Below are 72,089 nucleotides of genomic sequence, written 5' to 3' on the forward strand. Positions count from 1 at the left end.
GCAGGTACAGAATGGAAAGGAGAGAGTGATCTCCTACGCCAGCAGGAAGCTGCGTCCCACTGAGAGGAACCCTGATAATTACAGTTCTTTCAAGCTGGAGTTCCTTGCCATAGTCTGGGCTGTCACCGAAAGGTTCAAGCATTACCTAGCTTCGGCCAAATTTACAATCTTCACAGACAACAACCCGTTGACCCACTTGGACACTGCCAAGCTAGGAGCACTGGAGCAGCGATGGATGGCTCGGTTATCCAATTATGAGTTTACCATCAAGTACCGGGCAGGGCACAAGAATGCCAATGCTGATGCGCTATCCAGGATGCCTAATCTGCCAGATGCAGGAGAAGACCCTGAGGCTCTGGAAGAGGTAGTATTGCCTCCCTTCCACCGGCCACTGGCGGCCCAATGTGCTCAAGGAGTGAGAAACAGGCGGCCTGGCTTGAAGGAAGTCACTCTGAATCCGTTGTCCCATCATGATTGGGCAGAAGCGCAAGATAATGACCCTGCAGCCCACCTGGTGAAAGAGCTGCTGACACAAGGTGACTCACGCCCAGAGTTGAATACTCCTGAAGAAACTCATCAGTTGTGGAAGGAAAGAGGTCGGCTGTTCATTTATGAAGGGAAGCTGTGTCGGAGGAGTATCAATGCCTGCACACATGAGCTGGTCTGGCAGGTGGTGGTCCCAAAGAGAGATGCATCAATGGTCCTAGGAGCATACCACAATGGAGCTGGACACTTTGAATGGAAGAAGTTGGAAACATTGCTCCGAGAGAGGTTCTACTGGACTGGCATGCGGAAGGCCATTGAGAGGTGGTGCTGGGAGTGTGGACAGTGTAACCTGCGCAGAAAGGATCGAGACAGCCAGAGAGCTCCCTTACAGCCAATCATCACCAAACAGCCCCTGGAGTTGGTAGCCCTGGACCATGTGAAGCTGGTTCCAAGTCAGTCAGGCTACCTCTATGCCCTTACCATTGTGGGCCACTATTCAAGATTCCTGGTGGTTGTGCCCGTCAAAGATCTAATGGCCAGGACAGCGGCCAGAGCATTCCAACAGCACTTCTGTAGACCACATGGTTATCCTGAGAGGGTGCTGACAGACCATGGTCCAGCTTTCGAGGCAGAAGTGTTCCATGAATTTTGCAACTTATATGGGTGTAAGAAGATCCGGACAACACCTTATCACCCACAGACCAACGGAATGTGTGAGAAGATGAACCAGGTTGTGATTGATTTACTGAAAACATTGCCCTTGGAGGAGAGAAATCTGTGGCCAGAAAAGTTGCCCGATCTGGTGGATCTCTACAAGCATATCCCAGTATCCCAGTGAACTCTACCAACTGTACTCCAGCGTACCTGATGAGAGCAAGGCCTGGTAAGCTGCCTATTGACTTGGACATGGGAGTCCTGATGCCTGAAGTAACGACACCAGATGCTGACTGGGACAAGGAGAGGCAGCAGCAGTACAGAAGGGTACAGGAGTGTGTGGAGAAGAGTCTGGCTCAGGCAAGGCAGAAGCAGGAGAGACTTTATAACCAAAATGCACCTGCTGTTCCTTATTCGCCGGGAGAACAAGTTCTCAAAAGAAAAAGAAGACTGCATAAGCTGGATGATCAATGGGAAGAGGAGCCCTATACAATTCTGCCCTCGAACTTTGATAATGCCAAAGTATGCCTTGTTAGCAAAGATGGAGGAGAGACCTCTGCAGCGGTATCCAGGGATCACTTGAAGTTATGCCCTGACCAGTTGAAAGAAAAAGCGGGAGGATCAGATAACATCCCACCTACAGAGGAAGAAAAGACAGTCCGTACCATGCTCGGAGAGTTCCCTGCGAATTGGACTAGAGTTAATGATGCAATCGTGGTGCCGGTGTTGTTATTTCCCCAAGTAGAAGCACAGGAGAATAGGACTCAAGAAGACCTTGAAGATCGAGAAAATCAGGCAACAGAGGCCACACCAGCAGTGGAGTCAGAGAACCCTCGCCCTGCCAGTGGTGAACCTGTAGTGCCCGTGGTGAGTCCAAGAGTTCACAGACCAGTTAGTGTCCCCGTGCCATGTAGAACTACTAGGAGGATATCTAGAACATTACACACCACACCGGTAGTTAGAACCAGACAAACAGTAAGGCCCACTACAGTACCAGTGTTACGCAGATCCACTCGTACCACACAGGGTGTACTACCAGTTAGGTTCCGTATCTAAAGTAAATGTGAATCTTGAAATTGAATGTATCTGTTTACTAAGTTTTGTACCTACAGGTAACCTGTAAGAGTTTCCTTGGAAATTGCTAAGTTTTGTTCATGGACACTGAACCACAGGACTTGTGTGTGGTCAAAAACTTTCTTTGTAAATATTTACCATTTGCCAGGAATGGACCATGGACATTGATGTTGGACTTGTCATCATAGGACCATTTTTGCAGCAATTGGTTTTTGTACATTTTTCTCTTTTTCAAATCTTGCACAATTATTGTTGTTTAAATGTTTATATGTTGTTTTTCATGTTTTTGTTCAGCCCATGAGTGCTGACTTGCACTAGGGGGGAATGTGGCGCCCCCAGGGGTATGGTCGCCACACTACCTTTGCATTCCTCCAGGGGAGGGTAATGCCAGGCTTGGAAGCAGTGATGGGTCTCTCCAGCAGTTAACCTAATGCATGCAACACAGTTCCACTCCGGGCCACCAGGGGGAACTCTGAACCAGGATTGAGGAGCAGAGTACTCTCTGAGGGTCAGGAGAAAGGAGTGGGCAGATAGTGTGAGGAGGTCCACGTGTGCAGACGTGTGGAGTGGGGTGGAGGTTGAGCTCTGGGAGGAGAGCTCCCTCACCGCTAGAGCGCAAAGACTGGAGCCTGGTCTCCACGGTGGTACGGATACTAACGGTCCTGCCACAGATACCAGAGGAGTAGGAGGCTGTAAATGCCCTGCTCTCACCAAAGACTTGGGACACAACAGCAATTGAATAGAGAGCCAAGACTCAGGAGAGGAGTCCCCGAGAGAGGCTACAGCTGTCTGTCATACAAGTTCTAGGAACATCTGAACACAGGCATTTCAGAGTAACTAAGTACTGGAGTGCTTAACACTACAAAGTGCTAGGAAGGAGACTGCACAGCCCATCTGCTGAGAGAGAGATCTGTAGCATCGCTTGGAAAACTGACAGGTTGGTCACACTCGTCAAATATAGTGTGACCAACTTTTTACTATTGAGGCTGTCTATGCGGCATCAGTAGTAAAAAGATATAAAGTTTAAAATAATAAATAAAGAATCATTATTCTTACCTTCCAGCGTCCCACGCAGCGTTCCCGGCGAGACCGCAACGTCATCAAAGGTCATTGTCGCAAGACATCGCTGGGAACGGGACTTGCCGGGAGCATCACTGAGGCCTGGTGACGCTGCGAGGGATGCTGGAAGGTGAGAATAACACAATTTTTTATTTTAATTCTTATTTTTACAGGGATATGGTACCCAGAGCCTGGAAGAGAATCTCCTCTCCTCCAGACCCTGGGAACCATCCGCACATTTTCCGCTTACTTTGCGCATGGTGGGCACAGTCACATGCGGAAAGTAAGCGGAACAATGCATTCCTATGTATGCAGAATTCCCGTGATTCCGCACAAAGAAAGAGCATGCTGCATATTTTTCCACGATGCGATTCCAACGCAGAAGAATACGCAGCAATAGCACAGCATGTGCAGAATGCCATAGGATTGCATGGGATGCTTTTTTTTGGCGGAAAAAAAATGCTACGCGTGCAAACAGCTTAAAAGTAACTGTGTACATACCATTAAAGAAAAATTGAGAATTTTTCCAATTAACTCTTGGCTTTGTCTTCAAAAACCTGAACGTGGAAATCTACTTACAGAAGACGTCCACACATGACAGGAAAAAGCTAATAGGGATCCAGACCAGCAACAAAATTAGCATGGATAATGCATATTTGATTCATATTTCACCCTATGCATTGCAAAGGGTAAGATACACAGACAGAAGAGGCCCCTGTGCATACCAGCATATGGCCCCTTTGCAGTCCAAGAGATCATCATAATGCACAACTCCACCTGCTTTACAGGTAGAAATGGGCACCCTTATCACTTGGGCCTCAGTGACGGCTGCACAGGTTGCACTAATGGTATGCCCAACTGATTCACAGCAAAAAAAAAAAATGCAGTGAGAAATTACCACTGATCCATTTCCACAAAAAGTATTTGTGTGTTTCGGGTAACTGGGTAAGTTCAGACAGAGCTATTTTGCTTTTTTTTCCCTTTTTTTTTTTTAAACTACATCGGAGACAAAATTAGGGTCATAAAACTCAGCCGTAAATGGGGAAAACAAACATATTGTCTTCAAGTCATTTTTGTCTACATGGAAAAAAAAGTGACACAAACTCTTGTGTCTTTTTCCACTTGTCTGTGGAAAAAAAAAACTGACACGGCTTGGTTCAATGTTATTCAATAGAGCAGTTTAGATTACTTTTTTTTCCCCAATTGGAGAGATTAAACCTATATAAAAAAATGCAGTATGCACTAGTCTCTTCCAAAATTCAGATGAGGCTTGCCTATTTAAATCTACGGGTCTGCGGGAAAATAAAATCCTCCCTTAATGTATGAACTCTGTATGCCATCTGATGTTTAAGGTAACATTGCAATTCTTAGCATAGGAAACTGTACTTGACCTTACACATTTTATTCACTGCTGATGCATAAAAAAAGGTCATGCAGATAGCTAACAGATGAAAAATTGTTTTTTTTCTGGATGAAAATCAGACAATTTTTTTTTACGAGCTCGTCTGAACAACGCCTTAACCATAGCAATGATAAAATTGATCCATGCCTCCCCCAATGGGCCATTAGCTTCACTATATAGTGTAAGATAACAGTACATATATATATATATAATACTAGAAGATACAAGGTAAGCACGCTGCATAATAATGAACTCACCTTGTATAATATTACATTGCAGGTTTGCACAAATCGGATTTTAGTACTCAGAATCTGAGCCCCTTCCAGAGTCCTGGAGGTTTTGCAAAGTATCCTCATGTGATCCCCTGGCTCTTCACTAGAGTTGAGCGATACCGTCCGATACTTCAAAGTATCGTATCGGATGGTATCGGCCGATCTTTAAAAAAAGTATCGGTATCGCCGATTCCGATACCGGAAGTCCCATTCAAGTCTATGGGACTTCCGGTATCGGAATAAGAAAAACCCTTTCCTGCCCTTGTACAGCCTCTCTGGGGTCTGTACGGGCCTTTCGGGGGGCTGTGCCGGCCTGCCAGGGGGTCTGTGCAGGCTCCGGTGGTCTGTGCCGGCCTGCCGGTGGTCTGTGCAGGCTCCGGGGGGCTGTGCCGGCCTGCCGGGGGGCTGTGCCGGCCTGCCGGGGGGCTGTGCAGGCTCCGGGGGGCTGTGCCGGCCTGCCGGGGGGCTGTGCCGGCCTGCCGGGGGGCTGTGCCGGCCTGCCGGTGGTCTGTGCAGGCTCCGGGGGTCTGTGCAGGCATCGTCCGATGGGACTACAAGTCCCATCGGGCGATGCCTGCTACCATGACAGTGATTGACACATTAGCCAATGATGGGACAGTAGTAGTCCCATCATCCGGCTAATGTGTTAAATGTAAAAAAAAAAAAAAAAATTACATGCTACATACATACAACATGCATACTACATACATGCTACATTCATACTACATACTACATACATGCTACATTCATACTACATAAATACTACATGCAACATACATACTACATATATACTACATGCATGCTACATACATACTGCATGCTACATACATACCACATATATACTACATACATACTACATGCATGCTACATGCATGCTACATGCTACATACATAACACATATATACTACATGCATGCTACATACATACTACATGCTACATACTACATATATACTACATGCATGCTACATACTACATGCTACATACATACTACATGCATGCTACATACATACTACATACTACATATATACTACATACATACTACATACATACTACATACATACTACATGCATGCTACATACATGCTACATACATACCACATACATACTACATACATACCACATATATACTACATACATACAATACATTCATACAATACATACATAGACATACAGTACATATAACATAGAGTAACATACTTACCAATACTTGTCACATTGTTCCCCGAAGCCATTGTCTATTCCGGGATAAATATTAACATAACAAACCACAAAAATACTCACCCACGATCCGAAGCAGTCCACGAGTGTGTCCCACGACGATCTTGGGTAGAGAACTGCAGCATCAGATGATGCTGCCGTTCTCTACGGGCTGCAGGAATCCAATGACGGAAGGTAGGTATCCTTCCGCACTGTATTCCTCCGCCACTTAAAAAAAAAAAAGTCCCTAGTCTCACTTTATGCCATTGCTGTGTGGGAAATTCCCACACAGCAATGGCATAAAGTGAGACTAGGGACTTTTTTTTTTTAAGTGGCGGAGGAATACAGTGCGGAAGGATACCTACCTTCCGTCATTGGATTCCTACAGCCCGTAGAGAACGGCAGCATCATCTGATGCTGCAGTTCTCTACCCAAGATCGTCGTGGGACACACTCGTGGACTGCTTCGGATCGTGGGTGAGTATTTTTGTGGTTTGTTATGTTAATATTTATCCCGGAATAGACAATGGCTTCGGGGAACAATGTGACAAGTATTGGTAAGTATGTTACTCTATGTTATATGTACTGTATGTCTATGTATGTATTGTATGAATGTATTGTATGTATGTAGTATATATGTGGTATGTATGTAGCATGTAGTATGTATGTGGTATGTATGTAGCATGCATGTAGTATGTATGTAGTATGTATGTAGCATGCAGTATGTATGTAGCATGTATGTAGTATGTATGTAGTATATATGTAGTATGTATGTAGTATGTATGTATGTAGTATGTATGTATGTAGTATGTATGTAGCATGCAGTATGTATGTAGCATGTATGTAGTATGTATGTAGTATATATGTAGTATGTATGTAGTATGTATGTAGTATGCATGTAGCATGCAGTATGTATGTAGCATGTATGTAGTATGTATGTAGTATATATGTAGTATGTATGTAGTATGTATGTAGTATGTATGTATGTAGTATGTATGTAGCATGCAGTATGTATGTAGCATGTATGTAGTATGTATGTAGTATATATGTAGTATGTATGTAGTATGTATGTAGTATGTATGTATGTAGTATGTATGTAGCATGCAGTATGTATGTAGCATGTATGTAGTATGTATGTAGTATATATGTAGTATGTATGTAGCATGCATGTAGTATGTATGTAGTATGTATGTAGCATGCAGTATGTATGTAGCATGTATGTAGTATGTATGTAGTATATATGTAGTATGTATGTAGTATGTATGTAGTATGTATGTATGTAGTATGTATGTAGCATGCAGTATGTATGTAGCATGTATGTAGTATGTATGTAGTATATATGTAGTATGTATGTAGTATGTATGTAGTATGTATGTAGTATGTATGTATGTAGCATGCAGTATGTATGTAGCATGTATGTAGTATGTATGTAGTATATATGTAGCATGCATGTAGTATGTATGTAGCATGCATGTAGTATTTTTTTTTTTTTTTTTTTTTTTAACATTTAACACATTAGCCGGATGATGGGACTACTACTGTCCCATCATTGGCTAATGTGTCAATCACTGTCATGGTAGCAGGCATCGCCCGATGGGACTTGTAGTCCCATCGGACGATGCTTGCACAGACCCCCGGACATCAGCACAGCCCCCCGGCAGGCCGGCACAGCCCCCCGGCAGGCCGGTACAGACCCCCACAGGGTGCACAGACCACCGGCAGGCCGGCACAGCCCCCCGGCAGGCCGGTACAGACCCCGGGCAGTCCACACAGCCCCCCGGCAGGCCGGCACAGCCCCCCGGCAGGCCGGCACAGCCCCCCAGCAGGCCGGCAGAGACCCCCGGAAGGCCCGAAATGACGGCGCATCATGATGCGCACACACTGCGCATCATGATGACGTCAGGCCGTCAATCAACTGAACTTCCGATTCCGATGCCGAATTCCGATATTGAAAAAATATCGGAAGTCGGTATCGGAATTCCGATACAGCAAGTATCGGCCGATACCCGATACTTGCGGTATCGGAATGCTCAACACTACTCTTCACAGGTGCAGCAGTAGTTATAATTACAACATGGAGCCTGCTGTAATGGAGATATTGCTCTCCTCCTAGACGTTACCTTCATTATCTTGTAAAGTAGATCTCATTTTTGTCTTTGCGCTTTGGTAATGAAAATGCTACAGAATTTTTTGTTTCATCTTATCAGTAATAAATACAGTAGATTCCCCTTCCCCATGTAAGAGGTAGGCACCGGACCAGTCCAACCACCAGTGAAATATTTTTAAAACCCTGTTGGAAAAAAAAATGCCCTTTGAACAACCCTAAGGCCACATGCACACATTGAGTATTTGGTGAGTTTTTTACCTCAGTATGTCTAAGGCTAGTTTCACACTAGCGTTTATGAGCGCAGCGACGGCCTGCGCACGGCCGCCGCTAAGCCCCGCCCCTGCCGCGCCTCCGCCGGTAGCTCCGCCCACCGGCGCATGACGCTGCATGCGCCCTGCGTCCCCTATCTTTATCACTGGGGGCGCAGGCCGTGCGCAGTATGCGTTTGGCGGCGCATGCGTCCTTTTGACGGTGCGCCGACCTGCGCCAAACGCAACCTGCTGCAGTTTGGTTGCGTCGGCGCACCGTCAAAAAGGCGCATGCGCCGCCAAACGCATACTGCGCACGGCCTGCGCCCCCTGTGATAAAGATAGGGGACGCAGGGCGCATGCAGCGTCATGCGCCGGTGGGCGGAGCTACCGGCGGGCGCGGCAGGGGGCGGGGCTTAGCGGCGGCCGTGCGCAGGCCGTCGCTGCGCTCATAAACGCTAGTGTGAAACTAGCCTAAGCCAAAACCAAGAGTGGGTGAAAGATCCAGAAGTGGTGCAAATGTTTCTATTATGCTTTCCCTCTGACCGTTCCACTCCTGGTTTTGGCTCACAAATACTGGGGTAAAAAACTCACCAAATACTCAATATGTGCACATTGCCTAAGGCTACTTTCACACTTGCGTTTTTCTGCTGTGCGTTTTTTGCGCACACAAACGCATGAAAAAAACGCATCATGCGTTTGTGCGTTTTTTTACGGGTTTTGGTGCGGTTTTTTAAAAACACATGCTTTTTTGTGCATACGTGCGCATTACAATGCCACCGTATGCGCACCCATAGACATTGCGCGCGCATGCATTTTTGGGGGCAAGTCGGACGCACAAAAAATCGCACACTACAAAAAAACGCATGTGCATACAAACGCGTACAAACGCATGTGTATGCACACCTATGCGCACCCATGTAAAAGATATGGGAAAAAAACGCATGCGTTTTTTTGCGCTAAAAAACAGCGCAAAAAACGCAAGTGTGAAACCAGCCTAAGTTGCACATTTTACATTGAAATCAGTAGAAGATGATTTTTGAATTGTCTTACTTTCTGCAGAAATTGCTTATTTTCTGCAGCTAAAAATCCACATGTAATCATAATCTAAGGGCATGTTTGTACAGTGTTTTTATTTACAAGGTATATGAAACAAAATCTGCATACAAAAAAAAGCTACACTTGTAATGTGTGTCGTATTCATTCGATTTTTGCTTCAGTTAAGATTCGGTTGGTGGTTATGTAGTGACCCAGTCCAGAGTGTGTCCGTTCCTTTAAGTAATACTGAATTGTGAGTAGCTTTTGTACACTACAGCTGGCTCCCTACATTATTTGTGAGCTGTAAGGCCATGTGCACACGATGCAGATATCCAGCGGATCCGCAGCGGATTTTACCGCGCAGAAACGCTGCATATCCGCATTGTGTTGTACAGTAGCATGTAAATCAATAAAAAAAAAAAAATCGCTGTGCAGACGCTGCAGATTTTTCCGAGCGGTTTTCTTGTGGTTCAAAATATGCAGCATGTCACTTCTTTTGTGCGGTTTTCCACCTGCTCCATTCTCCAAATCCGCAGGGGGAAATCTGCAGGGGAAAACCACACAAAAACCGCAAGAAAACCGCAAGAAAAAATCCGCAGGAAAAATGCAGGTCATTTGACCTGCTGATTTCTTCAATTCTGCGCGGAAAAATCGGCAGGGCAAAAAAGTATGTGTGCACTTAGCCTTAGGCCGGGGTCACACTAACCGACGCAAAACACGGTCCGTAGTTTACATGCGTAATACGGATGAATGACCCCTAAATAGTGCTCCGTATGTCATCCGTAAGCAAGGTGTGGTCGCGTATTTTGCGCATGTCAGCATCCGTATGTAATCCGTATGCCGAGATTTTCTCGCCGGCTTGGAAAATGGACATATAATGGAGCCCTATGACAGGGTTTCTAACAGAAAAGAAAGAATAGATATAGACACATAGAATATATATATACACACAAGTCATTGAGACAAACATATATATATATATATATATATATATATTTCATAGAGTTCTTCATAGCAGAATAGCCGCTAAATCAATTGACGGCTTCTGTCAAATCATTCCCCAACCCGACATGAAATGACACATGGTTTACATACAGCAAACCATTTCATTTCATGTTTTTTTTTTTTACATGTCCCTGACTAATAATTAGATGAGGGTTTGCGTGCAAAATTTTGGATGTGTAGGTGTTATTTTAAGGGGTTAATTCATTGTAAAAAATGTGTGGGCTCCCGCTGTGATTTGTCAACCAGAAAGGTTAAGCAGGTGAGTGAGGGCAGATTTTAATAGCCATGAAAGGGACCATTGTTTTTGCCCCCCCCCCGGCTACAAAAATCTGCCCCCAGACACCCCAGAAATGGTGCATCTATAAGATGTGCCAATTCTGGCAATTATCCTCTCTATTCCCATTGCCCTGTAGTGGTGGCGAATGGGTTAATATAACAAAGGGTTGATGTCACCATTCGATTGTAAGGTGACATTAAGCCGATTAATAATGGAGAGGTGTCAATAAGACACTGATCCATTATTAACCCTATACTAAGAAAGGGTTAAAAACCACACACAGACATCAATTAAAAAGTCATTTAATGAAATAAATACCCCAAGTTTTTGACAAATTTTTATTAATTTATTAACTATTTATTAAATTTAAATGGTTTACAATGAGGACCGGTGCTAATGCGACCAGCCCCACTGTAAACTAAACAGATCAGCCGGGGACTCCCCACAGCCTCAGTGACGTCAGCAGGAGTCCCCCGGCTGATCTGTGAATGAACTAATGACCGTGGGAAAAAAGTCTGAAACTTTCCCACGGTAATTAGATCATCTACAGGCAGCCATTGAGGCTGTGCAGAGCTGAATCAATTCATTTAGTAGTAGTTTACAGTGGGGCTGGTCGCATTAGCACCGGTCCTCATTGTAAACTATTTAACCCCTTCTGATGGATTGCAGCGTGGAACATGACTGAAAGGCGGAGAGGTAAGGATATTGGTCATTTTTTATGGTTTTTTTTTGAAGGTCATGGTTTTTTTGGGATTATCAGACTAATAAAAATTTGTCAAAAACTTGGGGTATTTATTTCATTAAATGACTTTTTAATTAAAGTCTGTGTGTGGTTTTTAACCCTTTCTTAGTATAGGGTTAATAATGGATCGGTGTCTTATTGACACCTCTCCATTATTAATCGGCTTAATGTCACCTTGCAATCGAATGGTGACATTAACCCTTTGTTATATTAACCCATTCGCCACTGCTACAGGGCAATGGGAATAGAGAGGATAAGTGCCAGAATTGGCACATCTTATAGATGCGCCAATTCTGGGGTGTCTGGGGGCAGATTTTTGTAGCCGGGGGGGCCAAAAACAATGGTCCCTTTCATGGCTATTAAAATCTGCCCTCACTCACCTGCTTAACCTCTCTGGTTGACAAATCACAGCGGGAGCCCACACATTTTTTACAATGAATTAACCCCTTAAAATAACACCTACATCTCCAAAATTTTGCACACAAACCCTCATCTAATTATTAGTCAGGGACATATAAAAAAAAGCATGAAATGAAATGGTTTACTGTATGTAAACCATGTGTCATTTCATGTCGGGTTGGGGAATGATTTGACAGAAGCCGGCAATTGAATTAGCGGCTATTCTGCTATGAAGAACTCTGTGAAATATAAATATATATATATAGATATGTGTGTGTCTCAATGACATGTACTGTATATATATATATTTGTATTCTATGTGTATATATCTATTCTTTTGTTTCTTTATTAAACCTGTCAGTGTGAGTTTACTGCATAGCGCACTGAATTGCCGGATTTTAAAAAAGACACTGGGTGCGTATTTCTCGCAAGTCACGTGTGGTCCATGTGTAATGCGTATTTTTAGCGCACCCATAGACTTTCATTGGTGTACTATGCTGACAATCGCAGCATGCTGCGATTGGCATGGACCGTAGAATACGGGTGAGAAATATACGACTGTTGGGAGCTGCCCCATAGAGAATCATTTGTCCGTGTGTAATGCGTGCTTTTAATGCCTCTCACTCGTCCGTATTCCTCTCTAGTGTGACCCCGGCCTTATTCTCCATTTTTAGTCACCTTTATTTTAGATGCAATGCATTTCTCGTTTGCTGTGTTCTGTCGCCATCTAATGGTGAAAGTGTATAATGACTCAATTATTGTTTTGTAAGGATCTTGTCATGATCCAGCATGGATCTGACAAATTAAATGGATAAGGCCGGTTTCACATTAGCGCTTTTTAAGCGCACGCACGGCCGGGGGTAGCTCCGCCCCCGAGCCGGCTCTCTGCCCGGCGTGCCCGCCCCTTGCTTGTAGCGCCGCCTACTAGCGGACAGCGGCGCCTGCGATCGGCGCACCCTATCTTTAGCATAGGGTGCGCAGATGGTGCGCAGGCCGTGCGCTAGTTGCGCTTTGACCTGCGCTGCGCACTTTTGACGGTGCGCCGTGCGCGCCAAAATCAAACTTTTCGGATTTTGGCGCGCACGGCGCACCGTCAAAAGTGCGCAGCGCAGGTCAAAGCGCAACTAGCGCACGGCCTGCGCACGATCTGCGCACCCTATGCTAAAGATAGGGTGCGCCGATCGCAGGCGCCGCTGTCCGCTAGTAGGCGGCGCTACAAGCAAGGGGCGGGCACGCCGGGCAGAGAGCCGGCTCGGGGGCGGAGCTACCCCCGGCCGTGCGTGCGCTTAAAAAGCGCTAATGTGAAACCGGCCTAAGTGAACTTTTTTTCCTTTGGCTAGATGCCAAAGTGATGTGATTGCCCCCGGTGGCTATTAGAATTATTGCACGTGGTGTCGTTCATTCTGGGTTGCCCCGGTGGTGGTAAGTGGTATCGCTCTTTGGTTAAGTGCACGTGATTAAGTAACAGGTGTGAATGCTCTATAAATGAGTGCCAGGTGTATCAATCACTGTTGGTGATATTGTGTGTTAGTCATTCACAAGGAAGCCTGGGTGAATGAAGGAGCTGAACATGAGTCCTGCACAGTCCAGCCAGAGGGGACGAGTGGCAGCTAGGTGGTCTGCAAGAAGGGCTGGCATGGCGTGGAGGAGTCCCAGTTTATGGTGTTGGCAGGAAGTCCTTGCATGGCTTGGTGGAGTGACGACTATGGAGAGAGTTGCACTCAGCATGCGGGACTTGGTTGCTGAGAGCTGGACTCAAGCATGCTTGACTTTTTGGGCAGGAGCTGAACTCATCTTTGGGACTCTATTACTGGACTTCTGCAATTGGTGGTGGACTCTGCTCCAAGGCTGCACTATGGTGAAGGATCCAGTTATGGTGATGGATCCGGGTGGAGAAGATGCACACAGGTGGTGGGCTCTGTTGCTAGGAGCGTATGCAACAGGGCAAAGCTAAGTGGTGTTTCCCCTGTTTTGTCATCTTTCCTAATGTGTGTTTTAGTGCAGTGGTGGGATTAGTTTCCGCACCGACCAATTCCCTAGTGAGGGTTTAGGTCAGGACGAGCTAGGGTTTGTAGGTTCCTGTTGCGCGCCCGGTGCAGAACCGGCATAGGGAATGTTAGGAGTGCAGGGACACTGGCTCAGGGGAGCTCAGGAGGTCTCCACTTCCCTATTCCCTATCGCAGGGCCCACCATTGTTAATGTTACCCAGGTTCCCCCTTTATTATTTAAATTCGCCTTACTGGAGGCGGAGTTTCCAGATTTACGTGTATACCTAAATTCGCCAGTTGGAGGTGGCGTATCCAGCTGCATGTTTTATTTAAATTCGCCCCACTGGAGGCGATGTATCCAGGGTCACGGGTGTCTTATGGGTTCGCCTTGCAGTACTCGCTGTGTCCAAACACACGTGACCGTGACAGATCTGAGATGTGAATTCGGTCTCCTATTGGCCAGCTCCTAGTCACATGGTCAATAGGATGAGCTGTTTTCCAGGCAAGGCTAGAATGTTCTTTAGTCTGAGGGATGCCTTCAGGGAGAGCAGAACACACATGGAGGAGGTTTTTACCTCAAGATCTCTTGCAGGCCTAAAAGCCTGAGTTCCCTCTATCCTGTACAGAAATCAATCTAAAGTCTTTATGACAGGATTCACCACATCTAAAGTATTTATGACAGGAATTCACCACATATAAAGTATTGCTGACAGGATTCACCACAGTTTCTACATTCACCTAGAAGTACTTGTGCACATGCCGTGACACACTGTGGAGATAACCCAAAGTACAGGTCTGTAACCTCTAATTGCTGTGTCTACCTCCCTCTGTAAAATACCATAAGACACTGTCCAGTGCTCCTAAAGCTCCAGACCCCAATCACATCTCAGCATCTAAAAAAGTGTGAACTGTAATTGCCGTGGACTACCCATGAGAGACTGTTCCTTATTTGTTCCAAGTTATAATTCCCATTCCTGCTGAAGTAAAAGCACCGGTTATCCCCGAGACTGGTGTGTGTCATAATTCCTTCGGCTGCGGACATCGTGTGGGGTTGGATAGCATGGAACGTTCAGCCTGGTCATTACAGTTATATAGGTGAATATGACATAATTATGCAGCGTCAAAAAGTTAACAAAAACTCATTGTGGGAAAATAAACTAAGGCCACGTGCGCATATTGAATATTTGGTGAGTTTTTTTGTAAGCCAAAACCAGGAGTGGGTAAAAATGCAGAAGTGGTGCATGGGTTTCTATTATACGTTTCTTCTGATTGTTCAATTGCTCCGAATGCAATTATACATTTTTCTGGTGTGATTATAGTCCACAGTTTGCCCAATGCAATTATTTTTTTTGTTTCACTTTTCCTTATCTCCATTGACTTCGGTGGAGAAAATAACACAATTGAAAACTGCATGTAAAAAATCTTTAGAGAATTACATGACTGTATAAAAAATCTGTGTAGACCCTCTTACTGTCTGATTTTGCTATGAGTTACTATAGCACTGTACCAAATGTATGTACTAAATGCAGATTTCACCCTATTCATTGCAACTGATAAAAACCACAGCGAAAATCTGCTTAAAGAATTGACACAGATTTAAAAATCTAGAGTGCAAGTCAATTTCCACACTCAAATCTGCAGCATGCGGATAACATTTCTTATCCATTTTATGACCAAGCACATTTCATTTTATTTTGTATATGGCTTTAAAAACATTTAATGTTTGGGAATTCATACAATGTTTGCGGTCTAAGGGGTAAGGTTTCTCCTTGTGGAGAGTGACATACCAGCTCTGGCTTGTCAAGGTAAGGAGGCTTATTCACCGTGCAATGCTCCTCTGGGAAATTTAATATATTGAAGAGGCAATTTGCATACAATGTTTGCATCATTTGCTTAATTTATACCTGGTATGCAAATTTATGTTATATTTATACTTTCCTTTTATTCATCTTAACTTTTGTCTTACATGTTGTTCAGCATTCATTCAGAAGTCCGATTTTCTTGCTTACGAGAAAATAGGACTGATTATTTTGATCAGAATCTGATCAGACTTTGACCAGAGATTGAATCGAGTGTCAACTGATTTTCTTGTACATGGAGAAACTGAAAAAGAAAAATGTTTCCACCTTCTTCATTCTGACAGTCCGTGAAAATCGGACAGCACTTGCAGTCCGATTTTTCCAGACCTGTAGACTTGCAGTGCAGATTTTGATCCAACCCTTGGATAAAAATCGTTTCTGCCCCCTGTGATTTTCTGTACAGCTTTGTGTGCAAAAAATCACGGACATGTGAATGAGTGCTATTTGTGAAAATCATAGCACTCATTTGAAAAAACTGGATGTCTGAATGAGCCCTAAGTATTATATATTTTTTTCGACAGGGTTTGTACTTGAAACAACAACATGGATCAGCAGTGCCTTTTTTATTTGATTTTTTTTGGGGGGAGGGAGGATGGACATTTCAACATTCAAATATTTTTTTACTACCTGATTTTCCTTGTGACTGCAGCTGGTATATTAGTCCCAGTTACAGGAGAAATTCAGTCACCTGGCTGCATAAAATAACTCACTTAAGTTGTTCCCACAATGAACATCTTACAGTTCCAGCAAAGTGGATGGGACTTGTAGAAATCTCGCGCCCACTGTACTCAGCGCAAACTGATCTGCGATGTGCATTTAAAATCCGCAACATTTCAACTTCTCCTGCGGGTAGGCTGAATTTTATGTGTGGATTTTCTCAATAGACTTGTGTCTCCCAAGGGTGGTTTGCGTGTTAATGACCAGGCCAACTTTTACAATTCTGACCACTGTACCTTTATGAGGTAATAACTCTGGAACGCTTCCATAGATCCTGGTGATTGTTTTCTCGTGACATATTGTACTTCATGTTAGTGGTAACATTTCTTTGATATAACTTGTGTTTATTTGTGAAAAAAACAAAAATTTGGTGAAAATTTTGAAAATGTCCCAATTTTCCAACTTTGAATTTTCATGCCCTTAAATCACAGAGATACGGTACACAAAATACCTAATAAGTAACATTTCCTACATGTTTACTTTACATCAGCACAATTTTGGAACCAAATTTTTTTTCCTTTTGTTAGGAAGTTATAAGGGTTAAAAGTTGACCAGCGATTTTTCATTTTTACATCACCATTTTTTTTTTAAGGGACCACACGCAGCAATGGCATAAAGTGAGACTAGGGACTTTTTTTTTTTTTTAAGTGGCGGAGGAATACAGTGCGGAAGGATACCTACCTTCCGTCATTGGATTCCTGCAGCCCGTAGAGAACGGCAGCAACAGCTGATGCTGCAGTTCTCTACCCAAGATCGTCGTGGGACACACTCGTGGACTGCTTCGGATCGTGGGTGAGTATTTTTGTGGTTTGTTATGTTAATATTTATTCCGTAAAAGACAATGGCTTCGGGGAACAATGTGACAAGTATTGGTAAGTATGTTACTCTATGTTATATGTACTGTATGTCTATGTATGTATTGTATGAATGTATTGTATGTAGTATATATGTGGTATGTATGTAGCATGTAGTATGTATGTAGCATGCAGTATGTATGTAGCATGCATGTAGCATGCAGTATGTATGTAGCATGCATGTAGCATGCAGTATGTATGTAGCATGCATGTAGTATATATGTAGCATGTAGTATATATGTAGCATGTAGTATGTATGTAGCATGTAGTATGTATGTAGCATGCATGTAGCATGTAGTATGTATGTAGCATGTAGTATGTATGTAGCATGCATGTAGCATGTATGTAGCATGTAGTATGTATGTAGCATGCATGTAGTATGTATGTAGCATGTAGTATGTATGTAGCATGCATGTAGTATGTATGTAGCATGTAGTATGTATGTAGCATGTAGTATGTATGTAGCATGTAGTATGTATGTGGTATGTATGTAGCATGTAGTATGTATGTAGTATGTATGTGGTATGTAGCATGTAGTATGTATGTAGTATGCATGTAGTATGTATGTAGCATGCATGTAGTATGTATGTAGCATGCATGTAGTATGTATGTAGCATGTAGTATGTATGTAGCATGCATGTAGCATGCATGTAGTATATATGTATGTGGTATGTATGTGGTATGTAGTATGTATGTAGCATGCATGTAGTATGTATGTAGTATTTTTTTTTTTTTAACATTTAACACATTAGCCGGATGATGGGACTACTACTGTCCCATCATTGGCTAATGTGTCAATCACTGTCATGGTAGCAGGCATCACCAGATGGGACTTGTAGTCCCATCGGACGATGCTTGCACAGACCCCCGGACATCAGCACAGCCCCCCCGGCAGGCCGGCACAGCCCCCCGGCAGGCCGGTACAGACCCCCACAGGGTGCACAGACCACCGGCAGGCCGGCACAGCCCCCCGGCAGGCCGGTACAGACCCCCACAGGGTGCACAGACCACCGGCAGGCCGGTACAGACCCCGGGCAGTCCACACAGCCCCCCGGCAGGCCGGCAGAGACCCCCGGAAGGCCGAAATGACGGCGCATCATGATGCGCACACACCGCGCATCATGATGACGTCAGGCTGTCAATCAACTTTGAACTTCCGATTCCGATATTGAAAAAATATCGGAAGTCGGTATCGGAATTCCGATACAGCAAGTATCGGCCGATACCCGATACTTGCGGTATCGGAATGCTCAACACTAGTAAGGGCTAATTCATGTTCACAGTGAAAGTTAATTTTTTCAACTACTTCTGTAATGGTCGGAACTGTAGCACATTTCCATTTAGCCGCCACTAGCAATCTAACTGCTATCAGTATGTGAGATAAGGCTCCCCTAATCATATGCGGAAACCCCTCTGTTCCAATATGTAAAATTACCATGCTAGGAGACAGTGTCAGGTCTGCCCCAAGGACTTCTAGTATTAATCTGGCAATATCCTTCCATAGATTATTCAGAGCTGGACAGTCCCACCACATGTGTTCTAGTGTCCCCCGAAGCCCCCATCTCCTCCAACATAATGGGGATTGGTCCGGACCAAATTGAGCCACTTGTACCGGAAACCTATCCCAACGAAGGTGAATTTTTTTTAGTTGTTCAAGATGGTTAAGACATGATGAGACCCGTAACACCTCTCCCAGAGCATCCCTCTAGGCCCCCGGCTCCAGGGATATACCCAGTGAATGATCCCAGAGAGACATATAAGGAAGTTTTATATCCAAATCAGGATCATTCAGAGCCCTATATAGGATGGACACTCCTTTTGGGACGGATTCTGGTATTATGAAGTATCCATTAGCTCTGCGATCTAATTTGGAGGTAAAAAAGGGTGATTCCGGTGAAGTTGACAAAAGATGGCGTATTTGTAAGTATTGATAGAAATATCTGTGTATACCTGGGTGTTTGGATGCTAAATGATCAAAGGGCAGAATCCCCGAGCTCCCCATCAAGTCCTGAAGGTTCCTAATCCCCGCCGTTATCCACACTTGTAAGTCTACAGTATATATGGAATATGTGCCTCAAGAGCTCTCAGAGACACAATACTTAGGGGGATTTTGATTGAGGACGAGGCTAATTTCCTCAAATACTGTAATGCGGCTACCATTGTTGGCAAACCTGGTGTATACCGGCTAATCTTAATAGCCTCAGCTTCCAAAACTAGGCGAGGAGAGTTCATTTTAGCACAGAATATTTCAATTTGAAGCCATCTGTGGTCCCTGTCCAAATACCACCAGTCCCTGAGTCCAGTTAGAACAGATGCTCTGTGGTATGCTAAGAGGTTCAGTATGCCCATCCCTCCACGATCATATGGATAATATTATAGGTTACTCGCGATCCTTGGCTGCTTATGTGCCCAGATATAACAATTGGCCATTCGTTGAAGCATCAGGATAATCCTATTAGGAATTTTAAAAGGGATGCACCTAAAGAAATAGATAATTTTGGGAAGTATTATCATTTTAAAGATATTGATTTTCGCTATCCATGAGGTCATAATATTATGAAGTTTAACTCTGATTTAATAGTCTTAGCTAGATTAGAGAAGTTATTATCCACTACATTTTGGGAGCTTGTTAGTGTAATTCCTAAGTATAGGATACCGTCCAGCATCCACTTAAAGGGGAATCTACTCTCGAAAGATCTGTGCAGTGCCTCTGGGACTGCAACTGGATATATAAAGGATTTCGTAGGGTTTAGTTTGTAATATGATATTTTACCAAATTCCTCCAGCACGAACATGACAGCTGAGAATGATGGCCCAATATTCTCAGATATGAGATTATGACATTGTCCGCATTAAGTCCCACTATGTGTTACCGGGCCCACTGTGATCCCCGAGATATTGGAATCTGATCTTATGCACCCAGCCAACGGTTCCATGCATAGTGCAAGCATAATGGGGGATAGGGGGCAACCTTGTCGTGTTCCATTTTTTATTTGGAAGATTCCAGACAAGAAACCTGACGACAGTACCCTACACAGGGAGTCGAATACATAGAACTAATTGCTGAGAAAATGGGACCCACAAAGCCAAATTTAGTCAAGACAGCCCGTAAATATCCCCAGTGCACCCTGTCAAATGCTTTTTCAGCATCCAGTGACAGGAATGCACTGGGGACACCAGAAAGCTCCGCCAACCTTATCAAATCCAGCATTCTCCTTGTACCGTCTTTTGCTTTGCGTCCAGCCACGAACCCTACCTGGTCCGGAGAGATCAGTGATGGAATAATCAATTTCAAACGTGACGCTAGAATCTTTGTGAATAGCTTGACATCACAGTTCAAAAGTGCTATAGGTCTAAAATTGCCTGGGACCGTGGGGATTTCCCCGGTTTAGGAAGGGTAGTGATCGTAGCCTCCAACCCGGGCTTAGACACTTTGCCCGTTTCTCTCCACGCTGTAAATATACGTAATTGTTAGGGATGGCGGAACGCACTAAATATAAATAATAGGAAGTGCGTTCGCCGCTCGGGGTCCACCGTGCAGTAGGTGTAACAACCGCTGCTGAGTAATGGCAGACTCGCTATATGGCAGTATACTGGGCTCGGGTTAAACGTCACCCGAGGTGCGCAGAGCGGACTCTGTTAAACTCACAGAGGCGCTTTAGTACCAATAAAGCATAAGTGCCGAGCCTGTTAGCTTCACAGGTCTCAGCTGGTGTACACACACGGTATATGGTCACAGGACACGGCCCAAGGCAGAGGTCGGTGTCCGTCTTGACCTACCGTGCGTGCGGCGTTGCTACCGCGGACGCCAGAAAGTGCTGCCCACTGGGAGATCGTCCCGTGGGCATGCCCAGTAGCGCGGCGAGAGGACCTAGCTTCTGGAGTGGTTTCCTACAAAGCAGGTTGCGCTACCATTGCTGGTCCCGAGGTGGCAGCAACATCCAGACCCAGAGAGCTGGTCTGAGCAGGGCGCCTGGATCGCCGAGATTGCTGTGCAAGTCCCTGAGCGGTCGGAAAGGAATGGGAGACCGCTGGATGTATGGCTCTGGATTCCCGCTGTGCAGCTGCAGGAATCTGATGCCTAACAGTAATAGAAAGGGAATCAAATCTTGTTGAAAACATCGGTAATAGACATTTGAGAATCCATCTGGACCAGGGGCCCCATATCATATAGTATGGTTTATGTGGCGCCCCTGAGGGTTCAGTCGCCACAGAGGTACTGCACCTCCTCCTGAGGTGTAGTATCCCACTCTCCAGGTAAGATGGGAACACCTGACCAGCCTCCAACACCTGCATCCCACACAACATAGTAGTGTAGCAAAACACCTTTGGTGGCTCCCTGCTTGGAACAGGAAGAGTGCTGGGAGGTGGGTGGAGCTTAGACTGCACAAGAGAGTGGGAGAATATTAGGACTAGCTCAGTCTGTGAGAGAAGCTCCCCTGAGAGGGATGGAGTGAAGGAGGTGCTGCAGCAGACTTCAGTGACCTGAAGCTGCTGGCACAGGAAAGAGAACTAGAAAGCTTGATTCTCCAGAAGGAAGAAATATTAGTGTGGAACGTAAAGAGAAGAAGAGAACTAAGGACTAGGGTCAGAGTGGAGCCCTTCCTCAAGTTCTAAGCGCATGGCCGGGGTCCCGTCCCCGAGGTTGTATGGATACTTATAGTCCTGCAGAAGACACTGGAGGAATAGAAGTTGTCACCACTTTATTCCCACACAAGACTTGGGGGCACAACAGCAACGAAAGTGAGCCGGGACTTAGTAGCAAGGAGTCCCCAAAGCAGGCTACAGCTGTCTGCCATACAAGTAGAGTTCAAATGAACATCTGAAAGGAGGAACTTGGGTTTAACACACAACTACAAGTACTTCCGCACAAGCGCTAGTGTGGAGATGTTCAGAGAAGGCACACGAAAGGGAGAGCTGGAGAGGTTAATCCAATCTGCCTGGGAGTTGGCTGAGCCCCTGATCTGGAGATCGCAGTATTAAAGCGGGCACCTGTCTGTGCCAAGAACGTGAGTAAAAGAACTGGAACTGCACTCAGCTGTCTCATTGCCTTTTTCCTGCGCCAACCCACTCAGCACTGCTACATCTCTGTGCCAGACACTGCACCATCTACTTCTCCACGCTATCTCCTCATTTGCCAACCTCATCTACTCTGCCCTGGGACTACAGTCCTGCCTGTGGAGGGCTACAACATCATTGCTGCACCACACCATCTGTCCCAGAGAAGCAACCCTGCAGCGCTGGTCAAACTGACCAGAAACCACAGGTGGCATCACGAATCATCTCAATGACTTTATCCCCATCACTCTACCCCTTTTACATGGATGCCCAGGGCCACGGACCGGGTCACCGCTACTGTGACACTTCCCTCTGAGATACCGGCCCGGTACCGAGTACCCCACAGCCCTGGCGGGCGATCCATTTATAGAGAATTGAACTTCTTCCTCAGTGAAAGGGGCATTCAAAAGCGTTAATTGATCTGGGGAAATATGGGGCAAATTAATTGATAGACAAATATCTTCAATCTCTTGTTGATCAGGTTGCAGAGTAGATGTATCGTCTTTTAAATTATAAAGATGGGTATAGTATTTGGAAAATACTTCTACAATTTCAATCGGATTTCTAACAATCCGTCCCTCAGAATCCACTAAATATTCCACTCTAGATTTCACTTTCCTATGACGAACTATACGAGCTAGCAGGGCACCCGCCCTATCACCTGTGGCATATAATTTAGTTCTAAATTTGTTTAGATTATGGGCATATATAGACAGGAAAGTTTCACGTAGTTTAAATCTAATCTGGAAAATTTCTTTTGAAACAGCAAGAGAAGGATTAGACTTATTTGTGGACTCTAAATGGGGTAAACTAAATATAAGGTCATTTCTGCTTTTTTCCCTTTTACGTTTTAAAAAGGACGCCTGTTGTAGTAAAATTCCCCTAATCACCGCTTTATGAGTGGCCCATAGTCTCATCAGTGATCTCTTTGGAATCAATTGTATGGAAATCTTAGCAATCTTAGCTCCCTCCGATTTCGCCGTTTTCCTAGTGAACAATCCAAATTTCTATCCATAGGGAGATTAAAATCCCCACATACTATTTTCCCCCCCTTGTTCCAATTCGGAGATTTTTTTGAAAACTTTCCTCAGAAAAGAATGTTGTCCCTCATTAGGAGCATAAACAGCCGCAATGGTGTGAGGTTCACCATTAAGGGTGCATACAAGAATCAGAAATCTACCCGCCGGGTCTGCACAACTCTGCATGCATTTAAAGGCCACTGTATGCTTCACCATAATACACCCCCCCCCCGCCTTCTTATTAGAGTTATTGGCGAAAAATATATGTGGGAAATGAGGATGGTGAACCCTACAGTTATCCTTCTCTAGCAAATGTGTCTCCTGCAGACAAACGATGTCAGCCTGAGATTTCCTTACTTCCCTCCACAACATGGACCTTTTACCAGGGGTGATTAGCCCTTTAACATTTAACGATAAGAACTGCACACTCATGGTTGTAAACGTGGGTGAAATACTTTTGCATAAATGTATATATTAATTTTGCCTCAGAGGGTTATATACCGCCTGTCACATAATTATATCCTATAAGCATATATTCCATCACACTTAGGCTACCAGAATAGACGCGCATGAAAAAATAAAGAAAAGAAAAAAGAAGCCAGCGCTGCTAAGGTTAGAACGCATAACATAAAGTGCATATGCACATAATATCTAACTGCATTCAAAATGAGATATTTAGCAAAAAAATTGATCAATTCAATTGAGCCACCCCGCCGCGCCAAGGCAATCTCATGTGGGGGGTCCTACTCTACGTTTTTAATAAACACTGTGCCATTACGGCCTCCTAGATACATTAAAAGCAAGACCACTTTAAGTGCAATCTGTACCTGAGCATTTCTGGATCGCTCCCATGATGCCAGAAAAAGCAAGTGTGAATGAAGGCCAACCAGGTCAGAATGCAGACATGTCAGGTTTAGCTTCCACACATTGCCCGACCAGCAAGCATAGATGAAGGGCAATGCAGGTTCAGATACAGGTGCACAATTTAAAGATTGGGGCAGGGCAGGGCTGCTGTGTGTGTGCACAGCAGCCTAGATCCATCACAGTGAACACAGAAAAAACGGCGAACATAACCCAGCGCGCACGGCAACAGTAGTGGTCAGCCACATACCAATATACAAAAAAAGAAAAAAGAAGTCAGCGCTGCTAAGGTTCAAACGCATAACATAAAGTGCATATACACATAATATCTAACTGCATTCAAAATGAGATACTGTATTTAGCAAAAAAATTGATCAATTCAATTGAGCCACCCCGCCGCGCCAAGGCAATCTCATGTGGGGGGTCCTACTCTACGTTTTTAATAAACACTGTGCCATTACGGCCTCCTAGATACATTAAAAGCAAGACCACTTTAAGTGCAATCCATACCTGAGCATTTCTGGATCGCTCCCATGATGCCAGAAAAAGCAAGTGCGGATGAAGGCCAACCAGGTCTGAATGCAGACATGTCAGCTTTAGCTTCCACACATTGCCCGACCAGCAAGCATAGATGAAGGGCAATGCAGGTTCAGATACAGGTGCACAATTTAAAGCTTGGGGCAGGGCGGGGCTGCTATGTGTATGCACAGCAGCCTAGATCCATCACAGTGAACACAGAAAAAACGGCGAACATAACCCAGCGTGCACGGCAACAGTGGTGGTCAGCCACATACCAATATACAAAAAAAAGAAGCCAGCGCTGCTAAGGTTAGAACGCATAACATAAAGAGTAGGACCCCCCACATGAGATTGCCTTGGCGCGGCTGGGTGGCTCTGTCCAAACAGAGAAAGGACCCGTCAGCGAGCTCCGGTCATCCCGACCACGACTCTTCCGTCATGTCAGGCCAGAATCCAGTCTGGAACAATTCTTTTCTCCCCTGCAGGCGGCTGTCTAGGTGTCAATGGAATCTTCCAACTTGTCAGCTTATCGTCTGCTTGTTTAGGAGATGAACATGTCACCGTGTGACCTCCATACATAATGATCAATTTTACAGGATTAAATCACTATTTATACTTAATGTTGCCATCTCTGAGGGTCTTGCATATATGAGCGTATTCCCGTCAAAGTTGCTGCCAATAGATCTGGGAATAGCTGCAGATTGTTTAGTTCAGTAAGTAATTCAGGAGGTTTCCTCATCTTCTGTATAAATGCATCCTTAGTAGAGAAAAAATGGATACGGGCTAAAGTGTCTCTAGGCAGAGCATGATCTATGTGCCTAGGTTCTGGAATTCTATGACTCCTGTCAATCAGGAGATCCCTTGGAGACAGAGCGGGAAGTACAGCTTGTATAAAATTATACATGAAGGGGGCTAGGTCTTTATCAGCTACCTCTTCTGGTATACCAACAATATTTCTCCTGGATCTGTCTTCCAAGTCATGCAATTTGTCAAGCACATGAACTAGTTCCCCCTTAAGGCTAGTTTCACACTTGCTTTTTTTTGCAGCGCGTTTTTCCCGCAAAAAAACGCATTAAAAAAATGCATACAAATGCTGCGTTTTTTTCCAGCATTTTAATGCGCATGCAGGAAAAAAACGCAGCGTTTTTGCGCGTTTGTATGCGTTTTTTGTGCGTTTGCGTTTTTTTACAGATTTTGGAAAAACCCCACAAAAAAGAAAAAACAACCATTCAACAACACACAAGACCAATGGGACTTCATTGTGGGTGTGGTATGTTAATATATATAGACCCTGTCTACAGTATTCTTCACATTTGCTTGATTCTTCTCGTGACCATGGATCTGCGCTGGAAGAGTTTTCACTTCAACTTGGATTTGGACATCGCGATGGCTCAGGCGTATGCAGTTGCTTGCCATGAACAAAGGAAGAGAGAGAGGCAGCGAAGACGGCGGCGTATGTGGATACATCCGATTGTTGAACTCCGGGAGAGCCGTGGGGCATACCACACCCTCTACAGCGAGCTACGTGCAAACCCGGAGAAATTTACTGATTATATCCGGATGTCCCACGAAAGTTTCATGGATTTGCTTGCTCGTGTCCAACAATCCATCCGGAGACAGGACACACAGCTCCGTCGTGCGATTCCTCCTGAGGAACGGCTACTGGTGACACTACGGTATGTTTTAAAAACAAAGGGGTGTGGTCTGATGTTTTTTTTGTAAATTTAGTATTCAAAACCTTGGGTAATTAGTTTTCGTGAATGTACTAATATTTTTTTTTATAGTTTTTAAAAATAATATACATAAATATTAATTTTACTTCTTTGTCTGTTCACAGATTCCTGGCGACTGGAGAAACCCTATCCTCACTACACTTCCAGTACCGTATTGGAATCTCTACCTTGTCTGGAATTGTTGCTGACACCTGCCGGGCTCTCTGGAATGTTCTTTGCCCAGAATTTATGCCCCTGCCCACCGCTGAAAAGTGGATGGAAATTGCTGACAAATTCTGGACAGTATGCAATTTTCCCAACTGTTTGGGAGCTGTTGATGGGAAACACATACGGATCATCAAACCCCAAAGAACGGGATCTGAGTACTATAATTACAAAAAGTACTTTTCAATAGTACTCATTGCAATTGCGGATGCCGGATGTATGTTTGTAGCAGTGGACATTGGAGCATTTGGCCGTGGTAATGACTCGCAGGCTTTTAAAAACTCAGACATGGGCCGGAGGTTGTATGGCAACCAATTTAATTTCCCTATGCCACGGCCTCTTCCTCACACCGAAGCTCCGCCACTGCCCTTTGTAATGGTTGGCGATGAGGCTTTTCAAATGTGCGGAAACTTACTGAAACCCTACTCCAGCCGGGACTTGGACCACACCAAAAAAATTTTTAATTACAGGCTGACCAGGGCCAGAAGAACTGTCGAGTGTGCTTTTGGGATTCTTGTTTCCAGATGGCGAATTCTGGGCACGGCCATTAATCTTAAACTTGAAACAGTCGATGAGGTGGTGAAGGCCTGTGTGGTTCTACATAACTTTGTGATGGCTAAAGAGCACACGACCTTTGAACTGGACGATGATGCTCCTAACCCATGGCCTGAATTCACTCAGCACACTCTCAGGTCATCCGTTGAAGTTGGCCAAATGAGGGACAAATTTGCGGCCTACTTTATTTCTGATGTAGGACGGGTGCACTGGCAAGATGAAATGGTGTAATGTTGTTGTTTATGGTAATAAAAATCCTTATTTGATACCATTACTGAGTGCACTATATTTTTTAAACTCCAATTAATTAAAAAACTTCCCATGTATAACTGAATTTTGTTATGTTCACACACCTGGGCAGGTAAATACACATACGAGTTAAAATGCAGCATTGCTAGTCTGCGTGAAATATATTGGAATGAGCAAAGCTGCAGGCCATGAATCAGGAAACCATTTTTTTTCAAGAGAAAATTGTGCAACTAGTTTAAAACAAAGTATGTGATTTTCTCAAAACACAACCCTCAAAACCCAACCCCAATGAAAGTCCATGGGGAATACAAGTCAGCATTGAGTGGATGAATGTAATCTGCTCATGTAATCTGCTCCATTACAAGTTATTACACTAGGCCTTGGAATGACTATACTAGGCCGTGGTATTTCAAATATGAGTATAGTAGGCCTTGGGGCTAGTAGTATAGTAATATGTGAAATACCACGGCCTAGTATAGTCATACCAAGGCCTACTGTAATAACTCGATTTTTAACAACTAGCATCTTGTTTCACAAAAAACAAAGTGGTGAAACTAGAAAGAAACTTATTTTTTAGACAAGTTTCAACAATTTGTTTTTCATGAAACCAGATTCTATTTGGTAAAACTAGAGTTATTACACTAGGCCTTGGAATGACTATACTAGGCCGTGGTATTTCAAATATGAGTATACTAGGCCTTGGGGCTAGTAGTATAGTAATATGTGAAATACCACGGCCTAGTATAGTCATACCAAGGCCTACTGTAATAACTCGATTTTTAACAACTAGCATTTTTAACAACTAGCATCTTGTTTCACAAAAAACAAACTGGTGAAACTAGAAAGAAACTTATTTTTAAGACAAGTTTCAACAGTTTGTTTTTCATGACACCAGATTCTATTTGGTAAAACTAGAGTTATTACACTAGGCCTTGGAATGACTATACTAGTCCATGTTATTTCACATATGACTATACTAGCCCTTGGGTTGGTTTTTAACATGTATTTACCCATCAGTGTGTGTGAGCGGCGCAAACAACATTAATGAAACTTATTAATGGTGAACCACAAATGTAAATTTATTTTTTATCACAAAAAAAAAATTATTTTTTACGGCGTTTGGGGGCAGATGGTTTCAATTTGGGGGTGTGCAGGGAATATGCAACACTTGCAGTTGAAGACGGTGTTTGAGGGGAAGGGGCAACAAAACTTGTGGGGGAAGGTAGTCCAGTTAAGGGAATTAAACTTGGAACACTTGTAGGAGAGGAAATCTGTTCAGTTACATTAGTTGTAATGGCATGTCGCCGTAGGCTTGTGTGCCTGGACCGACTTTGGCCCAATGCCCGCCTTGATTGATTTCGCCTTGAAGTAGGGGCAAATATGGAATGTAGGTCCCCCGTCTGCTGGTATGGCTGCTGCTGCTGAGGTGGCGGCTGCTGCTGCAGAGGTGGCGGCTGCTGCTGCAGAGGTGGCGGCTGCTGCTGCAGAGGTGGTTGCTGCTGCTGCAGAGGTGGTTGCTGCTGCTGCAGAGGTGGTTGCTGCTGCTGCTGAGGTGGTTGCTGCTGCTGCTGAGGTGGTTGCTGCTGCTGCTGAGGTGGTTGCTGCTGCTGCTGAGGTGGCTGATGCTGCTCTTCGTTGTCAGTGCTCGTCCTTGCAGGAGGACTGGTGGCGGCAGTGATGGCCCAGGTTTGCAGAGTGGTGGTGGCAGGGCTACTACATGTTGTTGTAGTGGCAGGGCTGTTCCATGTTTGCCTAGTGGTGGCTGAGCTCCACGCATGCATGGGATTGGCGGTGGTGCTCCAGACAGGAGCAGCACTTGCCATGGTGGTGTCGGTGAAGTGACCAGCTGCACTCAGACTTGTGGTGGTGTAACGGTGGGTGTCCTGGCTTTGAATAGAGGTGTCCGTGCAGTGGTATGCAGCACAAGTCGGTAGTGAGGTGAAGCGAGTCAATGGTGGCACAGGTGGAAAGGACACCACTGACTGCTGACCGTACCGATTATGCTGCATAGCCTGCAAGAAAGCATTGTTGCAGGCCTGCAGCACATTCAGCTGTTGATCAGGACTAAGGTGTTCCGCCATGCCCTTTTCAATCTTACTAAAAAAATGGTGTGCTGGTCTGTTGAGGTCGGCCTCCAGACGGTCAAGGCGCTGTTCTACAGAATTGAAGCGGTGTTCAAAGTGGTTAAAACCACGTTCCATGAGTGCAAAACCGCTTTCAACTCTGTCGGACAGTGACTTGAGGCTGGAATTAAATGTCTCGCTCAAATGCATAAACTCGGGCAAGACATTCCTGTCCAAGGCCCTCTGCCGCTGGCGGGTAGTGCCCGCATAACCAGTGGCAGAGACCTGGGACAGGGGAACACCTGATGGCCCAGCTTCCTGGTCACCAGCTGTGTGTGTGGCTGACCTGCAAGGTGCTTCCTGGCTGTCGGATGGCTGGGACGGGTCAGAGGACGTCCGAGGAAGGACCGCTCCAGGGCCAGGTTGCAGGGTGCTGCTCCAGGTGCTGTGGAAGAAAGGAAAATCATTACTACCATGCCTTTACAAGAAGCATCAGCTGTGGATTAGAAAAACACAGATTAATAAAAATAAAAACCCCAAATGTATAATACTTACGATCTTGTGGCAAGGACCGGTCTTAGGAACTGCAACGCGTGATAGTGACGGTATCTAGTTCTGGTCCTTGACGCAGATCCACTGCGAACCTGGCCCTCAGCACGAACATCACTGTTGAAGCGGTCCTTGATTGAACGCCAACGTGTTCGGACTTTGTCCACTGTTGATAAAAAAAACAGTGCCGTCAAGGACAACAGTCACTGCGGCACAATGTAGCAATACAATACTCAAAGCAGTCACTGTAGACCCCGATGACACTGTTGGGTTTCCTGCTAGAATACGCCAAGCACGAAACCCAACAGTGCCGTCAAGGACAACAGTCACTGCGGCACAATGTAGCAATACAATACTCAAAGCAGTCACTGTAGACACCGATGACACTGTTGGGTTTCCTGCTAGAATACGCCTAGCACGAAACCCAACAGTGCCGTCAAGGACAACAGTCACTGCGGCACAATGTAGCAATACAATACTCAAAGCAGTCACTGTAGACCCCGATGAAACTGTTGGGTTTCCTGCTAGAATACGCCTAGCACGAAACCCAACAGTGCCGTCAAGGACAACAGTCACTGCGGCACAATGTAGCAATACAATACTCAAAGCAGTCACTGTAGACACCGATGACACTGTTGGGTTTCCTGCTAGAATACGCCTAGCACGAAACACAACAGTGCCGTCAAGGACAACAGTCACTGCGGCACAATGTAGCAATACAATACTCAAAGCAGTCACTGTAGACCCCGATGACACTGTTGGGTTTCCTGCTAGAATACGCCTAGCACGAAACCCAACAGTGCCGTCAAGGACAACAGTCACTGCGGCACAATACAGAGCAGGGAAATACTCACTAAACGCCTTTTTGGAGGATGCTGTGGCGCTGTCCCAGCCATCCATCAACGCTGCGGCCACCTCATTCCATAGCCGCCGGGTCACCACATTGTCCTTGTACAGCCGGTCACGGCTGTCCCACAACGGCGAACGCTCCTGGACCAGGCTGATGAGCTGCTCATTATCCAGGTAGACGTCTTCATCCCGTTGTGGAACCTAGACAAAACACATTCATTAGAATAATCAAATTTAAATTGAATAAAAAGTTACAAAAAAAGAAACAAAAAAATGAGTAAAAATAGAAGATAAAAAATAAAGAACATTACAAATCATTTGATACTTACATTCCGTATCACCACCGGGACTTGGCTTCGCTGCTCCTGCTCTTCGCCCTCACTAGTGCCGTCCGCAGATGATGATGACGATGTCTTAAGAAAGTTGAAAAAAACGTAAGAGATTTGGAGAAGCAGCAGATATACTTACCAGATGCACGAAAATAATCACCTCACGGTCTGCTTGCGCCAATTCCTGCCGCGATGGGGAATACTCTGATTCTGAAGACATACTGCATGTAAAAATAATAAAAATCATTAGTACATACATAATTTAAAAGGACAGGCATATAATGTAATATACTCACATTCTTCGCTGATATAATGGGTTCTTGGTTGACTGTCTGCTCTTCAATCTCTCAGTGTAGTAGTGGCAGAGTTTTGGCAGGCACCTCCTTTATATAGACTTTTTTTTTTTGACTTTAGAAGATTCTAACTAGGATAAAAAGTGGACACCACCCAAAAAACGCAGCGCTAAAAAATCGCATACCTGCGCATGCCAGTGCGCACGTATGCGCATCCATAGGCTATAATGGCCATTTTTAGCGCAAAACGTGCGCATACGTGCGCATGCGCTTTTTTCCAGGGCCAAAAAATGCAACATGCAGCGTCTGGAAAATACCAACGCACACCCCAAAAAAACGCAGCGCATGAAAATCGCATACATGCGCTTACAAGCGCGCATGTATGCGCACCCATGTTAAATATAGGGGAAAAATCGCATGCGCACGTATGCGTTTTTTTCCAGCGCTAAAAAACGCAAATGTGAAACCAGCCTAAGTGCCTCATTTTCGTCCACCAGGGAATTAATGGAAGTAGCATATTCCGCCATTTTGTTTTCAACATGTGAAGTACATTCTCCCAGGGAGCATACAGTATGTCCCCTCTTATTTCTTTTACCATGGAGTGCATGTCTTCTTTTAGGGAAGAATGGATGGAGGCAAAGAATTCCCTCATATCCCCTTTAGTCACCGGGGTAGAGTTGCTGTACCTGTCACCCTCTGATTTCATACCTCTTCCAGAGCCTTGTGAGGACATGGAGGGCCCGGAGGGGGATGCAGCCGCTGTCATCTTCCCTGAAGCATGTGCGATCTGTCCCTTAGGAAAGAAATCTGGCAGCCGCAGCGGGGAGCTTCTTTTCTGTGTCCTACCGCGAGTAGGAGATATGCAGGGCAGCCGGCGGTTACTTTTTTGAAGGTCGGGTGCGCCATGGAGAGCTGGTATGTGCTGCTTTCGGTCAGTAGATGCTGGAGCTCAGGCACTAAGCAGCCATCACAGTCTGCATGCAGGCCAAGCCCCCCCGCCATGTCGTATTTGGAGAGCCCCTGATGTGCCTAAACAGTGGAAACCCCCCACAAATGACACCATTTTGGAAACTAGACCCCCCAAGGAACTTATCTAGATGTGTGGTGAGAACTTTGAACCCCCAAGGGCCTCACAGAAGTTTATAACGTACAGCCTTAAAAAAACAACGATCTTTTCACCCCCAATTTTTATTTTCCCAAGGGAAAGAGGACCCCAAAAGTTATTGTGCAATTTGTCCTGAGTAGGCTGATACCCCATATGTGGGGTAAACTACTGTTTGGGTGCACGGCAGAGCTTGGAAGGGAAGCAGCACCATTTGACTTTTTCAATGCAGAATTGGCTGGAATTGAGATCAGACGCCATGTCGCGTTTGGAGAGCCCCTGATGTACCTTATCAGTGGAACCCCCCAATTCTAACTCCAACCCTAATCCCAACCCTAACCATAACCCTAACCACAAACCTAACCTTAACACACCACTAGCCCTAATCCCAACCATAACCCTAATCGTAACTTTAGCCCCTACCCTAACCCTAGCCCCAACCCTAACTTTAGCCCCAATCCTAACCCTAACTTTAACCCTACCCTAACCGCAGCCCCAATCCTAACCCTAACTTTAACCCTAACTTTAGCCCCTACCCTAACCCTAATGGGAAAATGGAAATAAATACAGTGGGGAAAAAAAGTATTTAGTCAGTCAGCAATAGTGCAAGTTCCACCACTTAAAAAGATGAGAGGCGTCTGTAATTTACATCATAGGTAGACCTCAACTATGGGAGACAAACTGAGAAAAAAAAATCCAGAAAATCACATTGTCTGTTTTTTTTTCCTTTTATTTGCATATTATGGTGGAAAATAAGTATTTGGTCAGAAACAAAATTTCATCTCAATACTTTGTGATATATCCTTTGTTGGCAATGACAGAGGTCAAACGTTTTCTGTAAGTCTTCACAAGGTTGCCACACACTGTTGTTGGTATGTTGGCCCATTCCTCCATGCAGATCTCCTCTAGAGCAGTGATGTTTTTGGCTTTTCGCTTGGCAACACGGACTTTCAACTCCCTCCAAAGGTTTTCTATAGGGTTGAGATCTGGAGACTGGCTAGGCCACTCCAGGACCTTGATATGCTTCTTACGAAGCCACTCCTTCGTTGCCCTGGTGGTGTGCTTTGGATCATTGTCATGTTGAAAGACCCAGCCACGTTTCATCTTCAATGCCCTTGCTGATGGAAGGAGGTTTGCACTAAAAATCTCACGATACATGGCCCTATTCATTCTTTCATGTACCCGGATCAGTCGTCCTGGCCCCTTTGCAGAGAAACAGCCCCAAAGCATGATGTTTCCACCACCATGCTTTACAGTAGGTATGGTGTTTGATGGATGCAACTCATTATTCTTTTTCCTCCAAACACGACAAGTTGTGTTTCTACCAAACAGTTCCAGTTTGGTTTCATCAGACCATAGGACATTCTCCCAAAACTCCTCTGGATCATCCAAATGCTCTCTAGCAAACTTCAGATGGGCCCGGATATGTACAGGCTTAAGCAGTGGGACACATCAGGCACTGCAGGATCTGAGTCCATGGTGGCGTAGTGTTACTTATGGTAGGCCTTGTTACATTGGTCCCTGCTCTCTGCAGTTCATTCACTAGGTCCCCCTGCGTGGTTCTGGGATTTTTGCTCACCGTTCTTGTGATCATTCTGACACCACGGGGTGGGATTTTGCGTGGAGCACCAGATCGAGGGAGATTATCAGTGGTCTTGTATGTCTTCCATTTTCTAATTATTGCTCCCACAGTTGATTTCTTCACTCCAAGCTGGTTGGCTATTGCAGATTCAGTCTTCCCAGCCTGGTGCAGGGCTACAATTTTGTTTCTGGTGTCCTTTGACAGCTCTTTGGTCTTCACCATAGTGGAGTTTGGAGTCAGGCTGTTTGAGGGTGTGCACAGGTGTCTTTTTATGCTGATAACAAGTTTAAACAGGTGCCATTACTACAGGTAATGAGTGGAGGAAAGAGGAGACTCTAAAAGAAGTTACAGGTCTGTGAGAGCCAGAAATCTTGATTGCTTGTTTCTGACCAAATACTTATTTTCCACCATAATATGCAAATAAAATGAAAAAAAAACAGACAATGTGATTTTCTGGATTTTTTTTCCTCAGTTTGTCTCCCATAGTTGAGGTCTACCTATGATGTAAATTACAGACGCCTCTCATCTTTTTAAGTGGTGGAACTTGCACTATTGCTGACTGACTAAATACTTTTTTTCCCCACTGTACATTTTTTTATTTTATTATTTTTCCCTAACTAAGGGGGTGATAAAGAGGGGTTTCATTTACTATTTATAGCGGGTTTTTGTTTGTCAGCTGTCACACGGTAAAAGATGTTTTTTATTGCACAAAAATAGTTTTTGCATCATCACACTTTGAGAGCTATAATTTTTCTGTATTTTGGCCCACAGAGTCATGTGAGGTCTTATTTTTTGCGGGATGAGTTGACATTTTTATTGGTACCATTTTCAGGCACATGACATTTTTTGATCGCTTTTTATTCTGAATTTTGGGACACAGAATGAAGAAAAACCAGCAATTCACGAATTTCTTTGGGGGGGACGTTTATACCGTTCTGTGTGTGGTAAAATTGATAACGCAATTTTATTCTTTGGGTTAGTACAATGACAGCTATACCTCATTTATATTCTTTTATGTTTTGGCGCTTTTATACAATAAAAACAATTTTATACAAAAAATAATTATTTTTGCATCACTTTATTCTGCAAGCTATAACTTTTATTTTTTCGCTGATGATGCTGTATGGCAGCTCGTTTTTTGTGGGGCAAGATGATGTTTTCAGTGGTACCATGTTTATTTATATCTGGCTTTTTGATCGCGTGTTATTGCACTTTTTGTTCGTCAGTATGATGATAAAGCATTGTTTTGTGCCTTTTTTAAGGGGTTCACTAAAGTGGTTAACTAGTGGGACAGTTTTATAGGGTGGGTCATTACGGACACGGTGATACTAAATATGTGTACTTTTATTGTTTTTTTTACTTACATAAAGAAATTAATTTATTAGGGAATAATTTTTTTCTTTAGGATTTTTTTTTAAATTATTTTTACACATGTTAATTTTTTTTTTTTAGGGATACTATTGAAGAGAAATAGTGCATTATCCAGTGTAAGTATAGCAATTTAAAAAATATACACTCACCAGATGGAGCTTATAATAAGCATGGAGGATTCGCTGCTGCAGAAACCAGAGATCCATGAGGGACCGACGTAGAAGATGCAGGATAGGAAAAAAAGTGGTTAGACAATCCGCGCTGCGAATCACTTTATACAATTATTATTACAGTGGTCTTTAGGCTAAGTTCCCACATAGCGGAACTCTCGCGGAAATTACCTCGAGAATTCCGGAATTCCAGTCCGCGGGAAAATCGCATTTTAAATTCCCGTGATTTTCCCGCGGAAAAACTAGCATTTTGCAAGCGTATTTAGCTTGCAAAATGCTAGCGTTTTCCAAGCGATCTGTAGCATCGCTTGGAGAACTGATTGACAGGTTGGTCACACTCGTCAAACATAGTGTTTGACAAGTGTGACCAACTTTTTACTACTGTGGCCGCCTATGCAGCATTAGTAGTAAAAGATAAAATGTAAAAAAAAATAAAAAATGGTGTTATTCTTACCTCCCGACGTCCCACGCAGCCGTTCCCAGTAATCCTTTGCGAAAATGCCCGCGATGACGTCCGTTCTCGCGGGATCGCGATGTCTCGCGGTAATTCGCGATGACGTCGAGCAAATGACCGCGAGACTTGGCGATCCCGCGAGAACGGACGCCATCGCGGGCATTTTCGCAAAGGATTACTGGGAACGAGAGCGTGGAGAGAGGCGGGAAGGCTGCGCGGGACGCCGGAAGGTAAGAATAACAATATTTTTTATTTTAAATTCTATTTTTTACAGGGATATGGTACCCAGAGCCCGGAGGACGGTCTCCTCTCCTCCGGATCGTGGGTACCATCCGCAAATGTTCTGCTTATTTTCCGCATGGTGTGCACAGCCACATGCGGGAAGTAAGCGGAACAATGCATTCCTATGGGTGCGGGATCACCGCGATTCCGCAAAATTAATGAGCATGCTGCGGTTTTTACTGCGAAGCGATTCCGCCGCTGTAAAAACCGCAACATTAGCACAGCATTGCGTAATCCCATAGGAATGCATGGGATGCTTATTTTTCGCGTTTTCGCGGCAAAATCGCGTGGTTAAAACCGCCACGGAAACGCGGAAAAAACGCCACGTGTGAACTCAGCCTTATTCGACGTGTTTCAAAGTTTCACAGAACTCCTTCCTGCCTAGGCCTTCAAACAAATGCACTATCAGGGTACATTGGACCTGATTAAAGATGGCAGCAACACAGGTGCATCAATACCGATGAAACAACCACTCTCAACCTACCAATCCATGGAGGGGGTGGTTGTGGCTTAAGCCAGATGCTCTGCATCACCTGTATGTGAAAAATGCTGTATTTTTTTTTACATTGTCCAGAGGTTAAGCGAGGGTTGTGATACACTGTCCGGCAGGTAAAGTCTGCAGGGTACTGTCCTGTAACCGGCCCTGGGCTCTCTGCGAGCACTGACTGTACTGTCACTGGGCATGTGGTGCCTCCTACATTAGCTGTCTCGCTGGTGGCACCAGGAGCTGTCTGCTGCAGTCTATCACTGCGCCGGCACTTCGGGTGCGGAGCGCGCTGCTCACCTTGCTACTCGCACACTGACGGTGGGAACCCCACTGCTGCTTTGCGTGCTTTTCTCCCTGCTTCCGGACGGGTTTTCTGTCTAAACACGCCCCACTTACCGGGTCATGGGGCCTGTCCGGTCCCCTATTCCTTCCCCCGGGAAACATGGGATGCAGCCTCGACAGTTCCGGAATTGGCTCAGTACAGGTAACCGCAACCCGGTCTTCCTCTTTACACTGTCATGGGCTGTCAAAAATTCCATTACCGGTAAGTAATTACATTTTTTTCTGTCACCCATGACAGCACTACAGAGAATTTGAATTCTGAGAGAGACAACAACCTGCAGAACCCTTCCCCCAAATGGTGAGATCAGAGGAGGAAGCCAGATCCAATCTATACTGCTTATAAAAGGTTGAGCGAGAATACCATGTTGCTGCCTTACAAATTTGCTTAAATGGAAAAATCCAACTCTTTTGCCCAGCAGGTCGCCACTGCTCTTAACCCTTTTGGAGCAACATTTCCACTCGCTGAGTAGGCTAAACTGATGGCCTCCTTATTCCAGCTCGCTATTGTACATTTTGAGGCTTTAAGACCCTTCCTAGGTACCTAAAAGGAAACAAAGATTGATCCTTTTGCCAAGCCTGTGTGACTGGGTAGTTAGCGTGCACTCTAGTCAAATATAGACGAGGTGCAGGTGCAACGGACCAGTAGGTCCTAATTATAAGTTAATTTAATTCACCGCACACTGAAACAGACTTTATGCAAATAGGTATTCATTTTATTACATGTGGGAGCCAAACAAGAATATATAGCACACAGTAGAAGTGATATAAACAAGACGTTTCGGCTCAGCCCGAGCCTTTATCATATTATCGCTGAAATATAAAGAGCGATAAATCAGAAATTGACCAAAACAGATAAATCACAAAAATCAATAAAATATAAAGGTTATCCCAGTGGAACACAAGGTAAGAATATATAATATATACAGTATGATAATCCATAGTTAAGGATACATCAATCAAATGCCTAGTAAACTAGCAACAACTAGAACTAAGATATCAAGGAGGGTATTACCTTATTCCAATATTGGAGGTTTGTATAGGGTGCAGAAGGAGAGAAGAAATGCATATGTGAAATGACTAACCGTATATCTGATAATTCCTTTCAGCCATTTATCTTGGTATTTCTTCTTGAGAGATTCTCCTCTCCTTCTGCACCCTATACAAACCTCCAATATTGGAATAAGGTAATACCCTCCTTGATATCTTAGTTCTAGTTGTTGCTAGTTTACTAGGCATTTGATTGATGTATCCTTAACTATGGATTATGATACTGTATATACTGTATATATTATATATTCTTACCTTGTGTTCCACTGGGATAACCTTTATATTTTATTGATTTTTGTGATTTATCTGTTTTGGTCAATTTCTGATTTATCTCTCTTTATATTTCAGCGATAATATGATAAAGGCTCGGGCTGAGCCAAAACGTCTTGTTTATATCGCTTCTACTGTGTGCTATATATTCTTGTTTGGCTCCCACATGCAATAAAATGAACACCTAGTTGCATAAAGTCTGTTTGAGTGTGCGGTGAATTAAATTAAGCCTGTGTGACTGACAGGTACTCAACCAGACATCTATTTACATCCAATGTATGAAGTCTTCCTTAGAAATTTTTGGGTTGGTGCAAAAAAGATGGAAGGACTACATTCTGAGACCTAAGAAAATGGAAAGTTACCTTAGGCAGAAAGGCTGGGTTTCATTTTGGAATAACTCTATCATCCAGAATCTGTGTGAAGGGAGGGCCTGCCAACGGGCCTGAATGTCACTAACCCTGCAAGCTGAAGTTAAAGCCCCTAATAAAACCATTTTAAATGAGAGAACCTTAAGTGACATTGATTCTAGGGGTTCTGTAGGTTTACTCTGTAGGTTTCCGGTCCTTGAAAGTCCAATCCCCTCTCTCCATGGTGCTAGTGGGCCAATATCCATGGTACCTTACCAGCCTGAGAACACCAGCCCCCAGCTGTCTGCTTTAGCAAGACTGGTTGTCAAAAATTAATTAATTAACTCTATTCTTGATAACCAGCCTTGCTAACGCTGACAGCTGAGGGTTGCAGCCCCCATCTATGAGTTTTGCCTGGCTGGTTATCAAAAATACAGGGGAACCCACACAGGCTTTTTAAAATTATTTACAGCACAGGAGAGGCTGATGAATACTCATCAGCCGCTCCTGCTCTCACTGTTATTAGTGCCAGCAGGTGTCGGATGATGGGAGTAGTAGTTCCATCAGCCGACACCACTGACCGGAGGTAAACTTTATACCCCCGATCACAGCTGTTGGCTCACTTGGTCTGTTTGACAGTGTGGGAACCGTGGCTTTCTGATTGACGGGGATGATTTCACCACTGATCAGAAGTGGTGTTTGCTGCGCTGTCATGCACATGACAGGGTGGCAAACACTGGATGTTTGGGCCCCCCATTCAAGTGAATGGGGTTCGGGTCCACAGCTCAGTGTCTCTGCTGGATGACAGGCTGTATGGACGCATCATGCAACCATGCAGCCTGCCATCTAGAGGTAGCACAGCTGAATGTTTGGTCACAGCCTGCTGTCCTTGACTTTTCTGCAGCAAATACGCCGCAAAAAAAGCCAACTTGTGTATTTGCAGCATTTTTTCACCTTCCATTCAAGTCAATGGGTGAAAAACACTGAAACAAATGACATGCTCTGTCAAAAAAACGTTGCAAAGCACAAAATCCTGATGACAAAAATAATGTGTGTCCATAAGATTTCTGAAATCTCATAGGCTTTGCTAGTACTGTAAAAATCAGCTGAAAATTAGCATAAAAAATACAGTAAAAACTCCCAGTGTGAACATACCTAAAACCAAAAATGGGTAAAAATGCAGAAGTGCTGCATGGGTTTCTACAAAACGTTTCTTCTGACTCTTCCATTCCTGGTTTTGGCTTAAAATTAATGAGGTATAAAACTCACTAAGAATTCATCGTAAGCATGTGTCTTAGGCTTCTAGGATGCAGCAGATACTGCTCCCTCCATATACCCAGCTGTGACTGATGGGGCTACAGAAAAAAGCACCGTTGGTGCTTCCTATATTCTGTAGACACAGGACTAGTTCAGCCCTGTGCATACAGCAATCAAGAAGACAAAGATGGCAATAAACAACTTCTGCCTTTCCTATGGGTAGTCCTTCCGTCTAACAGCTGGCTCACACAGCAGCAAGATCGCATGCAAAGTGGATCACCCAGCTGTTTGTATTTGGGCGTTTAGAAGTAGTTAAAGAGTAACCATTGTTTTAAACTTATTCCATAAATCAATAGAAAAATGAAAATACGAACCTTTGTATTAAATCTTATCAGAGAAATTGTCTCCTCCTGGACTGATCATTCACTCTCAATTCATATTTAAAATCTGTATTCAATAAATGCATATTATTGAGCTAGGAGCTGACAGTTAATATATTTCTATGGAGAGGTGGGAGAAGTGGAGAGGATCTGGAGGCAAATACAGATACCAGTAGTTTACATGAGTTCATTCTATGGAACTGTACATAAACTGCCGTCTCAAGTATACTGTCCAGAGGAGAAAGAAGTATTTTTCTCTTATAAGGGCAGATGATAATTTGCAATGTTTACAATGTGTCGACAGGCACTTTTCGTGAATTTACATGCTCCAGATTTTGTTTCAGAAAGTTCTGTGACTAAAAACGTGTTCCATTCATCTGAATTGGGTTGTTTCAGGTGGATGGGACAGATGATCATAGGCCACGGTCACACAAGTGTATATCCTCTCAGGCAAGAGAATCGGCTCGATTATGTAAATGGAACTCTGCTCAAACTCTATCAGAATATGAGCAGATTATCAGTTTACTGTGATCTGATTCTATCATAAGAAAATCGTACCACAAGAGAGGAGAAGACGAAGAACTTAATTTCTCCATTTCCTCTCTTCACTGTCTCAGTGTACATCAGACTGCACACAGATTACATCTGAGCGTAGTCCAATGTTTTACACGCACCCATAGACTTGAATGGGTTCGCATTACCTGATTTGTGGAGCTATTCTCAGCATGCTGCAATTTTTTATTCTCATGGCAAATCAGCATTGGAAAAAAAAATCGATCTTCCCTGTCCCATAGTATAGCACTTGGCCCAATGTTATCTGATAAAACATGAGATAGCACTCGTCCGATGTATACAATTGTGTGAATGAGCCCTTAATCAAGTGTAGAATTTGTAAAAATATTTAAAACTCAACATAGCTATGTGAACGCAATTATGCTTTAAGGATAGAAATATTTTACAGAAAATTCTGGTTTTCAACTGTTATAAACTAGACCCATGTACAGTGAAGGAAATAAGTATTTGATCCCTTTCTGATTTTGTAAGTTTGCCTACTGACAAAGACATGGACAGTCTATAATTTTAACGGTAAGTTAATTTTAACATTGAGAAATAGAATATCAAAAATAAAATCCAGAAAATCACATTGTATAAATTAATATTAATTTATTTGCATTTTGCAGTGAGAGATAAGTATTTGATCCCTCTGGCAAACAAGACTTAATACTTGGTGGCAAAACCCTTGTTGGCAAGCACAGCAGTCAGACTTTTTTTGTAGTTGATGATGAGGTTTGCGCACATGTCAGGAGGAATTTTGGCCCACTCCTCTTTGCAGTTCATCTCTAAATCATTAAGATTTTGAGGCTTTCACTTGGCAACTCGGAACTTCAACTCCCTCCATAAGTTTTCTATAGGATTAAGGACTGGAGCATGGCTAGGCCACTTATTGCCCTGGCTGTATGTTTTGGGTCATTGTCTTGCTGGAAGACCCAGCCATGACCCATTTTTAAAGTCCTGGCGGAGGGGAGGAGGTTGTCACTCAGGATTTTACAGTGTATGACTCCATCCATTCTCCCATTGATGTGGTAAAGTAGTCCTGTGCCCTTGGCAGAGAAACAAGACCAAAACATAATGTTTACACCTCCATGCTTGACAGTGGGGATGATGTTCTTTGGGTCGTAGGCAGCATTTCTCTTCCTCCAAACACAGCGAGTTGAGCTAATGCCAAAGAGCTCAGTTTTTGTCTCATCTGACCACAGCACCTTCTCCCAATCACTTACAGAATCATCCAGGTGTTCATTGGCAAACTTCAGTTGGGCCTGCACATGTGCATTCTTGAGCAGGGGGACCTTGCAGGCACTGCAGAATTTTAAACCTTTATTGCATAATGTGTTACCAATGGTTTTCTTGGGGACTGTGGTCCCAGCTGTCTTGAGATCATTAACAAGTTCCCCCCATGTAGTTTTAGACTGATTTCTCACGTTCCTTATGATCAAGGATACCTCACGAGGTGAAATTTTGCATGGTGCCCCAGACTGATGTCGATTGACAACCATTTTGTATTTCTCCCATTTTCTTACTATTGCACCAACAGTTGTCTCCTTCTCACCCAGCGTCTTACTTATGGTTTTGTAAGCCCATTACAGCTTTGTGCAGGTGTCATGATCCAGTGTTGGATCTGGCGGTATTAAAAGCACAAAGTGAACTTTTTTTACTTTGGTTAAGTTCAAAGGTGTTTTGACTGTCCCCGGTGGTGGTGAGTGGTATCGCACCTTAGCTTTAGTTTTAGGTTAATGTGCACTTAATTATGGTGCAGGTGTGACACTCTATAAATGGGTCTCAGGGTGTTCACTCACTGCTGGTGATATTTCTTGCTGAGTTGTTGGAGAGCCTGGTGGAAGGATGGAGCGGGATAGGAGTCCTGTGCAGTCAGCCAGAGAGAATGAGTGCCAGCTAATGGTGTCTGCAGGAAGGACTGGCATGGCTTGGTGGAGTCGCAGTTTATGGTGTCGGCGGGAGGTGCAGGCATGGCTTGGAGGAGTGGCGACTTGGAAGAGAGTTGCACTCAGCATGTTCGACTTGGTTGCTGAGAACTGGACTCGAGCATGCTTGGATTCTTGGCAGAGGCTGGACTCCTCTTGGGACTCTGTGTACTGGACTGCTGCAAGTGGTGATGGACTCTGCTCCCAGGCTGCACGATGGTGACTGATCCAGATATGGTGATGGATCAGGGTGGAGGAGAAGATGCACACAGGTGGTGGGCTCTGTTGCTAGGAGCGCACGCAACAGAGCAAAGATAAGTGGTGTTTCCCCTGTATTGTCTCTTTCCTCATGTGTGTTGTTAGTGCAGTGGTGGGATTAGTCTCCGCACCGACCTATTCCCTAGTGAGGGTTTAGGCTCAGGGCGAGCAAGGGCGTTAAGGTACGCGTGCGGCGCCCGGTGCGAAACCGGCATAGGGAATGTAAGGAGTGTAGGGACACTGGCTCAGGGGAGCTTAGGAGGTCTCCATGTCCCCATTCCCTATCGCAGGGCCCACCATTGTTAAAGTTTCCCAGGTTCCCCGCTTATTATTTAAATTCGCCGTACAGGAGGCGGGGTTTCCAGAAATGTATATGTTAACGTGTAATTCCTAAATTCGCCAGGTGGAGGCGGCGTATCCACCTGCACGTTTTATTATTTAAATGCGCCCCACTGGAGGCGGTGTATCCAGGGGTCACGTGTGTTATGGGTTCGCCTTGCGGCATCATCTGCGACCAGACACACGTGATCATGACAGCAGGTCTATGATTTTGTCCCTGATATCCTTATAAAGCTATTTGGTCTTGCCCATGTTGTAGAGGTTAGAATCTGACTGAATGAGTCTGTAGACAGGAGTCTTTTTACAAAGGTGACTATGTAAGACAGCTGTCTTTAATGCAGGCAATGAGTTGATTAGGAGCGCCCAACTGGTCTGTAGGAGCCAGAACTCTTAATGGTTGGTAGGGGATCAAATACTTATTTCTCACTGCAAAATGCAAATTTATATCATTTATACAATATGATTTTTGGGATTTTATTTTCGATAATCCATCTCTCAATGTTAAATTTAACCTATCCTTAAAATTATAGACTGTTCATGTCTTTGTCAGTGGGCAAACTTACAAAATCAGCAAGGGATCAAATAATTATTTTCTTCACTGTACCTCATCTGCAATTGTGTATTGAGACTCTGCAGCCGTATCCATGGATATATTATGGCAAATTGTGGCATGCTTCTTCATGGGATACAAATCAATTCACACAAAAGTCCAATTGGCAAAATAACCCAGGGCACCAGCCACTTCCATGGGTTTTATTTTGAAGCAAAACATGATAAAACAGCAATGCTTCTACAGGCAAGCCTTCCTCCAATATCTATTTAATGAGATTTCTGAGTTAGCAAAAAAAAGCTAAAGATGTCCAAAAGTTTGCAATTAACTCTTTATTTCTTAATGGAGTAATAGGAGAATACTTCATTTAGGACCCTCAAATATTAGCCAGAGCAGAGAATGTCAGTTAAAGGAGTTGTCCGGTCCAAATCGATAAGTTTGCAGTCACTTTGTGTCTGCCTAATAATTATTAAAGAACCATCAGCGCAAATAAAATGTGTCCACATAAGGAAATATAATGTAATATTTTTGAACAACGACAAAGCAAAGTCCAGCAATAACGTGAGCAATCCAGGATGCTGTTAAAAAAATTTTTCTTTTTATTCATAAATCCATTAAAATGCAATGGTCCAAGCAGTTCAAAACAGCAATAACGCAGGAAAGTCGTGCAGATAGGACTACGCGTTTCAGCGGTAGAACTCGCCTTCTTCACGGTCCAGAAGCCGTGAAGAAGGCGGGTTCTACCGCTGAAACGCGTAGTCCTATCTGCACGACTTTCCTGCGTTATTGCTGTTTTGAACTGCTTGGACTATTGCATTTTAATGGATTTATGAATATAAAGAAAAAATTTTTTAACAGCATCCTGGATTGCTCACGTTATTGCTGGACTTTGCTTTGTCGTTGTTCACATTTGTATGGATGGACTCCTACATCCAGATCCGGGCACAACGGAGTTAACCAGGTCAGCTGAGGTTCCAGGTGGTTCACAGGAGTGAGCTGGTCTACATTGTTGGATTTATAATGTAATATTTTTATATTAATTCTGTCTTTTTTCCTTTTTCCTAAAGGTTCTGATACAATGTACAAATACCCAAAGAAGATCTTATTATGTCTATCAATAGTAATGACAATCAGCTTTTTACTGGGTGTCCTGAGGAGTAAAACGCCGATCTCGCCATCTGTAGAAAACAGTGTCAAGTGCCCATGTTGTGATAGCAATCTCAGCACTGATACAATTACAGCCCTGGAAGACAACAGGACCTTCATTATATCACCCTTCTATGACAACAGAGATAACAAGAAGCCCATGGTGCGGATCCTCAGCATTATCCACCATCAGGAGGTGAAGAAGCTTTACTGCTACTTCTGCTGCTCCACAGACAAAAGTGTGAAGGTTTCCAGGGCACACATAGACATGCACAGTGATCGTTTTGGCTTTCCCTATGTCACAACGGACCTTTTATGTGAGGAGCCACCAGGCTGTCATCCTCAGTATTTGTCTGTCCACACAACTACTTCAGGAGAAATGGCACAACTACCTCTATTCCAAATCCAAAACAGACATTTGAAACCATTTTCTGTCAATTTTACTGTCTGCATTTCCACCATGTTTGGGAATTACAGCAATGTCTTACAGTTCATTCAGACCATGGAGATGTACCAGATCCTGGGAGCACAACGGGTCATCATCTACCTTAACAATTGCAGTACACAAATAGAAAAAGCTATGCAGTATTATATTGCAAGAGGAATCCTTGAGGTGGTAGATTGGCCGATCGAGCATTATCTCAGGCCGGGCAAAGCATGGCACTATTCAATCGATCCCAAAGATATAGGTTATTATGGTCAGCTGGCAACACTCAATGACTGCATTTACAGGAATATGTACAGGACAAAGTTTGTGCTCCTTAATGATATTGATGAGATTATCTTGCCATTCTCACACATGTCCTGGGACACCATGATGAAAAGCCTTCAACAACAGAAGCCAAACGTTGGCATTTTTCTCTTTGAAAATCACATTTTTCCTCAAACAGCGGCCATTAATGTAAGTTTCTCTAACATTTCATCATGGAAAGACGTCCCAGGATATAACATACTCCAGTATGTCAAACGGGAACCAGACAGATCAAATTACTTCAATGCTCGGAAGATGATTGTGAATCCCCGTAAGGTCATCCAAACGTCTGTTCACTCTGTTTTAAAAGGTTATGGTGACCATGTGGAAGTCTCTCTGGAGACAGCCCTGGTTTACCACTGCAGAGGACCTCTTCAGAGGGACTTACCAAAGACCTCATTAATAGAAGACAAGACTATATGGAAACATAATGCCTCTCTTATTAGAAATGTTAATGAAGTTCTTGGTGAAATATTTCTACAGTGATGAAATGGACTACAAATGTTGGAAGCCACAAATGTGATTGGGCCTGAAAAATTAGTTTATATGAAGCAAAGATGGAAAAAAAAAGCTTTTTACTTTGATAGATTTGCATTAAAGTTTGTGGACATTATATTTGTTGTCTGTTTTGATTACTGTTCTGTTGCTTTATATAATTTACTTTGTGTATTTATGTTTTGTTTAGAATAGAGCAAAATGTTTTACAGGGCCATGATTCACCAATCACATCGATAGTTCGTAGTCGCAAGAGCACTGGTAGTAAGAGGTTCCAAGCACTCTGGTCCAGCAGCCACAGACTACCAACGTGCTCCTGCAAATCTTTTTGCCCAGCTCCTTATTATGTGTTGCCCAAGATAAATAAGATGATTGCCCCATCCCAACAATTTCTTTTCAAAAGAGACAATCACTTGAAAACTTTAGGCTAAGTTCACACGTACCGGAACTCTCGCGGAAATTACAGCGAGAATTCCGGAATTCCATTCCGCGGGAAAATCGCATTTTAAATTCCCGCGATTTTCCCACGGAAAAACTAGCATTTTGCAAGCGTAATTAGCTTGCAGAATTGCTAGCATTTTCCAAGCGATCTGGAGCTTTTTACTATTGAGGCCGCCTATGCTGCCTCAATAGTAAAGATAGCATGTAAAAAATAATTTTAAAAAATGAAAAATATTGTTATTCTCACCTTCCGACGTCCTGCGTAGCCTTCCTGCCTCTCTCCACGCTCGCGGTCCCAGTAATCCTTTGCGCAAATTACCGCGATGACATCTGTTCTCGTGGGATCGCAACATCTCGCGAATGACCGTGAGACTTCGCGATCCTGCGAGAACGGACGTCATCACTCGCATCACTCGCAAAGGCTTACTGGAACCGGGAGCGTGGAGAGGCGGGAAGGCTGCGCGGGACGTCGGAAGATGAGAATAACAATATTTTTTATTTTAAATTCTATTTTTTACAGGGATATGGTACTCAAAGCCTGGAGGACAGTCTCCTCTCCTCCGGACCGTGGGTACCATCAGCAAATGTTCTGCTTACTTTTCGCATGGTGGGCACAGCCACATGTTGGAAGTAAGCGGAACAATGCATTCCTATGGGTGCGGGATCGCCGCGATTCTGCAAAATTAATGAGCATACTGCGGTTTTTACCGCGAAGCGATTCCACCGCGGTAAAAACCACAGCATTAGCACAGCATTGCGGAATCCCATAGGAATGCATGGGATGCTTATTTTTCACGTTTTCGCGGCAAAATCGCGCAGTTAAAACCGCCGCGGAAACACAAAAAAAATGTAACGTGTGAACTCAGCCTTAACAACTGAAACCCATGGCAATCAGAAATGTTATATTATCTGGTGCCTATTGAATTACATGGGCTATCCTGTAATACATGGTGATGCTGAGTCCTTCAGGGCAAGAGACTCTTTTTACAGCAATTCTAGTGAATAGAAGAAAGTGCCAAGTGGGAATCAATAAACGGCAATGTCTCTATAGTGGGATACTGCGTCATACAATCCAACTAGTGCGCTGCTCAAGTTACTATCTCATTTATTAGGCTGCATTTCTTATACTAACCACATGAAAAATAAATGAGTTGACATACCGTATGTACTGCCAATGGAGAAAAAAATATGTGAAGGGGTTATATGCATATTTGTCTTCAATGGGAAGAGAAATAAGTCACTGTTATAAATGTCTTGTTTTGAAATACAACACAACTAAGTAATTTTTCCTCATTGTGAGGAGACCTACATGCATGCTAGATTGGCCGATCCCCTTGAAATCAGCAGCATGTATAGGATGTAGAGCCATGTGTATCTGAAATCCCTAAGTCAACTTTCTTCTAATCAAAATCTTTACTAGCCGAGTAATATTGTCAAGCTAATTGCATTCAGACTACTTCCATAACAGAGGTGATGATAATATCAAGCCTTCAAGTAGATCTTAAGGGAAGCATATTTTTGATCAAACACTCTTCAATGGTGGTAATATGGACTGTTGAGCACTGGGACAAGACACTATTTTAGTATACATAAAAAATAAATACAGACCAACCAAGGCACAAAAGTATAGGGGATACCCACTTGACCTGCAACCATATTCAGTCCTCACGGGTTCCCTAAAGGACACTCCAAACTAAAGCATGAAAACCAATAAAGTCACAAGGAGTATAAAGTCCATATTGTATAAAAATATATAATTTTATTTAACATATATGCCAAAAACAATTAATACATCCAATATTGCAACAAAGGATCAGGTAATCATGGCTAGGTCCCTGATTTAATATTCAAATAAAGTGCTGAAGTGCCAACAGATAGAAGTACCGTTATGGGAATAAAGTAAACATATATCTGCCAGTATCGGTATATAACAATCATCCAAAATTGGAACTGGTCACAATAAAATAACATACATTGTATGCACCAAGTGCTTACCCATGAGCAGTACAAACTGGAGCAAAGCCGCCCACCACCGACGCGCATTTCCCTGATCTTTTTAAAGGTGCGGTACTGTGTGTCAGGCTAGGCCTATTCTTATAGCAATAGCTACAGCCGTTCACAATCAGGGCGCGTATTTCCGGTAATGCCCCCCGAAAATTGCATCACCGGTAGGCATGGCAACATGACACCGTGCGCCAGCTCAGTCAGAGGACATCACTAACCCGCAGGCATCAGCACCCAGTGCCTCCAGCAATGCTCCGCGTAAAGGAGCGCCCGGAAATATGCGCACTAAGAAACAGCCCATAAAAACCGGAGTATCACACAAAAGACCACCAAATGTAGTTCAAAATAGTGCCTAATAAAATACATGTACCATATTATCATTAGAAAGATTTTGTACATATTTTGAAAAGACGTATCCAGATATTGTGCACTATATGTGAATAAAACTTACTATAAAGAACAAAAATAGCCATAGAGTTTTACATGTGAGAACATATACCTGACAAGTGAATATATAGAATATGAAAAAGCACTAAAGGAACCAGAGTTCCATACAGTAATCATTGTAAAAAATATATATGCGAAGTGAATATATGAAATAAATACATAAGCTAAATATACAATTGTCTTGTGAGACCGGATTTACTCCTCAGAGAATAGATCATAAAAGGCCCACAATGTGGATTTATCTCTCCAACCATCCATTCATACCATATTGATCACTAGAAGACTGGAAAAAACAAACAATTAATATAGAGGAGACAAGCACACAAAAAAGGCACACATAGTTAAAAGAAAACCAGGATGCTAAAGAAACCAATCAGATTTCCTTAGAGAAATGAGCTAAAACCAATTGCTCATTGAGCCCTGCCGGGGCTACGGTATCAAATACCGCAATCTACCGACATTCTTGTTGAGCCAGCACACGCTTGAGATCACCCCCTCTGATACCGGCATGGATTCAATCAATTCCCCCAGCAACAAAACCTGAGGAGTTACAATTGTGTTTGAGGCGAAAGTGCTTTGGGATGGCCTTCAAAGTGTTATTGTCCAATGCTTCTCGAGCAGCTTCAATATCCCTAATGTGCTCCCGTATCCTTATGCGTAACTCCCTGGATGTCAAACCGATATATATTAACCCACACGGACAGGTAGCATAGTATACCACAAATGTGGTTCTGAAGGTAATATATTCTCTAATCTTAAAGACATTGAAGCCATTCGAAGAAGAAAAGGAAGTAGCACATTTCAAATTTTTACAGGCCATACAATCCCCGCAGGGGTAAAAACCCACTCTAGGTGTACCTGCACCAAACAAATTAGGAGTACTTTCCACAAAGTGACTCCTAACCAATGTGTCACGTAAATTTTGCCTTCTACGTGCCTTCATCAAAGGGCGTTTTGGAAGACTTTGGCACAACAAAGGGTCAGTTTGAAGAACCGACCAATGACGATTCAAAATTATTCTCATTACATCCCATCTGTGATTAAATCTTGATATAAAATGCAAATCCGTTTCAGCTTTAGCAGATGTTGAACCCCCCCCACCCCTGTCATCAAAATATCAGCCCTAGAGGTATCTCTTGCTCTCCGATAGCCCATCTTAATTACCTGATTGCTATAACCCCTTTCCCTAAATTTCCCCCCAAGGTCCGCCACCTGTCATTCAAATAAATAATCCGTAGTACAGATCCTCCTGGCCGGAAAGAAATTGACCAACTGGGATGGAGCTGACTGTGGATCGTGGATGGCAGGAGGATGCATGTAGGGTCAGTTTGAAGAACCGACCAATGACGGTTCAAAATTATTCTCATTACATCCCATCTGTGATTAAATCTTGATATAAAATGCAAATCCATTTCAGCTTTAGCAGATGTTGAACCCCCCACCCCTGTCATGAAAATATCAGCCCTAGAGGTACCTCTTGCTCTCCGATAGCCCTTCTTAATTACCTGATTGCTATAACCCCTTTCCCTAAATTTCCCCCCAAGGTCTGCCACCTGTCATTCAAATAAATAATCCGTAGTACAGATCCTCCTGGCCCGAAGAAATTGACCAACTGGGATGGAGCTGACTGTGGATCGCGGATGGCAGGAGGACACATGTAGGAGGGCGTTCACAGAGGTCTCCTTGCGGTAAAGATCCGTATGTATCAGACCATTATCCTGAACCCTTAATGTAACATCAAGGAAAGAAATCTCCTTTTCATGAAATACATACATGAGTTGAATATTGGAATCATTGCAATTCAATCCTGCCATAAAAGTATGTAAATCAATAATGGGGCTTTGCCATATAAAGAGGATGTCATCGATATTTCTGAACCATCCTAAAATCTGGGGAGCGGCATGTGCACCATCCAAAAATAAACCACGCTCCCAAAAAACCCCAAAACAAATTTGCATATGATGGCGCACAAGTCACCCCCATGGCAGTGCCCTGTTTCTGTAAAAAATACTTGTCCTTAAAAGTAAAAAATTACCAGGATGAATTGCAACAACTCCAATACCAACTTACACATGTCCGTGTCCAAATTACTATTTTCAAGGAAAAATCTGGAAGCCCTCAAACCGTCCTCATGCCTGATACTCGTATAGCATGCCTCCACATCCGCTGTGACGATGACCATGTCCGAATCCACAGACAGCCCATCCAGGTGACGAAGAATGTCATTAGGGTCTCTAATGTGTGAGGGCAGCGTCTCCACCTGAGGACGCAGATAATATTCAATAAACCTACATGTGGGTTCACATAATCCTCCCACACCAGAAACAATAGGCTTTGTTGCTTGGGGAATTGATCGAGTCCGTGCCGGTATCAGAGGGGGGTGATCTCAAGCATGTGCTGGCACAACGAGAATGCCGGTGGATTGTAGTACTGTAAAATATCAGTATTTCTATGATAAAAAATATATAGATTAATTCTCTCATACAGAGTCTAGTCCAGCTAACAAGCTCTGCTTAGTTTAGAGAGTGACTGAGTTATTCTGAGTTCCTTGCCTCATACATTTGTTCCTGTGTGTCAAACGTATAGGTCACTTGTCAGAACTGTCAATATGTGACTATTCTGAGATGTTGGATGAATCTCCATAGGTTTAAGTTTCCTAAGCTAAGGTAATACATAGCTAATCATATGCATATTGAAAAATAGCTGTATGCTTATTCTGTAAGATATTAGAGTTCTACTAATATGGAAGAAGCTACAAACATAGTGGTAGATCACCCTATGTGGAAACAGACATTTACAAGTCTAGGGGGCTAAATAGTATATAAGCCTACCTAACGCTGTTCAGTCAGATCTCATATATCCCTTGAGATTCTCGAACACACACACAGAACAGCTGCTCAAGACCATATGTAAGAACAATTGAATGCTTGTTTTTCCCTTCAAATAATTATTGCATGTCATGAACTTACTTTTTCTCATTTTTGTAATCACTTTTTGAATGAACAATTAAACAAGATTTATTTTATCCTCAATTCAACATTGCTTTTACTTTTTAATCCTCACCGTGCACTTACTTGAAAGTAAGGAAGAGATATATTTTTCTTCAGTTTGGCGAGCCTTAGCCAGACTCCCTTTTGTGCTAATTTTGGCTGGCATTCCTTCCTCGATTGTACAAGGGGGAGCACTAGACTGCTAAAAACACCTGTTGTACAAGCCTCCTCAAGAATTCCACTATTTCACGGCACAAGGATCAGACTGAATCTAAAGTAGACGGGTGAGGATCCTAAAGAGCTGCATGCGTCCCATCCAGACGGAGATCTGAGGATCACAGAGGACCATCCATTGACGGGAAAGACTCTCCATAGGTGAGAAAAATGGATTTTATACATGATTATTCTAAGAAAAGTAACATAGATTTCAAGTTTGTTCATACTTATACGGATGCACAATTATGGTCTAGTTTGTATAATCAATGTGAAGCAGAAAATGTTAAAATTTATAAAAGATTTTTATCAGTAAGGAAGTTACAAAGAAAACTTCAAAATGTTATGCAGCTAGTTCATGTGTATAATAGCCTAGTCTTTGAGAAAACTGAACCCAACACTTATAAAACATGCATTGTCACACAAGAAACTGATCACACTGACACACACAATGACACACAGGAGTCTGACGGGGATTACTTTGATTGTCCAAATTGTTTGATATTGTCAGAACATATTGAACAATTGGAGGATCAGATTGATACTCGGACAGAGTTATTGTCCAAATTACGACAAGACATAAAAAGGGTTTCTGCTAACACAAGATCAACAGGTAAACAGGAGGATAGTGCTGCTGCCTCATCATTTGTACCAAACATGCAAGATCCAGATGCTTCAGTAGAGGAATTTGAGGCAGTAGAATTACAACGGAAAAAATTACATGACAGAGCAGCACGCATTAATCTGAAAATACACGATCAGTTAATGAAAATTGTAAAAGACATTCCAAATTACAATGATAAGATGGATGCCTTTTATAATGCGGACATTTTTGAATCAAACACAGACAAATACAATCTGAACGACGAGCAAAAGAATAAAATATTCAAAGTTTGGCTTCCTTCACATATGGGAAAAGGATTTCAGATCACACCCAGATTAAATGATGATCATGAAATGACACATAGTACAAAAGAAGACAGACTTAGACAATTAGTCTTGTTTACAACTGGAGAAGACATGCCTACAGTTGATATTTTAGGGAGTTTACAAACAAATATTTCTGAAGACCCATTCTCTTTTTTGGTAAAATTTGAACAGGCCTATAGAATGGTAATGGATCTCGGGCCTCATGAGGAGCCAGCATCCACGAGCAATATCTGTTTTGCAGGTTACCTCAAGGAGCACATTTGTCACCTAGTGTTTTTCATCAGGCATTGGCAAAGGTATTATCCAGATTTTCGAGGCCTGATTGCATTTTGCAATATGTGGATGATATCTTATTGTCCACTGAGGATAAAGAGACACATGTTTCTCTTCTGACAGAATTGTTTGAGTTGTTGCATGATGCAGGTTTGAAATTGAATACCAAAAAGGTCAAATTGATGCAGACTGAGGTCAGATTTTTAGGAGTGCTGTTGAGTCCAGGAAAAAGGCAGCCCCTGCAGGAAAGAATTGAGGCAATTGCTTCCCTACCAATTCCGACATCACACAAGGCATTGAGACATTTTTTAGGTCTTATGAATTATTCAATGGATTTCATTGAGAATTTTGCAGACAAGGCCAGACCTTTATATGATCTTTTGAAAGGTGAAAACAGTGATTACTTTGGTCCTTGGGGTGATGAACAGCAAACCTCATTTGAACAATTGAAAATGAATTTACAAAATGCACCTGCTTTGTCCACAGTAGATCCTTCGGCTCCATTTGCTTTACAAGTGCACACATCAGAGACATCTGTTTCTGCTGTGTTGCTGCAATTACAGGGAGAAGAGTGGAGAATTTTGGGCTATTTTTCAAAGCTTCTCTCACCTGTTGAAAAAGGTTTTGAGACTTGTGCAAGACACTTGGTAGGTGTGTACTTTGCAGTCAAAGCAACCAAACATATTGTCGGGTTTAACAAAATCATTTTGCAAACTCCTCATTCTACACTAAAACTTCTCTTTGAGAATAATATCCCAGGTGTGTCACATCAGAGATTTGCTCATTGGTTATTGTCATTGTCTCCCAAACAAATTGAGGTAGATTACAAGGCCAAATATGTTCTTCCTCTCAACTGATGCAATATGAAGGACAAACTCATGATTGTTTACAGTCTTTTCAGGATCCAAGTCCATCACTTTTCAGATGGAAGGCAGAGGTAACAGATGAGCCAATTTTTGTAGATGGTTCCAGATTCTATTTAGATGGGCATTATTTTTCAGGATATGCCATTTTTTATCCCAAAAGAGGACAGGTTGTGAAGCACAAATTGCCGAGTCATTTTTCAGCTCAAAGGGCAGAGCTAGAAGCAGTAAAAATGGTACTACAGCTTAACGAAGCAGATGATCAGTGTCCCATTACAATCTACAGTGATAGCTCTTATGTTGTAAGATCACTGACAGATTACTTGTCAGTTTGGGAAAAAAGAGGCTATGTAGATTCATCTAATAAGACTCTTGTTCACAGTGACACACTGAAGACAATTTTCAGGATAGCATCAAAAAACCCTAATGGTTTTGCCATTGTCAAAGTTCCGGCCCATAAAAAATCTGATGATGAATTATCTGTTGGAAATGCAAAATGCAAAATGCCAAAGAGGCAGCCCTGACAGGAGAAGAGGTGTTTGAACCTGAACCTCTTGAGGTTTCAGCAGTTCAAAGAACAGACACGCGTATCCCTTCTTTTGCGGAAGAACAAGAAAAAGACTCATCTCTTGTTGCTTCCCGGGTTGATCCAAAACCTCCCTTTGTTTGTGAAAATGGGGTTTTGTGTCATGACTTAAACGGGGAGTTGCGTCCTGTTGTGCCAAGACATCTACAGGTTGAGTTCACGAAATACAATCATGAAAGTTTGGGTCATTTGGGCCAACAAAAATTGTTAGGCATTCTCAGAGAGAAATTTTACTGGGAAAAGATGGAAGAGACAGTGCAAAGTGTTGTTCAATCATGTCTCATTTGTGCCCAAATTAATCCAAGACCAAAAGGACAGAAACCGCCATTACTCCGAATCGCACCTGCAGATGGTCCATGGTCTACGTTACAAATTGACTACATTGGACCGTTACCATCAGGTAAAAATGGTCTCAGGTATGCATTGGTTGTAGTAAATGTCTTTTCTAAGTGGGTTGAAATTTTACCTGTCAGGAAAGATGATGCTTTTTCTATAGCTAGAGCATTAGTTAATCATGTCTTTTGTACTTGGGGGATCCCAAGAATGATCACCTCTGATTGAGGAAGTCACTTTACAGGAAAAATCATGCAAGCCGTTTGTGCTATTCTAGGGATACGACAGCAGTTTCATGTACCCTACCATCCACAGTCTGCTGGTATTGTGGAAAGGATGAATAGAACAATAAAATCCAGAATTACCAAGATGTTATTGGACAAAGGAAATACTTGGGTTGATGCAGTACCTTTTGTACTGTTGAGTGTAAGAGGAACAACCTCTGCCACAACTCAGTTTACTCCTTTTGAACTGATGACAGGAAGAAAAATGCCATTGATTTTTTCCTCATGAACCATTTTTGTCTACACCACAAAAAGATGCTGTTGCAAGGTCCAAATGGTTGCAATTGTTGCAGGAAAATTTGAAAACGATTCTTCCACATGCTGCATCAAGAATGCAGAGAATGGAGCCACCATATGTATCCAAATTCAAGAAAAGGTCTCAAACTTTCAGGAAGAATGGACCTTGGCAAAGTAATTGGGAAGGTCCCTTTGAAATCATCGAAACCATGGGTCAAGTGATGATTCTTGTGCAACGAGCATCTAAGGTGGTTAAAAATACCCGCAGACAACAAAAATTGTGGGTACATGTTGATCAATGCAAACTGTATATTGCAAAATAATGATACTGCATTTCTTTTAGGAAGAAATGGATTCCAATAAGAACTGGAATATGAAACTTCACGTCCTTGATGGAAGGGATTCAACACCAATCCTTCAGGAGAAAAAGAAATTTCCCAGGAAAAGCTACTATCTGATGAGAATCACATTTCTGCTGTTTTGTACTGTTTCAACTGTGATCTACGCTGAAGATATTCTACATCTTGGAACAAATACTAGTGAAGTAAATGAACTTTTCAAAGGAACTTTACATCCAAGGAAACCAAGAGGAACTAATCTACAAAACTTAATAGATGAGGACATACCGGACGATTCAGTAGATATTACTGGAAACATTTGCATGGGTTTTGGTGCAAAATGCTGTATTGAGCTACACTTCATACACGACACTGACATAAAATTACATGCAGCCACAGGACCTAAGACTAAGTTCACACAATTACAAGGAGATTATATACACAATAATAAGACAGGCACATGGGAATGCAGTCCTACAGATGTGTTATTCTGGAATATAGAGATAAGAGGTGAAGAGAAAGCTGTGTGGTCAGGCGATATTACAAATGATATGATCGCAAAAGGGAAAGTTGAAACATCCAAGACAGATACTTGGTTAAAGACACAACTTTTTGGGAAAGTTTTGGATTCTTCATTTCTTTCTATTACAGAAGGAGACGAGGATTGGGTAAAAACATGGAACTTTCAGATAACCAGAGAACCAGTACAAGTACAGGTATCTGTAGTTTTTACAGTTTCAAATACTATAGCTCCAGAAGTAAGGGTTACACCACAAGCAGTATATAGTCAAGAAAATATGTCTCCTTTATTACTAAAATGCAGCACGAGGTTAGAGCTACCTTTAGAATCTCTGTTAACATGGACCAAAGATAAATCATTTTTGGGAAGTTTTTTAAATGGTCCAACAAATGTTATACACAGAGGTCAATCCGGTGACGTGAGATGGTTAAATAAGGATTTTATTTTTTTTGTAGATAATCCATCTCCTAAGGATTCTGGACTATACCAGTGTTGCATTTTAACGAAATATAACTACAAACAATGTAGAGATGTAAAGGTAAATATATGGTCAGCAGTAGATAATGTATGCACACAGACAAGATTTCAACCATCTACTCCTTTTCAGATCAATCAGTTCCAAACTAAACCTCTATTACGAGATGGAGTGTTTATGACCATGATATGGACCTTTAACATGTCTAACTGGAAAATCTCTTCAAGATATCCTCAGTGTCAACCACATCTCACTAACATGGAGATGGGAATAGAACAATGGTTTGGGAACAGAACTTCAACACAGGTTAGGAGTAAGAGGGGAGTGTTTGAAGGTATTTTGGGGGGATTAGGAACAGTAGGAAGTTTAATTAACACTATGGACATTCATACACTTAAATCAGGTTTGGAAAATATTGGGTATATTGGAGGAAAAGGGGTAAAGATTCAGAAAAGCTTGAATCAAGTCCTTGAAAAGATGGTTTTGAACACTGCTGCTGTATTGGGATCTTCTGTATCACAGCTACAAGATGCTACTTTAGCTTTAATGGAAAGTGAACAGGAATCTCAAGTGGCCAAAACATGTCTAGAAATTCAGATTGAATATTCCACCAATCTGAAAATGATTGCACAGGCCTTACAAAGTGGAATTACCCCTTTAGGGCTAATGAGAAATTTGCCTATAGAATATAACTTTGCGTTAAACCATACAGATTTGTGGGTAAATAAGTGGATAGGATGCAAACAGAACATTTGTGTAGGAACATCACTGATTCCAGTGTCAGGAAGAGAAGAAACCCTGGTTCCTATAGGTGTTCTGGGAATTCCTGTCAATCCTACACAATTGCTATATTATCAATTACAGTACACAGATTTTGCATTTAATGGTATAAACATTGAACAATTAGACATTTCGTCATGCTTAAATTTTGTTTCCAAGGTAATGTGTCTACCCGGACAGGATAAAGTCATTTATCATTCATGTTTCCATAATCATACTTCTTGTCATGCCAGAGTTGAGAATGTCCACACGATACATGACTTGGTGACACCAGTAAGCGCTAACAAAACTTGTTTCCAGGTCATGTCAGGAAAAGAAGCAGTTTCTGCATTCTTCTCATCTTGCGTTCATGCCGAAAATCTGACAATGGGGCGTATTGTATTGAAGGAAGTGTTAAAACTCTCACAAAGAAGGAAGTATTAATATTACATCAATAGGCTCAAGACGTCTGAAAATCTTTCCAATCCAGTTCAATTTGTCACAAGTCGATAAATTTCCTTGGGATTTGTGGACAAATGAGATAAAGAAAGACAAGGGTTTATTAAATCTGTTGTCAAAACAATTAAAAGAAGCTGAAATTGTATTTAGACATGAACAAGGTAATCTAAATGATATTGAACATGAATGGACAAGTATGTCAGGCTCATCTTGGTGGAGAAATTTAGGAAAATCTGTAACTAGTTGGTCACAGTCTTCAGCGAAAATGGCAGCAGGGAATGTATTGTCTAATCCGATTGTTATTTTATTTATCATAGTTTTGCTGTGTATAATATATCAAATAGTTATTATGTGTAAAATTAGGAGAATTTACAAGAATATAAAGATAGAAATGAAAAAGGAAGATGATATTTTAAGAGATGTTAAAACGAAAAAATATAACTCTCTGATTTAATTTTTGATTTTACAATAGGTTTGAAAATTCAGATGACATTCAGGGCAGATGTTGATACAAGGTTTTCAGAATAAAGAATGAATGTGATACGAATGGTGAGAGAATGAGTTAGGATTGATTATGATATTTCTCAAATCATAATCAGGGGGGACTGTAAAATATCAGTATTTCTATGATAAAAAATATATAGATTAATTCTCACATACAGAGTCTAGTCCAGCTAACAAGCTCTGCTTAGTTTAGAGAGTGACTGAGTTATTCTGAGTTCCTTGCCTCATACATTTGTTCCTGTGTGTCAAACGTATAGGTCACTTGTCAGAACTGTCAATACGTGACTATTCTGAGATGATGGATGAATCTCCATAGGTTTAAGTTTCCTAAGCTAAGGTAATACATAGCTAATTATATGCATATTGAAAAATAGCTGTATGCTTATTCTGTAAGATATTAGAGTTCTACTAATATGGAAGAAGCTACAAACATAGTGGTAGATCACCCTATGTGGAAACAGACATTTACAAGTCTAGGGGGCTAAATAGTATATAAGCCTACCTAACGCTGTTCAGTCAGATCTCATATATCCCTTGAGATTCTCGAACACACACAGAACAGCTGCTCAAGACCATATGTAAGAACAATTGAATGCTTGTTTTTCCCTTCAAATAATTATTGCATGTCATGAACTTACTTTTTCTCATTTTTGTAATCACTTTTTGAATGAACAATTAAACAAGATTTATTTTATCCTCAATTCAACATTGCTTTTACTTTTTAATCCTCACCGTGCACTTACTTGAAAGTAAGTAAGGAAGAGATATATTTTTCTTCAAGTACTTAATACCGTAGCCCCGGCAGGGCTCAATGAGCAATTGAGTTTTAGCTCATTTCTCTAAGGAAATCTGATTGATTTCTTTAGCATCCTGGTTTTCTTTTAACTATGTGTGTCTTTTTTGTGTATTTGTCTCTTTTATATTAATTGTTTGTTTTTTCCAGTCTTCTAGTGATCAATATGGTATGAATGGATGGTTGGAGAGATAAATCCACATTGTGGGCCTTTTATGATCTATTCTCTGAGGAGTAAATCCGGTCTCACAAGACAATTGTATATTTAGCTTATGTATTTATTTCATATATTCACTTGTCATATATATGTTTTTACAATGATTACTCTATGGAACTCTGGTTCCTTTAGTGTTTTTTCATATTCTATATATTCACTTGTCAGGTATATGTTCTCACATGTAAAACTCTATGGCTATTTCTGTTCTTTATAGTAAGTTTTATTCACATATAGTGCACAATATCTGGATACGTCTTTTCAAAATATGTACACAATCTTTCTAATGATAATATGGTACATGTATTGTATTAGGCACTATTTTGAACCACATCTGGTGGTCTTTTATGTGATACTCCGGTTTTTATGGGCTGTTTCATAGTGAGCATACTTCCGGGCGCTCCTTTACACGGAGCATTGCTGGAGGCGCTGGGTGCTGACGCCTGCGGGTCAGTGACGTCTTCTGACTGAGCTGGCATGCGGCATCATGTTACCATGCCTACCGGTGATGCAATTTCCGGGGGGGGGCGTTACCGGAAATACGCGCCGTGAGTGTGAACGGCTGTAGCTATGGCTATAAGAATAGGCCTAGCCTGACACACAGTACCACACCTTGAAAAAGAGCAGCAAAATGCACGTCCGTAACGGGCAATTTTGGTCTAATTTGTACTGCTCATGGGTAAGCACTTGGTGCATACAATGTATGTTATTTTATTGTGACCAGTTCCAATTTTGGATGATTGTTATATACCGATACTGGCAGATATATGTTTACTTTATTCCCATAACGGTACTTCTATCTGTTGGCACTTCAGCACTTTATTTGAATTTTAAATCAGTGACCTAGCCATCATTACCTGATCCTTTGTTTCAATATTGGATGTATTAATTGTTTTTGCCATATATGTTAAATAAAATTATATATTTTTATACAATATGGACTTTATACTCCTTGTGACTTTATTTTTTTTCAGTATTTTAGTATACAGTCTTTGGCCCAGATGTATCAAGCAGCTTACTCCAGAATCTTGGTATAAAACTACTTGACATGTCGCAAATTTCTTCTGCAACTCAAATTGATTTTAGGACAGTCCTGGCCACCTCCTCTCACTTTTTGAAAAGAGGACTGGGCTTGGGTGACAGCTAAGTAGTTGATTTACAATACAACTGCTTAACTCATGATGAACCTTGCATAGGGGAAGCGCATTGAGTGAATAAGCAGTGTTTAGTTAGTAGTCCACGAGGGCACAGCATTGTGTGTGTATGTACTGTATGAGAGTGTGTATGTATGTGTGTGCATGTATGTATGTGTATGTATGAGAGTGTGTGTATGAGTGTGTGTATGTGAGTATGTGTGTGTGTGTATGCATGTGTGTATGTATGTGAGTGTTTGTGTGTATGAGTGTGTGTGTGTATGTATGTGAGCGTGAGTGTATATGTATGTGTGTATGTATGTGTGTGTGTACGTGTATGTATGTCTGTGTATGAGTGTATGTGTGAATGAGTGTGTGTGTGTATGTGTGTGTATGTGTGTGTACGTGTGTGTATGAGTGTCTGTGTATGAGTGTGTGTGTGTGTGTGTGTGTGTGTGTATTAGTGTGTAAGGGCTCATACTCACATGCGAGAAACTTGGACGAGTCTCGCATGCCAGGTATAGACGTGCGAGACACGTCCAAGTTTCTCGCATATGAGTATGAGCCCTAAGACTGTGTGTGTATCAGTGAGTGAATGAGAGTGTGTGGGTATGTTCCCATGGTCAGTAAATGATGTGGGTTGGACGATGCGTACACCCGCAGCGTCCAGATGTTACAGCATAGCGGATGGGATTTCATGAAATCCCATCACCATGCATGCAGGGATGCCTCCGGCTTCCCTGCGGAGACACACATGCGGCGCATCTTTACGGACCACAGCATGTCTATTTATCTCCTTCTCCGCAAGATAAATGTCAGCCATACAATGAGTTGGACGCGCTGATTCCACTCTTTTCAATGAACACATGCGGAATCACCTGCATTCAAAAGCCAGTGGCACTTTGGATGGAGCGGACATGTGCTGCGTCCAAAGCACTGCCAATACTGACCGTGAGAAAAGGAGAGAATATACCATCATGCATTCAGGCAGGGATCATCATAAAAAATATATAACATTTTATTAGACTGTATGTAAACCCCACACAAAAATACAAAAACATGCCCTATGAGGACAGGGGCTGCAGAACACCGGCCAACACTCGAAAAGTTTAGCCGCAATGGGCTTAGGCTAGTTTCACACTTGCTTTTTTTTGCAGCGCGTTTTTCCCGCAAAAAAACGCATTGAAAAAACGCACACATAAGCATACAACTGCTGCGTTTTTTTCAAGCATTTTTATGAGCATGCATGAAAAAAACGCAGCGTTTTTATGCGTTTGTATGCGTTTTTAGTGCGTTTTTACCGCGTTTGCGTTTTTTTCCAACATTTTTAGGTGGCCCCTCACACTACCCAAACCATGACTTTACTAACCCTAACCCTGACCCTAACCCTAACCCTGACCCTAACCCTAACCCTAACCCTGACCCTAACCCTTAACCAAATCATACTTAACCCTAACCCAAACCCTAAACCCTAACTAACCCTAACCCTAACCCTAACCCTGACCCTAACCCTAACCCTAACCCTGACCCTAACCCTTAACAAAACCATACTTAACCCCGACCCTGACCCTAACCCTAACCCTAACCCTGACCCTAACCCTTAACAAAACCATACTTAACCCTAATCCTGACCCTAACCCTGACCCTAACCCTTAACCAAACCATACTTAACCCTAACCCTGACCCAAACCCCAACCCTAACCCTGACCCTGACCCTAACCCTAACCCTAAACCCCCTTAACTAACCCTAACTCTAACCCAAACCCCTAAATTCCATGGTTAAAAAAAAAAACGCATATGCAAAAAAACGCATACATGAGCATGCCAGTGCGCACATATGCGCATCCATAGGCTATAATGGCCATTTTTAGCGCAAAACGTGCGCATGCGCTTTTTTGCAGGGCCAAAAAATGCAACATGCTGCGTCTGGAAAATACCAACGCACACCCCAAAAAAACGCAGCGCATGAAAATCGCATACATGCGCTTACCAGCGCGCAGGTATGCGCACCCATGTTAAATATAGGGGAAAAAACGCATGCGCAGGTATGCGTTTTTTTCCAGCGCTAAAAAACGCAAATGTGAAACCAGCCTTAGTACCAAATAATTAGGCTGTTATTGTTTAGTGGCAATTAAACAGTATAGCTCCATTGCAATGCCATTTAAATAGCAAAAACCATGATTATACAGTATTATACACGTTATCTTTATATGATTTCTAAGTAGAAAAGAAAGCACCAATGAATAATGTCCGACCAATAAAATCCCTTCCACTATGCTGTAACAACTGGACGCTGCAGATTGGAAGCCGCGGCTGTACGCAGCATCCAATTCGCCGCGTTTACTGACCGTGGGAACATAACCTTATAGGTTTGGGAATATTGTGGACTAATGAAGTCTTGTACCCAATAAGTTTTGGATGTTTTGCACCCGACTATGCAGGCTATTGATAGCATGATTTTGGTTTGCGCTCAATGTTAGGTAAGGCCGGGGTCATACTTGTGAGAAGTTCTAACGAGTCTCGCATCTTAATACCCAGCACTGCCACCGGCACTCGGGACCATGTATTGCCAACTGTTTAGCAATAAGGCTCGGATACGGCTTTAAAGAAGGCACCACTTGGATATGACACAATTTTATTATACAATGATTAATTTAAATGATAAAACACCAAATTAATGGAATGGCAGATATAATATTACCCTGTTTTGTTAATTAATTTCATGTGAATCATACAATTAATATGAATTATAGTACATAGAGAAATAAGCATCCATACTATACATTACCAAGCATTGTAACATCACTTCTCCACTGGAGGGACCACAGTGTCAGCGAGAAGGACAAAAACCGTTCACCCAGGATACCTTCTGGAAAATGTCCCTCCCTCACTGACACAGGGTCCACCTTTTTATACACAAATACTCCCAGATCCTCCCCTGTTACATCTGTGCAATATGTTTAGGCTGAATCATCATCAGAATCTTGAAATTGCACAGTACGCTGTTGTCTTGATAACAGCACAAGACTTCAAGGTCTGTTTGTTATAGACTACTATAATCTTAGTTTGTTTGCACCAACCAGAGATTCATTTGCCATTAGCATGTCTCTTAACAATAGCACAATGCATCAGGGTTGTTTTGCTACTGATTATAACCCAAGGTCTGTTTGCCTCTAACAATCAATGTTGCCTGTCCAGGTCCAACATATGTTGCTTGTTACAAAGTTAACTCTTCATGCTCATAGCATAACGCTCTAAGATGGTAGCATATATGGGCATCATGACTTCCATAATCACCTATTCTGAAAACTGGATACCTATCGTAACCCAGGCACACACGCATACTTTTCTCATTTGTATCACAATCGGTCCTTGATTATTGATGTCATGCATGACCATTGCTACATGAGACCATCCAAACATTTCAGTCTCTCTCTTCGAGAATCATACTATTATTGAACACAAGACTTCCTTGTTCATGCAGCATAAATATTCATTAAAGATATTACACCGTAGTATATAGTGTTTGGATTTAAACTACCATATTTCATATTTACAATACATTCCACCCTTGGTCTAATGACCACACTATATCAAAGCATATAAACAATATATTATAATATGTAGGCTATAAGATATCCATATATTTATTAGCACCACAGACCAGAGTGTGCGGCTGCATGTATTTCTATGCAGCTGAGCGCTCCGGTCTCGAGTGCTGGCGGCAGTGACGGATATTGAGGTGCGAGACTCGTGCGAGTTTCTCACAAGTGTGTCCCTGGCCTAATACTGTATATTCATGGTTTTTGCTATTTAAATGGCGTTGGTTGGTATTAAGCCCATTGGGGATAAACTTTTTGGGTGTTGGCCGATGTTCCGCAGCCCCTGTCCTCACAGGGCATGTTTTTAAATTTGTGTGTGTGTTTTATAAATGTTTTTAATATGATTGTGTGGTTTACAAATAGTTTAATAAAATTTTATATATTTTTTATGGTGATCCCTACCTGAATGCATGACGGTCTATTCTCTCCTTTTCTCATTGATCTTCAGTGACATGCGGCGGGTTGAACCCATTTACTAATTTGTTGATGGTACCCTCCTATCTTGGGTTCTCTACTAATACTGACCGTGGGAACATATCCTAAGTGTTCAGACGGGCAGTGTGGAGGGAGGACATTATAAAGACTAGGGAGAGTATGTGGGGGACATTATGGAGGCGAACATTCTGGTGTGGGACGGTGTAGGCGGGATATTATGGGGAGGTGTGGTGTAGGGGTATATTATGGAGACGGTGTCATGATCCAGGTTGGAAAAGCATGTAAATCAACAGCCGCGGAGACACCATCACATGTTTCTCAACGCAAGCAATGACTAGCCAGGTCTTTCCCCGGGAAGGAACAACCACGGGAAGGGCAGTCTCCAATGAAGAAAACCACCTATGCCAAAACATGGTATCCATCCACAGACAGCTGTTTCGGGGTATTGCCCCTCATCAGTGTGGAGTAGGAAACTGGCTAGTAGGAGCAATGCCTAGTGAAAGGCTATGAACATAAGGATGAGTGACCTCATGGAGATCAACATCCAACACTGCGGAGACACCATCACATGTTTCTCAACGCAGTGATCTAGAGCAATGCCCCCATCCCTTATGGGAAATATGCAAAAGCATGTAAATCAACAGCCGCGGAGACACCATCACATGTTTCTCAATGCAAGCAATGACTAGCCAGGTCTTTCCCCGGGAAGGAACAACCACGGGAAGGGCAGTCTCCAATGAAGGAAACCACCTATGCCAAAACATGGTATCCATCCACAGACAGCTGTTTCGGGGTATTGCCCCTCATCAGTGTGGAGTAGGAAACTGGCTAGTAGGAGCAATGCCTAGTGAAAGGCTATGAACATAAGGATGAGTGACCTCATGGAGATCAACATCCAACACTGCGGAGACACCATCACATGTTTCTCAACGCAGTGATCTAGAGCAATGGGGGCATTGCTCTAGATCACTGCGTTGAGAAACATGTGATGGTGTCTCCGCAGTGTTGGATGTTGATCTCCATGAGGTCACTCATCCTTATGTTCATGATCCAGGTTGGATCTGACAGATTGAATGTTCAAGTAACCTTTTTTTTCTTTTAGCTGTGCTAAAGGTGGTTTTGCCCCCGGTGGCCAGTATGGTCATTGCGCTGGTGTTTTTAGAGATAGTTTTCTCCCGGTGGTGGTTAGTGTAATTGCACGGGAATCACTTACAGGTGTGTTTACTCAATAAAAGTGTGTGAGTTGTTCTGACTCATGTTGGTGATATTGTTGGGTTTTTCCAACCATGCTGGGTGAAGGAAGGAGCTGAGGAGAGTCCAGGACAGTTCAGTCAGAGTCCTGGAGTGGCAGCTATGGTGTCAGCGAGGAGTTCGTGTAAAGCATGGTGGAGTGGCAGCTATGGTGTCAGTAAAGAATTCTTGCAAAGCTTGGTGGAGTGGCAGCAATGGTGTAGAGCTGCACTCAGTTGCTGGACTCTGTTGCTGGAAGCTGCACTCAGGTAATGGACTCCGTTGCTGGACAGCTGCACTCAGGTGCTGGACTCCATTGCTGGACAGCTGCACCAAGTTGTTGGACACGGTGGGAGGAAAATGCACTTAGGTGTTGGACTCTGTTGCCTGGAGCAAGTGCATCAGAGCAAAGCTAAGTGTTTCCCTGTTTGTCACTTTTCCTCATGTTGGTGTTAGTGCAGCGGTGGGGCCAATGCCTGCGCCAACCAGTTCCCTAGCAAGGGATAGGTATAGGGTGTGCTAGGGCAACAAGTTCGTGATCGGCGACAGGTGAGGAGCCTGTATAGGGAACGTTAGGTGTGTTAGGGACACTGACTCAGGGGAGTGCAGGAGGTCTCCACATCCCCCGCTCCCTATCTCAGGGCCCACCGTTGTAAATGTTTCTCTATCCCCTGTGTCTGCTTGTATCAGTTACCGGCCTGCGGGCCGCGTCACACTGGACAATTACATGTGCCGTGTCCTGTTGTATTAGTTACTGGCCTGCTGGCCGTGTCACACAGGACGGGGCACGTGACAGAAGGGTGGTGTGGGAGGGATATTACGGAGAGAGACAGGTGGGATTTTTTTGAGCAGGAAGCACATTCAGGGGCAATTATTTAGTCAGGGGCACAGCATGGTAGATATTTATATTTTGTTGGCAGTATAATGATACTTTTTATTTTTAAGGGCACCGTGTCAGCAAATGCTACTGAAGATGGAAAAGAGGGAAGTTTGCAGACACTAGCTGTGGGCATGAAATCTCATCATGGCGCCTGTACGACATGAAGACAAAAGGGACAGAATGACTCACATCAAGTATGATGTCATCTCTAAGGTACCAGGATGTAAATGTTTGTAATACTGACTACATCTCATAAGTAGTGTGGTCGTTGTTTGGTTCACAGTCTGATGATGAAGGTAACAACAACTCCCAGTATGTCCTTACCATAGTTAAGGACATACTGGGAAGTATATGTGTTGGCATATACAACAGAAATGGACTTATTGTTTTGTAAAGGAGGACTTTACACTAGCCTGACAGCAGATGGCACTAGTGTGAAACTATGTTTGCTGTATTGTGGGGAGGGAAGCTCTCTTGTTGTAGTTAGTTTTACTTTCACTTTTGACTGTATTATACCAGCAGCACAGGCAGTGTGCTTCTGAATTCTTATCTCATGTGTACCCATAAGAAGTAAATGCTGTTTACTCAATATAACTTGCTCAGTGAAGTTCTCCTGTGTACCTGTGGATTCTCAAAAGATACACTCTGCAACAATATGTTCATGTCACACAAGTGTATCATGAGGCTGACCTAACACTGAAATTGACCACTGTAATACGCGTGGTGCTGCATTCATCTACTGACGGTGGTTCTGTCGCTGCATTCATCTACTGATGGTGGTTCTAATGTTGTATTAATTTACTGATGGTGGTTCTAATGTTGTATTCATTTACTGACTGTGGTTCTAATGGTTTATTAATTTACTGACTGTGGTTCTCACCCTGCGTTCATCTACTGATGGTGGTTCTAACCCTGCGTTCATCTACTGATGGTGGTTCTATCGCTGCATTCATCTACTGATGCTGGTTCTGTCCCTGCGTTCATCTACTGATGGTGGTTCTTCATCTACTGATGGTGGTTCTGTCCCTGCGTTCATCTACTGATGGTGGTTCTGTCCCTGCATTCATCTACTGATGGTGGTTCTGTCCCTGCATTCATCTACTGATGGTGGTTCTGTCCCTGCATTCATCTACTGATGATGGTTCTGTCCTTGCGTTCATCTACTGATGGTGGTTCTATCGCTGCATTCATCTACAGATGGGGGTTCTGTCCCTGCATTTATCTACTTGTTGGTGATTCTGGTCCTGCATGTATCTACTTGTTGGTGGTTGTGTCCCTGCATTCATCTACTGATGGTGATTCTGTCCCTGCATTCATCTACTGATGGTGGTGCTGTCCCGGCATTCATCTACTGATGGATGGTTCTGTCCCTGCATTCATCTACTGATGATGATTCTGTCCCTGCATTCATCTCCTGATGGTGGTTCTGTCCCTGCATTCATCTACTGATGATGGTTCTGTCCCTGCGTTCATCTACTGAAGGTGGTTCTATCGCTGCATTCATTTACAGATGGGGGTTCTGTCCCTGCATTTATCTACTTGTTGGTGGTTCTGTCCCTGCATTTGTCTACTGGTGGTGGTTCTGTCCCTGCATTCATCTACTGATGATGGTTCTGTCCTTGCATTCAACTACTGATGGTGGTTCTGACCCTGCATTCATCTACTGATGGTGGTTCTGTCCCTGCATTCATCTACTGATGATGGTTCTGTCCCTGCATTTATCTAACTGTGTATGGGAATCACACCTCTGTAGGTTCTAATAATGCAACTGCAGGTTCTCACTGTCAGTGAAGATTAAGAATCCCCTTATATATTAAGGTACTGTCACACTAAGCGATGTCGCTAGCAATATCGCTATAACGTCACTGGTTTTTGTGACGTTGCAGCGATATTTGTAGCGATATCGCTATGTCTGATACTTACCTCTGACCGCTCCCCCGTTGGTTATCGCTGATCGCGCGAGAATGTCCTGGACTATTTCTCGTCGTCAGCTTCCTGCGGCGCTTCCTGTGGAGAGACGAGCGACGAGCGTGGACGCGGGCGGGAGGACGCCAGGATCGCCTCATCTGACAGGTAAGTAGCGACCCCCGACCCCTGCGATGTCGCTGGTGAGATCTGCCTGTGTGGCAGCTCACTAGCGACCACTTAGCGATGTACCAGCGATCCTGACCGCGTCATATCGCTGGTCGGGATCGCTGGTACATCGCTAAGTGTGACAGTACCTTTAGTCAGTCACAAAGGTCAGTGTGTGTGGCTGTGACTTCCTTTTTTGTCTCTGTACTTCAGCTTTTAGATGGTAACTGGCTTGTGTAACACAGTTCTGAACTGTAACTTTTGATTCTTTTTCGCAGCTCACTTTCCACTTGTAGCCTGCAGCAATCTGATTCTTCTTGCTACCTCAACAGCTCAACAATAATTCACTTACAGGAACTAGCTTTCTTTAGTGTGCCCAGTTACTCCTCACCTGGGTTGAAATTAAGTGTTAATTAGTGTTGAGCATTCCGATACTGCAAATATCGGGTACCGGCCAATATTCGCTGTATCGGAATTCCGATACTGAGTACCGATATTTTTTCAATATCGGATATTGGAATTGGAAGTTCCCATAATGCAATGAGCCACTGTTGTGGCTCTGATTGGCTGCCGAAATGACGTCATCATGATGCATGGTCTGTGCGCATCATGATTCGCCGTCAGTTCGGGCCTTCCGGGGGGTCTGTGCCGACTGCCCGGGGGTCTGTACCGGCCTGCCCGGGGGTCTGTACCGGCCTGCCGGGGGTCTGTGCCGGCTTGCCGGGGGTCTGTGCCGGCCTGCCAGGGGGTCTGTGCCGACTGCCCGGGGGTCTGTGCGGACTGCCGGGGGTCTGTACCGGCCTGCCGGTGGTCTGTGCTGGCCTGCCGGGGGGCTGTGCTGACTGCCCAGGGGTCTCTGCGGACTGCCGGGGGTCTGTACTGGCCTGCCGGGGGGCTGTGCCGGCCTGCCGGTGGTCTGTGCCAACTGTCCAGGGGTCTGTGCAGGCTGCGGGGGTCTGTGCAGGCATCGTCCGATGGGACTACAAGTCCCATCGGGCGATGCCTGCTACCATGACGGTGACTGACACATTAGCCAATGATGGGACAGTAGTAATCCCATCATCCGGCTAATGAGTTGAATAAAAAATACATACTACATACATACTACATACATGCTACATACATGCAAGATACATGCTACATACATACTACATATACTGTATACTACATGCATGCAACATACATACATGCAACATATATACTACATGCATACTACATATATACTACATGCATGCAACATACATACTACATATATACCACACGCATGCAACATGCATACTACATATATACCACATGCATGCAACATGCATACTACATATATACTACATGCATGCAACATACATATATACTACATATATACTACATGCAACATGCATACTACATATATACAACATATATAATACATGCATGCAACATACATACATACTACATATATACTACAGTCATGGCCAAAAGTTTAGAGAATGACACAAATATTAATTTTTACAAAGTCTACTGCTTCATTTTTTCTAATGGCAATTTGCATATACTCCAGAATGTTATAAAGAGTGATCAGCTTAACAGCAATTACTTGCAAAGTCAATATTTGCCTAGAAAATTAACTTTACCCCCAAAACACATTTCAACATCATTGCAGCCCTGCCTTAAAAGGACCAGCTAACATCATTCCAGTGATTGCTCCATTAACACAGGTGTGGGTGTTGATGAGGACAGGGCTGGAGATCAATCTGTCATGATTAAGTAAGAATGATACCACTGGACACTTTAAAAGGAGGCTTTAATAGGAGGCTGGTGCTTGGCATCATTGTTTCTCTTCTGTTAACCATGGTTATCTCTAAAGAAACACGTGCAGTCATCATTGCACTGCACAAAAATGGCGTAACAGGGAAGAGTATCGCAGCTAGAAAGATTGCACCTCAGTCAACAGTCTATCGCATCATCAAGAACTTCAAGGAGAGAGGTTCCCTTGTTGCCAAAAAAGCTCCAGGGCGCCCAAGAAAGACCAGCAAGCGCCAGGACCATCTCTTAACAGTGTTTCAGCTGCGGGTTCGGGCTACCAGCAGTGCAGAGCTTGCTCAGGAATGGCAGCAGGCAGGTGTGAGTGCATCTGCACGCACTGTGAGGCAGAGACTCTTGGAGCAAGGCCTGGTCTCAAGGAGGGCAGCAAAGAAGCCACTTCTCTCCAGAAAAAACATCATGGACAGACTGATATTCTGCAAGAGCTACAGGGAGTGGACTGCTGAGGACTGGGGTAAAGTCATTTTCTCTGATGAATCCCCTTTTTGATTGTTTGGGATATCTGGAAA

General features: G+C 43.1%; 1 protein-coding gene and 1 long non-coding RNA gene across 4 annotated transcripts; one reads left to right on the plus strand and one right to left on the minus strand.

Moving 5' to 3' along the window:
• Positions 1 to 4,055: 4,055 nt before the first annotated feature.
• On the plus strand, positions 4,056 to 46,885 carry LOC141046783 (beta-1,4-galactosyltransferase galt-1-like). 3 transcript variants are annotated; one of them, XM_073541411.1, is made up of 3 exons: positions 4,056 to 4,218; positions 35,794 to 35,828; positions 45,443 to 46,885. In XM_073541411.1, the coding sequence occupies exon 3, from the start codon at positions 45,454 to 45,456 to the stop codon at positions 46,756 to 46,758; it is 1,305 nt and encodes a 434-aa protein (XP_073397512.1). In that variant the 5' UTR covers positions 4,056 to 4,218; positions 35,794 to 35,828; positions 45,443 to 45,453; the 3' UTR covers positions 46,759 to 46,885. The 3 variants fall into 3 exon arrangements, with proteins under 3 accessions (XP_073397512.1, XP_073397511.1, XP_073397514.1); XM_073541410.1 differs by lacking the exon at positions 35,794 to 35,828 and having other exon boundaries at positions 4,057 to 4,218; XM_073541413.1 differs by lacking the exons at positions 4,056 to 4,218; positions 35,794 to 35,828 and adding an exon at positions 4,546 to 4,625.
• Positions 29,943 to 31,382, minus strand: LOC141046782 (uncharacterized). Its single transcript, XR_012219661.1, has 3 exons — positions 31,041 to 31,382; positions 30,193 to 30,352; positions 29,943 to 30,082 (listed from the first exon to the last, which is right to left on the minus strand). It is a non-coding gene; the product is annotated as an uncharacterized lncRNA (long non-coding RNA).
• Positions 46,886 to 72,089: the final 25,204 nt, after the last annotated feature.

The sequence above is a fragment of the Dendrobates tinctorius genome, unplaced genomic scaffold (assembly GCF_039654945.1).
Source record: "Dendrobates tinctorius isolate UK_male_01 unplaced genomic scaffold, ASM3965494v1 ptg000120l, whole genome shotgun sequence".
In the NCBI taxonomy this organism is placed as follows: Eukaryota; Metazoa; Chordata; class Amphibia; order Anura; family Dendrobatidae; genus Dendrobates; species Dendrobates tinctorius.

What these genes read in the sequence shown, in the direction of transcription:
- LOC141046783 (XM_073541411.1), top strand. Translation starts at nt 45,454, where the DNA reads ATGTACAAATACCCAAAGAAGATCTTATTATGTCTATCAATAGTAATG.